This window comes from Canis aureus, chromosome 11 (assembly GCF_053574225.1).
Source record: "Canis aureus isolate CA01 chromosome 11, VMU_Caureus_v.1.0, whole genome shotgun sequence".
Taxonomy (NCBI): Eukaryota; Metazoa; Chordata; class Mammalia; order Carnivora; family Canidae; genus Canis; species Canis aureus.
In genome coordinates, this window is record NC_135621.1 from 63,768,169 (window position 1) to 63,840,257 (window position 72,089).

Sequence of the window (72,089 nt, forward strand, 5' to 3'; positions counted from 1 at the left end):
AGAGGATAAATCAACAAATTTGAAACAGAAAAAAAAATAGAGAAAATTAATGAGCCAAAAAGCTGGAACTTTGAAAAAAACAATAAAGGTGATCAATCTTTAGCAAGATTAACAAAGTAAAAAGGAAGAAAAAAATGAATTACCAAAATTAAGAATGGGAATATCACTACAGATTCTGCGGTTACTAAACAAGTGATAAAGCAATACCACAATTTTATTTTTATAAAATTGACAACTCAGGGCAGCCCGGGTGGCTCATCGGTTTAGCGCCACCTTCAGCCCAGGGCCTGATCCTGGAGACCTGGGATCGAGTCCCACGTCCCGCTCCTTGCATGAAACCTGCTTCTCCCTCTGCCACACTCTCTCTCAATCTCTCTCTCTCTCTGTCTGTCTCTCATTAATAAATAAATCTTTAAAAAAAAATTGACAACTCAGAAAAAGGGATAAATTGCTTAAGCATCACAAACTACCAAAACTCAATCAAGAAAAAATAGACAACTTGAGTAGTCCTGTAGCCATTAAAGAAATTCAATTTGTAATTTAAAAGCTTCCCTTGCCATACACACAAAAATCTTCAATTCCAGATGGTTCCATCAGGGAATTCAACAGAACATCCAAAGAATTAACACTAATTTGGGGCACCTGGGTGGCTCAGTTTGTTAAGTGTCTGCCTTCTGCTCAGGCCAAAATCTCAGGGTCCTGGGATCCAGCCCCACGTTGGGCTTCCCTCTCAGCAGAGAGTCTGCTTCTTCTCCCTGTGTGCCCCACCCCCGCCCCGCATGTTCTCTTTCTCTCTCAAGTAAATAAATAAAATATTCCCAAAAAGAACACCAATTTTACATAATCTCTTCCAGAAAATAGAAGAGAAGGGAACATATTCCAACTTATTTATGAGGCTAGTTTGCCCTGATACCAAAACCAAAGACAGCACAAAAACAGAAAACTACAAACCAATATCCTACAATATCTCATTTAGATACAAAAATCCCCCACAAAATATTAACAAACCTAATCCAGCAACATATTTAAAAAATTGTATACCATAGCCAAGTGGGATTTATTCCAAGTATAGAAGGCTGGTTCAACATGCTTAAAAATAATCAGTGCAGGGGTGCCTGGGTGGCTCAGTAAGTTGTGCAACCAGCTCTTCGTTTTGGCTTGGATCATGATCTCAGGTTCATGATGTTGAGCCCCACATTGGGCTCCATGCTCGGTGGAGAGTCCACTTGGGATTCTCTTCCCCCTCTGCCCCTCCCCTCATCTCTCTCTGAAATGAATAAATCTTAAAAAAAAAAATCAGGGTGTCTGGGTGGCTCAGTCTGTTAAGTGTCTGCCTTTGGCTCAGGTCATGATCGTTGGGTCCTGTGATCAAGCCCCACATCAGGCTCCCTGCTCAGTGGAGAGCCTGCTCCTCCCTCCCACTTGTGTTCTCTCTTGCTCTCTCTTGCTATCTCTCTCTCTCTCTCTCAAATAAATAAATAAAATATTTTTTAAAAAATCAACAATCTTGAAAAATAAGAATCAATTGAGAAGAATCATCTGAGAAGAATCACTCTGTTCAATATTAAGGTTTACTATTTAGCTAGTTATCTAGAGAGTGAGATACTGGTGGAATATTCTGTTCCATTAATCTATGGATCAATGGATACAATGGATCACAGATCAATTCTGTTCAATTCTGTGAGAACCCACACACTCGGTGGCTCCTATGAATCCCGGTGGACCTCTTCGCAGCTCCTGTCCACCCCCACTTTGCCATGGCTTCTGCTAGCCTGCAAATCCTGGGGATCATCCTGACACTGCTTGGCTGGATGAATGCCTTGGTGTCCTGTGCCCTGCCCCTGTGGTAGGTGACCACCAGCATCGTGGTGGCCCAGGTGGTTTGGGAGGGGCTGTGGATGTCCTGCGTGGTGCAGAACACAGGCCAGATGCAATGCAAGGTGTACAACTCCCTGCTGCGCTGCCCCAGGCCCTGCCCCAGGATGCCCCCCAACCCCCCATGTGGTTTCCCTCCTCTTTGCCCTGCTCGGGCTGCTAGTCTACCTCGCGGGAGCCAAGTGCACCACCTGCGTGGAAGACAAGGACTCCAAGTCCCCTCTGGTGCTAGTCTCTGGGATCATCTTTGTCATCTCAGGGGTCCTGACCCTGATCCCCGTCTGCTGGACGGCCCACACCATCATCCAGGATTTCTACAACCCCCTCGTATTGGATGCCCAAAACTGGGAGCTGAGAGCCTTCTTCTACTTGGGCTGGGCAGCCTCTGGCCTTTTATTGCTGGGGGGGGGGGGGTTCTGTGCTGCACCTGCCCCTCTGGGGGGTCCTCGAGCTCAAGCCCGACACTCAGCATCTGCTGCACATGCCACCTCTCAGGGTACCCCCGAGTACCCCACTAAGAATTATGTCTAATTCTTAGTCTAACCCCCTAAGCTGGAGAAATCATGATGGTGATTTAGACAGCTTTGGGCTTGTTTTTATCTTTTTTTTTGCTTTTGGGGAGAGGGTTTTTTTTTTTTATTCATTTGATAACCAAGAAACCCAAGTCTCTCATGAGCTCTGCTGTTGGTATTTCTGACCTTTGGATAAGGGAACCAAGGAGGTGATGCTTCAGAGTTTCTGGATATTTCTCCGCCCTGGACATCCCCATCGTGGAGACCAGCCTGGAGCTGTGGGCCAACATAAAGGCTGCCTGCTGTTCAGATGCTTTCAGCCTGTCCCTTACTGGTCAGGCCTCTGGAACCCCTGGGGGCTCGTGAGCATTTAGAAGAGCAGATGATAAGTCACCAGAGAACTGCCCATCTCCAAATCTTCTGACTTCTGACTCCACTATCTTGAACCCTGTCCCAGCTGTGCTGTAGACCCCTGGCCCTCTCATCTTCAGCCCCTGCACACTTCTGCCGTGCTTCCCCCACCACACACATGCACCAGTTTTTGCTAAATAAAGCTTGTCTTATTTTGTAAAAAAAAAAAAAAAAAGAGAGAGAGAGAACCCAAAAATAGACCCACACAAGAATGACCAACTGATTTTTGATGAAGTTATCAGAGCAATTCAATGGAGGAGGGATAGTCTTTTCAACAAATAATGCTGGAGAAATTGGACATCCATATGCAAAAAAAATCAATTAACCTACCAAAACTTCATAACTTCTACAAAATTTAAAACAAAATTGGACCCTGGACTTAAATGTAAAATATAAAAATATAAAACTTTTTTTAAAAAAGGTTTTATTTATTTATTTGACTGAGAAAGAGAGAAAAAGAGCACAAGCAGGGGGAATGGCAGGCAGATGGAGAGGGAGAAGCAGGCTCTGCATTGAGGCGGGAGCCCAATGTGGGGCTCAGTCCCAGGACCCTGGGATTGTGACCCTAGCCAAAGGCAGACACTTAACTAACTGAGCCATCCAGATGCCCCTAAAAATGTAAAACATTTAGAAAAAAAATAAAAGTTTTGGGGATCTCAGGCTAGAAAAACAGTTCTTAGACTTGACACCAAAATATGATCTATGAAAGGAAAAATTGATAAGTTGGTCGTCATCAAAATAAAAAAAATTTGCTCTATAAAAGACTCTAGGAGAAAAAATAAATTAAAAAATTTTTAAAAGACTCTAGGGGGATGAAGAAATGAGCTATAGACTGGAGGAAAATGATTCCAAACCTTTAATCTAAGAAAGGACCAGTATCTGGAATATGTAAAGAATACTCAAGACTCAATAGTAAAAATATAAATAATACAATCAGAACACAAGACAGGTGGTGCCTGTGTGGCTCAGTCAGTTAAGCATCTGCCTTTGACTCAGGTCGAGATCCCAGGGTCCTGGGATCGAGTCCTGCGTCAGTCCTCCTCCCTCCCTTAGTGAGGAGTTTGCTTCTCCTTTTTCCTCTGCACCTCCTCCAACTTGTGCATGCTTGCTCTCTTGCTCTCTCTCTCTCAAATAAATACATAAAATCTTTAAAAGAAAATAAAAAGAGGGCAGCCCCTGTGGCCCAGTGGTTTAGCGCCACCTTCAGCCCGGGGTGTGATCCTGGAGTCCCAGGATTGAGTCCCATGTCAGGCTCCCAGCATGGAGCCTGCTTCTCCCTCTGCCTATGTCTCTGTCTCTGTCTCTCTGTCTCTGTCTCTCTCTCTCTCTCTCTCTCTGTGTCTCATGAATAAATAAATCTTTAAAAAAAAAAAAGAAAATAAAATAAAAAGAATGTGAGACAGGAGTGACACATGAGAGAAGCAGGAGTCAAGAATGGCTCCCAAATTTTTAGCTTAGGTGAACAGGGGCTATCAGATAAGACTGAGAATCTGTTTTCGTATCTTAAAGTATATGCTAAATGTGATATCATACATTTAATGTGAAAGAGGATTGCATAGATCAGAACGTGGGCACAGGACATGAACAGACATTTCATCAAAGAAAATATTCAGAAGGCAAATAACTACATGAATAGATGTTCAACATCATTGACCATTAAAGAAACGCAAACTGAAACCACAATGACATGTCACTACACACCTATTAGAATAACCAAAATAAAATACAGTGACAGCACTAAATGCTGGTGAGTATGTGGAAAAGATGGATCGCTCACACATTGCTGATGGGAATATAATGTGATAACAGTCACTCTAGAAAACATTTGGGAGTTTCTTATAAAATTAAACGTGCAACGACCATTCAACCCAGCAGCTGCCCTCCTGGAGAAATAAAGACTAATGTCCATACAAAAACCTGCACACAAATGTTATATAACACCTTTATTTATAATAGCCAAAACCTAGAAACAACCTAGATGTCTTTCAACAGGTAAACAAACTATGGCACCCTGGAAATCTACTAAGGAATAAGAAGGCATCAACTACAGGCACACACAACAACTTGAATGAATCTCCAGGGGTGTTGTGGGTTGTTAGAGCACCATGTCAGCAATTCATGCTGAAATGGTTTAAGAAAAAACTATATTTGCCCTATTCTTACAAGCCTGAAATTATTTTAAAAGAAAAAAAGAATAACTGACAGAATTTAAAATTTAAATGGACATGAGAAAGGCCAGAGTCAAGAAAGACTACGAGGTTTCTAGCTCAGGTGACGGGGGTTACCAGCTGAGACTGAAATGTAAGGCTTCATATCTTAGTTATAATATATGTTAAATAGCACTTCTTAAACGGAATGTAAAAGAGGATTGCACAGATTAAAGATTCTCTTTTACTATTGCATATTCATTTATTAAGGTTATCCTGACAAATTCCTGTATCCACAGCTAACTTCTAGGAATTGCCTGTGGTCAGATGGTTTGGTGCAAGAATAAGAACCTGAAATCCTAAGCCTCATTCCTGGCTCTAGTTTTACACAGTGCACTAAATTTCTTCAGTGCTCACCTTTTCACTTATGAAGTGGGACTAATAACTCTAGTCTGCAAAGTACTTTCCTCAGGGGAGAGTCATAATTTGAGCACAATTAACTGCTTCTAATTTTTCAAAGAGTAAAATTCTACCTAAATGGTGGAAACACAATATCCCAAACTAATTGTTTCTACACGTGATTTTTTTTTAAAAGCCACCAATTCATTTTGTGGTAATATTATGAAATGGAGATTAAATTGGAACTAACTCATGTAAAAATAATATCCTTTAATATTAGCCATAATAGCAGCTTGGTATTATCTTAACAGGAGAGTGTGCAACATGAGGAGGGAGGGGGAAGAGGTAAAAAGCAACAAAAAGTCTATTCCTACATAAGCCTCCAAAATTAATAATCATTGGTATCCACTCCTTCTGTAGGTTTTCTCAGAAAGCAGCAGAATTACAGGTAGTCCCAGCATGAAACTAATGAACTCAACACAAACAATATCATTAGACATGAGAAGAGATTCTGCTTTGGGGTATTAGTGTCAGACTCTCATACTGAAGACCAAATTTGGGACCATACCTTAATCTAAAGGGATTGGGTCTTACTAAGATGCTTTCATTTGCTCATTGTTAAGTCCCTCCCCCCAGCTCTTCAGGGTGTTTTCAGGTTGTTCTTTAGAAGACCAGGAAAGCTGAGAGAGAAAAAACAGCTCATGCATCCATCATCTCTCCTCTCAGAGAAGCAGTGATTTTTATAGGACTGTAAACAGTAGTTTTTAAGTGGTCTCACCTCCGATTTTAATGTGAGTCTTTAGTTTAAACAGAGTCATAAAATCATGAAATATGCCTACAGTAGCAGAAATAAAAGAAACCAGGTCTTAAAGCATGTCTGAATAAAATTCTAGTCACTATGCAGGCTTTGAGGGGCCGTAGGTCATAGAGTCATTTAGTTTCTTAAAATTGTTATTTGGGCACCTGAGTGGCTCAGTGGTTGAGCATCTGCCTTTGGCTCAGATCATGATCCCAGGGTTCTGGGATGGAGTCCTGCATCGGGCTCTGCAGGGAGCCTGCTTTTCCCTCTGCCTATGTCTCTGCCTGTCTCTGTGTCTCATGAATGAATAAATAAAATCTTTAAAAATAATAAATAAAAATTCTTATTTAAGTATACATACAGAGAAGTGTATAAATCCTAAGTGTACAGATTGATGAATAATAAAAAGTGACCATATCTATGTAATCAACAATCAGGTCAAGAAATAGTAATATATGAAAAACTAGTTCTCGGTACAAATAGGTCAGAACGGTGGTTAATGGTGGAAGTTGTCATCTGGGTGAAGGATATGCCTACTGAGGCATCTATATCTTGATCTGGGTGATAATTATCACAAGTATTTACTTATGTAAAAATTACCCTGTACATTTAAGATTTGTGCATTTTCTCTACTTAAGTTATAATTGAATAAAAAGTAAAGAAAAGTTGAAGGATTAGTTTTGCCTGTTCTTGAGCCATATGTAAACAGAATCCTACCGCATGAGTTTTTTTTATCTTGCTCAATGTTATGTTTGGGAAATCCACCCATGTGGTTGAATATAGTTGCAGTTCATCCCTTTTTGTCAATAGTGTTTAATTATATGAATATGCCACAGTTTATTTATCCATTCTACTTTTGGGTTGTATCCAGTTTGAGGCTAATATGAATACTATTTCTGTACATGTCTTCTGGTATGGTTTTGGACACATTGCTGCAGTCATATATTTAGGAGTAACATTTCTGGATCTTAGGGTGTGTGTATACTCAATTAGATATATTGCCAAAGAGTTTTCCAACCTGGTCATCCAATTTACATCCCCACCATTAATGTCTGAGAGTTCCCAGTAGCCCCACTTGTCAGTAGTTGATATTGTCAAGTTTTGTGATCTTAGTCATTCTTAGTCATTTCGTTGACTGCTTAGTGAGTTTGAGTACTTTTTCATGTATTAGTAGTCATTTTGTGAAATCCCTTCAAACACCCATTTTTAAAGTAGTCTGTATTTTGTCTCACTGATCTGAAAGGTTTTGTTGTTGTTGTTGTTGTTGTTGTTTTAACGTTTTAAAGTAAACTCTACCCTCAACTTGGAGCTCAAACTCATGACCCTGAGATCAAGAGTCACATGCTCTACTGACTGAGCCAGTCAGGTACCCCTGCAAGAGTTCTTTATATATTCTGGATATAAATACCCTGGCTTGCCTTTTTACCTTCTTAATGGTGTCTTTAGTGAACAGTTGTTATTAATATCAGTTTGGTCCAACTTATTGATCTTTTCTTTCATGGTAAGTGCACTTTTTGTGTCCTATTTAAGAAATCTTTTTCAGGAGAGAGTCTGAGATGGTGGAGGAGTAGGAGATCTTAGTTTTGTCTGCTCCCAGGAACTCAGCTAGATAGCTATCAAATCATTCTGAACACCTGTGAACTCAACCAGAGATCTAGGAAAAGAATTGCTGGAATTCTACAAATAGAAAAGCAATCACTTTCTGCAAGGTAGGAGGTGTAGAGAAGCAAATCCGAGGAGATATATGGGAAGATAAACCATGGGGGGAGGGAGCCGCTACTGAAAAGTAATAGAGCAGCAGAGCACAAAATCGGAACTTTTAGAAATCTACTCAGGTGAGGGACATCCCTGCCCGAGAGACGCTCAGGGGTCCAAGTGAGGTGGAATCCTAAGTGGGACAGTGTGGTCTCAGGATCCCCAGGTTCACAGAAAGAACAGAGGTGCCTGAGAGCGGCAGAGTTCCCAGGCATTGGAGCAGGAAAGTTATCTGCAATCAGTGAGCCCAAGAGGAGCAGCGTGGGTGTGAGCTGCAGGAGAGCACAGGGTTTATAGACTGAAAATGAGGTCCCGTGCCTGAGATAGAAATGCTTGGTCACAGGCTAGGTGAGCTCAGAGTGCAAACAGAGACAAGGGAGACAGGAGTGATTGACTGCTTTGCCCTGAGGGTGCACTGAGGACTTGGGGGTGCAAAATTTTGGCTCCAGGGCTGGAGATTGGAAGGCCACCATTTTCACTCTCATTCTCTAAAGTGTCTCAGAAAGCCTTCAGGGAACAAAAGCCACATAGGGCAATTCAAGGCAGATTACTTAGTTTGGTCCCCTGGCAAGGGTGGTGCAATTCTGCAGGGAGGGGGAAGTCACCTGAGAATCAGTGCAATGGTCCCCTCCCCCAGGAACACTGGCTAAGACCAAGTCTCCTGATCACAGAACTGTAAAATTCCAGCACTGGGGAAAATAGTATATAGAATTCATGAGGGTTTTTTTTTTCTCATGATTCTTTAGTCTTTCCATTTTAATGTTTTTCTCTTTCCATTTCAATCAATTTCTTATCAACTCTTTTTTAAAGTCTTTTCAAAATTTTCATCTTTACAGTTACATTCTATCCTTTCATTGTATTTAAATTTATTTTTGTATATATATAAAGTTTTCCTTTCTTTATGATTTTGGGATGCAGTTTCTTCTAGTAAACAGACCAAAATACACAGACTCTAGTGTATTGCTCTGTTCTGTTCACTTGTATGATTATATTATTTTTTTTCCAATTTTGGGTCTCTTCTGATTTGTTTAGTGTATATTTCTCTGGGGTCATTGTTGCCATTTTCACATTTTGTTCTCTCATTCATCTATTCTTCTCTGGAGACAATGACTAGATGGAAAAACTGACCTCAAAAGAAGGATCTAGAGGCAGTACTGACTGCCAGGGTCATAACCAGTATGGATATAAGTAAGATGTTGGAACTAGAAGTCAGAATAACAATCCCAAAGATATTAGCTGGCCTTGAAAAAAAGCATAGAAGACACTAGAGAATCCCTTTCTGGAGAATTAAAGAACTAAAATCTAATCAAGTTGAAATCAAAAAGCTATTAATGAGATGCAATGAAAAATGGAGGCTCTAACTGCTAGGATAAATGAGGCAGAAGAGAAAATCAGTGATACAAAAGACCAAACAATGGAAAGAAAAAAGCTGAAAAAAAGAAAGATAAACAGCTACTGGATCATGAGGGGAGAATTTAAGAGAGAAGTGATACCATAAAGTGAAACAATATTACAATAATTAGAATCTCAGAAGATGAGAAAAGGGGGGCAGAAGGTATATTGGAGCAAATTATAGCTGAAAACTTCCCTAATCTTGGGAAGGAAATAGGCATTCAAGTCCAGGAGCAATAGAGAACCCCCCTCCCCAAGATCAATAAAAATAGGTCAACACCTTCACACATAATAGTGAAACTTGAAAATCTCAGAGACAAAAATAAAATCCTAAAACCCACTCAGGACAAGAGGTCCATAACCTACAAGGGTATAAACATTAGACTGGCAGCAGATCTATCCACAGAGAACCAGCACGCCAGAAAAGACTGGTATGATATATTCAGTATACTAGATGAGAAAACACACAGCCAATGATATTTTATCCAGCAAGGCTGTCATTCAAAATAGGAGAGATAAAAAGCTAAAAAAATAGGAGAGATAAAAAGACAAAGAGAACTAAAAGAATCTTGATCACTAAAACCAGCCCTGAAAGAAATATTAAAGGGGATCCTTTAAGCAAAGAAAGAGACCAAAAGTAACATAGACCAGAAAGGAATAGAGACAATATACAGAAACAGTGACTTTACAAGTAATACAATGACACTGAATTCATATCTTTCAATAGTTACTCTGAATGTAAAAGGGCTAAATGCCCCAATCAAAATACAAAGGATATAAGATTGGATAAAAAAAAGCAAGACCCATTGATATGCTGTCTGCAAGAGACTCATTTTAGACCCAAAGACACCTCCAGATTGAAAGTGAAGGAGTGGAGAACCATTTATCATGATAACGGACTCCAAAAAGAAAGCTGAGGTAGCAATTCTTATATCAGACAAAATTGATTTCGAAGCAAAGACTGTAATAAGAGGTGAAGATAACCACTATATCACAATTAAAGAGTCTATCCAACAAGAAGATCTAACAATTGTAAATATTTATGCCCCTAACACAGAAGCAGCTGATTATATAAACACATTAATACCAAAATTAAAGAAACACATTGATAATAATAAGTAATAGTAGGGGACTTTAACACCCCAGTCACAGCACTGGACAGATGATCTAAGCAGAAGATCAACAAGGAAATAAGGGCTTTGAATGAAACACTGTACAAATGGACTTCACAAATATACTCAGAGCATTCCACTCTAAAGCAACAGAACACACATTCTTCTCAAGTGCACATGGAACATTCTCCAGAATAGATCACATACTGGGTCACAAGTTAGGTCTCAACTAGTACCAAGAGATTGGGATCATTCCCTACATATTTTCAGACCACAGTGCTTTGAAACTGGAACTCAATCACACGAGGAAATTTGGAAGAAACTCAAATACTTGCAGGCTAAAGAGCATCCTACTAAAGAATGAAAGAGTCAAGCAGGAAATTAAAGAAAATTTTTAAAAATTCATGGAAACAGGACCGGGAGGGGCAAGATGGCAGAAGAGTAGGGTCTCCAAATCACCTGTCCCCACCAAATTACCTAGATAACCTTCAAATTATCCTGAAGATCTACGAATTCGGCCTGAGATTTAAAGAGAGAATAGGGATCCCTGGGTGGCGCAGCGGTTTGGCGCCTGCCTTTGGCCCAGGGCGCGATCCTGGAGACCCGGAATCGAATCCCACGTCGGGCTCCCGGTGCATGGAGCCTGCTTCTCCCTCTGCCTCTCTCTCTCTCTCTCTCTCTCTCTGTGACTATAATAAATAAATAAAAAATATATAAAAAAATAAAAAAATAAAAAAAATAAAGAGAGAACAGTTGGAATGCTACAGTGAGAAGAGTTCTGGCTTCTATCAAGGTAGGAAGATGGGGAAAAAAGAAAAAAACAAAAGGCATCCAAGGGGGGAGGGGCCCCGCGAGGAGCCGGGCTGAGGCCGGGGCGAGTGTCCCCAGGACAGGAGAGCCCTGCCCGGAGAAGCAGGAGCTGCACCAATCTTCCCGGGCGGGAAGGCGCTCGCAGGGAGTTGGAGCAGGACCCTAGGAGGGCGGGGATGCCCTCAGGCTCCCTGGGACAGTAACAGAGGAACTGCGCCCCGGGGAGAGTGCACTGAGCTCCCTGAAGGGCTGCAGCGCATACGGCGGGACCCGGGAGCAGCTCGGAGAGGCTTGGGCGGGGGCTCCGTGGAGAGGGGGCTGCACCACCGGGAGCACGAATCCAACAGCGCAGGCCCAGGAGCACTGGGAGCCGGGACACAGGGAGCCGGGACACAGCCCAGGATCCGGCCTTCCCCAGGGACAGGCAGAGGCCGGGAGGGCCCAAGACCGCAAGGACGCTCCTGCCCCGAGCTGAGCAATCAGCGGCCCCGCCCTGGAGCCTCCAGGCCCTGCAGGACGGAGAGCTCTGTAGTCACTGCGGGAGCTGACTCCAGGGCTCCAGGGCTGGCCGCCGCCACTGGGGTTGTTCCTCCTGGGGCCTCACGGGGTAAACAACCCCCACTGAGCCCTGCACCAGGCAGGGGGCAGAGCAGCTCCCCCAAGTGCTAACACCTGAAAATCAGCACAACAGGCCCCTCCCCCAGAAGATCAGTAGACGGACAAGTTCCAGGGGAAGTCAAGGGACTTAAAGTATACAGAATCAGAAGATACTCCCCCGTGTTTTTGTTTTGTTTTGTTTTGTTTTTTGCTTTTTGATTTGTTTGCTTCCCCCACCCCCTTTTTCCCCCTTTCTTTTTCTTTCTCTTTTTCTTCTCTTTTTTCTTCCTTTTCTCTTTTTTCTTTTTCTCTTTTCTTTCCTTCTTTCTCTCCTCTCTTTTTCTCCTTTTCCCAATACAACTGGTTTTTGGCCACTCTGCACTGAGCAAAATGACTAGAAGGAAAACGTCACCTCAAAATAAAAAATCAGAAACAGTCCTCTCTCCCACAGAGTTACAAAATCTGGATTACAATTCAATGTCAGAAAGCCAATTCAGAAGCACTATTATACAGCTACTGGTGGCTCTAGAAAAAAGCATAAAGGACTCAAGAGACTTCATGACTGCAGAATTTAGATCCAATCAGGCAGAAATTAAAAATCAATTGAATGAGATGCAATCCAAACTAGAAGTCCTAACAACAAGGGTTAACGAGGTGGAAGAACGAGTGAGTGACATAGAAGACAAGTTGATGGCAAAGAGGGAAACTGAGGAAAAAAGAGACAAACAATTAAAAGACCATGAAGATAGATTAAGGGAAATAAACGACAGCCTGAGGAAGAAAAACCTACATTTAATTGGGGTTCCCGAGGGCGCCGAAAGGGCCAGAGGGCCAGAATATGTATTTGAACAAATCATAGCTGAAAACTTTCCTAATCTGGGAATGGAAACAGGCATTCAGATCCAGGAAATAGAGAGATCCCCCCCTAAAATCTATAAAAACCGTTCAACACCTCGACATTTAATAGTTAAGCTTGCAAATTCCAAAGATAAAGAGAAGATCCTTAAAGCAGCAAGAGACAAGAAATCCCTGACTTTTAGGGGGAGGAGTATTAGGGTAACAGCAGACCTCTCCACAGAGACCTGGCAGGCCAGAAAGGGCTGGCAGGATATATTCAGGGTCCTAAATGAGAAGAACATGCAACCAAGAATACTTTATCCAGCAAGGCTCTCATTCAAAATGGAAGGAGAGATAAAGAGCTTCCAAGACAGGCAGGAACTGAAAGAATATGTGACCTCAAACCAGCTCTGCAAGAAATTTTAAGGGGGACTCTTAAAATTCCCCTTTAAGAAGAAGTTCAGTGGAACAATCCACAAAAACAAGGATTGAATAGATATCATGGTGACACTAAACTCATATCTCTCAATAGCAACTCTGAACGTGAACGGGCTTAATGACCCCATCAAAAGGCACAGGGTTTCAGACTGGATAAAAAAGCAGGACCCATCTATTTGCTGTCTACAAGAGACTCATTTTAGACAGAAGGATGCCTACAGCCTGAAAATAAAAGGTTGGAGAACCATTTACCATTCGAATGGTCCTCAAAAGAAAGCAGGGGTAGCCATCCTTATATCAGATAAACCAAAATTTACCCCGAAGACTGTAGTGAGAGATGAAGAGGGACACTATATCATACTTAAAGGATCTATCCAACAAGAGGACTTAACAATCCTCAATATATATGCCCCGAATGTGGGAGCTGCCAAATATATCAGTCAATTAATAACCAAAGTGAAGAAATACTTAGATAATAATACACTTATACTCGGTGACTTCAATCTAGCTCTTTATATACTCGATAGGTCTTCTAAGCACAACATCTCCAAAGAAACGAGAGCTTTAAATGATACAATGGACCAGATGGATTTCACAGATATCTACAGAACTTTACATCCAAACTCAACTGAATACACATTTTTCTCAAGTGCACATGGAACTTTCTCCAGAATAGACCACATACTGAGTCACAAATCGGGTCTGAACCGATACCAAAAGATTGGGATCATCCCCTGCATATTCTCAGGCCATAATGCCTTGAAATTAGAACTAAATCACAACAAGAAGTTTGGAAGGACCTCAAACACGTGGAGGTTAAGGACCATCCTGCTAAAAGATGAAAGGGTCAACCAGGAAATTAAGGAAGAATTAAAAAGATTCATGGAAACTAATGAGAATGAAGATACAACCATTCAAAATCTTTGGGATGCAGCAAAAGCAGTCCTAAGGGGGAAATACATCGCAATACAAGCATCCATTCAAAAACTGGAAAGAACTCAAATACAAAAGCTAACCTTACACATAAAGGAGCTAGAGAAAAAACAGAAAATAGATCCTACACCCAGCAGAAGAAGAGAGTTAATAAAGATTCGAGCAGAACTCAACGAAATCGAGACCAGAAGAACTGTGGAACAGATCAACAGAACCAGGAGTTGGTTCTTTGAAAGAATTAATAAGATAGATAAACCATTAGCCAGCTTTATTAAAAAGAAGAGAGAGAAGACTCAAATTAATAAAATCATGAATGAGAAAGGAGAGATCACTACCAACACCAAGGAAATACAAACGATTTTAAAAACATATTATGAACAGCTATACGCCAATAAATTAGGCAATCTAGAAGAAATGGGCGCATTCCTGGAAAGCCACAAACTACCAAACCTGGAACAGGAAGAAATAGAAAACCTGAACAGGCCAATAACCAGGGAGGAAATTGAAGCAGTCATCAAAAACCTCCCAAGACACAAAAGTCCAGGGCCAGATGGCTTCCCAGGGGAATTCTATCAAACGTTTAAAGAAGAAACCATACCTATTCCACTAAAGCTGTTTCGAAAGATAGAAAGAGATGGAGTACTTCCCAATTCGTTCTATGAGGCCAGCATCACCTTAATTCCAAAACCAGACAAAGACCCCATCAAAAAGGAGAATTACAGACCAATATCCCTGATGAACATGGATGCAAAAATTCTCAACAGGATACTAGCCAATAGGATCCAACAATATATTAAGAAAATTATTCACCATGACCAAGTAGGATTTATCCCCAGGACACAAGGCTGGTTCAACACTCATAAAACAATCAATGTGATTCATCATATCAGCAAGAGAAAAATCAAGAACCATATGATCCTCTCATTAGATGCAGAGAAAGCATTTGACAAAATACAGCATCCATTCCTGATCAAAACTCTTCAGAGTGTAGGGATAGAGGGAACATTCCTCAACATCTTAAAAGCCATCTACAAAAAGCCCACAGCAAATATCATTCTCAATGGGGAAGCACTGGGAGCCTTTCCCCTAAGATCAGGAACAAGACAGGGATGTCCACTCTCACCACTGCTGTTCAACATAGTACTGGAAGTCCTAGCCTCAGCAATCAGACAACAGAAAGACATTAAAGGCATTCAAATTGGCAAAGAAGAAGTCAAACTCTCCCTCTTCGCCGATGACATGATACTTTACATAGGAAACCCAAAAGCTCCACCCCAAGATTGCTAGAACTCATACAGCAATTCGGTAGCGTGGCAGGATACAAAATCAATGCCCAGAAATCAGTGGCATTTCTATACACTAACAATGAGACTGAAGAAAGAGAAATTAAGGAGTCAATCCCATTTACAATTGCACCCAAAAGCATAAGGTACCTAGGAATAAACTGAACCAAAGAGGTAAAGGATCTATACCCTAAAAACTATAGAACACTTCTGAAAGAAATTGAGGAAGACACAAGAGATGGAAAAATATTCCATGTTCATGGATTGGCAGAATTAATATTGTGAAAATGTCAATGTTACCCAGGGCAATTTACACGTTTAATGCAATCCCTACCTACCTAATCCCAATCCCATGCAATACCATGGACTTTCTTCAGAGAGTTAAAACAAATTACTTTAAGATTTGTGTGGAATCAGAAAAGACCCCGAATAGCCAGGGGAATTTTAAAAAAGAAAACCATATCTGGGGGCATCACAATGCCAGATTTCAGGTTGTACTACAAAGCTGTGGTCATCAAGACAGTGTGGTACTGGCACAAAAACAGACACATAGATCAATGGAACAGAAGAGAGAATTCAGAAGTGGACCTTGAACTTTATGGTCAACTAATATTTGTTAAAGGAGGAAAGACTATCCATTGGAAGAAAGTCTCTTCAATAAATGGTGCTGGGAAAATTGGACATCCACATGCAGAAGAATGAAACTAGACCACTCTCTTTCACCATACACAAAGATAAACTCAAAATGGATGAAAGATCTCAATGTGAGACAAGATTCCATCAAAATCCTAGAGGAGAACACAGGCAACACCCTTTTTGAACTCAGCCACAGTAACTTCTTGTAAGATACATCCACGAAGGCAAAAGAAACAAAAGCAAAAATGAACTCTTGGGACTTCATCAAGATAAGAAGCTTTTGCACAGCAAAGGATACAGTCAACAAAACTCAAAGACAACCTACAGAATGGGAGAAGATATTTGCAAATGACCTATCAGATAAAGGGCTAGTTTCCAAGATCTATAAAGAACTTCTTAAACTCAACACCAAATAAACAAACAATCCAATCATGAAATGGGCAAAAGACATGAAGAGGAATCTCACAGAGGAAGACATAGACATGGCCAACACGCACATGAGAAAATGCTCTGCATCACTTGCCATCAGGGAAATACAAATCAAAACCACAATGAGATACCACCTCACACCAGTGAGAATGGGGAAAATTAACAAGGCAGGAAACCACAAATGTTGGAGAGGATGCGGAGAAAAGGGAACCCTCATACACTGTTGGTGGGAATGTGAACTGGTGCAGCCACTCTGGAAAACTGTGTGGAGGTTCCTCAAAGAGTTAAAAATAGACCTGCCCTACGACCCAGCAATTGCACTGTTGGGGATTTACCCCAAAGATACAGATGCAATGAAATGCCGGGACACCTGCACCCCGATGTTTATAGCAGCAATGTCCGCAATAGCCAAACTGTGGAAGGATCCTCGGTGTCCATCGAAAGATGAATGGATAAAGATGTGGTCTAGTATACAATGGAATATTACTCAGCCATTAGAAACGACAAATACCCACCATTTGCTTCAACGTGGATGGAACTGGAGGGTATTATGCTGAGTGAAGTAAGTCAATCAGAGAAGGACAAACATTATATGTTCTCATTCATTTGGGGAATATAAATAATAGTGAAAGGGAATATAAGGAAAGGAAGAAGAAATGTGTGGGAAATATCAGAAAGGGAGACAGAACATAAAGACTCCTAACTTTGGGAAACGAACTAGGGGTGGTGGAAGGGGAGGAGTGTGGGGGGGTGGGGGTGAATGCGTGACGGGCACTGAGGGGGACACTTGATGGGATGAGCACTGGGTGTTATTCTGTATGTTGGTAAATTGAACACCAATAAAAAAATTTATTAAATAAATAAATAAATAAATAAATAGAAAGAAACAATTAAATTGAGCAGAAATTGTAATTTCAATGTAAAAATTAAAATATAATTGGGCAGCTTTCTATAGGAATATTAATCTCTAAATTTAGAATAAAAACCATCCTTGAAATAAAACTCAGACATCACTTAGGATCTTCCCATAGGAGTAGCTTATTGTACCAATTAGTTCATTGGATTAGGGAACAACTCAAATGTCAATAAATGCCTTGAGCACCATTACAAATAAAAGAAATTAAAATCTGCAAAAAAAAATTCATGGAAACAAATGAAAATGAAAACACAACTGTTCAAAACCTTTGGGATGCAGCAAAGGCAGTCCTAAGAGGGAAGTATATAGCAATACAAGCCTTTCTCAAGAAAAAAGAAAGGTCTCACAACGTAACATTACACCTAAAGGAGCTTGAGGAAGAACAGCAAATAAAGACTAAACCCAGCAGGAGAAGAGAATTAATAAAGATTAGAGCAGAAATCAATTATATAGAAACCAAAAGAACAGTAGAACAGATCAACAAAACTAGGAGCTGGTTCTTTGAAAGAATTAATAAGATTGATAAACTCCTGGCGAAACCTATCAAAAAAGAAAAGGGAAAGGACACAAATAAATAAAATCATGAATGAAAGAGGAGAGATCACAACCAACACCAAAGAAATACAAGTAATTATAAGAACATATTATGAGCAACTATATACCAACAAATTAGGCAATCTGGAAGAAATGGATGCATTCCTAGAAACATATAAACTACCAAAACCGAAACAGGAAGAAATAGAAAACCTGAACAGACTCATAACCAGCAAGGAAATAGAAGCAATAATCAAAAATCTCTCAACAAACAAGAGTCCAGGGCCAAATGACTTCCCAGGAGAATTCTACCAAACGTTTAAAGAAGAATTAATACCTACTTGTCTGAAACTGTTTCAAAAAATAGAAATGGAAGGAAAACTTCTAAACTCTTTCTATAAGGCCAGCATTACCTTGATCCCAAGACCAGACAAAGACTCCACCAAAAAGGAGAAGTATCCCTGATAAACATGGATGCAAAAATTCACACTAAGATATTAGCCAATAGGATCTAGCTGTACATTAAAAAGATTACTCACCACAACCAAGTAGGATTTATTCCTGGGCTTTAAGGGTGGTTCAACATCCACAAATCAATCAACATGATATACTACATTAATAAAAGAAAGGACAAGAACCATATGATCCTCTCAATAGATGTAAAAAAAGCATATGACAAAGTATACTATCCTTTCTTAAATCTCTTCACAGTGTAGGGATAGAGGGAACATATTGCAAATCCATATACAAAAAGCCTACAGCAAATATCATTCTTAATGGAGAAAACTGAGAGCTTTTCCCCTAATGTCAGGAACATGACAGGATGTCCACTATCACCACTGCTGTTCAACATAGTTCCAGAAGTTCTAGTTCCAGCAATAAGACAACAACAAGAAATAAAAGACATCTGAATGAGCACAGATGAAGTCAAACTCTCACTCTTGGCAGATGACATGATACTCTATGTGGAAAATCCAAAAGACTCCACTCCAAAATTGTTAGAGCTCCTACAGGAACTCAGCAAAGTGACAGGATATAAAATCAGTGCACAGAAATCAGTTGCATTTCTGTACACTAACAATGAGACAGAAGAAAGAGAAATTAAGGAGTCAATCCCATTTACAATTGCACCCAAAACCATAAGATACCTAGGAATAAACCTAACCAAAGAGGTAAAGCATCTGTACTCTGAAAACTTTAGAACTCATGAAAGAAATTGAGGGAGACACAAACTGAAAAATGTTTCATGCTCATGGATCAGAGGAACAAATACTGTTAAAATGTCTATGCTGCCTAGAGCAATCTATACACTCAATGCAATCGCTATCAAAATACCATCAACTTTTTTCACAAAGCTGGAATAAATAATCCTAAAATTTGTATGGAACCAGAAAAGACCCCCAAATAGCCAAAGGAATCTTGGAAAAGAAAACCAAAGCTGGCAGTATCACAATTTCAGACTTCTGTTATATTACAAAGCTGTAGTGATCAACACAGTATGGTACTGGCACAAAAACAGACACGAAGCTCAATGGAACAGAATAGAGAACCCAGAAATGGACCCTCAACATTATGATCAACTAATCTTCAACAAAGCAGGAAAGAATATCTAATGGAAAAAAGACATTCTCTTCAACAAATGATGTTGGGAAAATTGGACAGCCACATGCAGAAGAATGAAACTGGACCATTTTCTTACACCGTATACAAAAATAGACCCAAAATGGATAAAAGATCTAAATCGGAGACAGAAATCCATCAAAATCCTAGAGGAGAACACAGGGAGCAACCTCTGCGACCTCAGCTGCAGCAACTTCTTACTAGACATGTCTCCAAAGGCAAAGGAAACAAAGACAAAAACCAAACTATTGGGACCTCATCAATATAAAACTTTTGCACGACAAAGGAAACAGTTGACTTGACCAAAAGATAACCTACAGAATGGGAGAAGATATTTGCAAGTGTCTTATCAGATAACAGGCTAGTATCCAAAATCTAAAAAGAACTTATCAAACTTAATACCCAAAGAATAAACAAACCAATCAAGAAATGGGCAGAAGTCATGAATAGGCCTCCAAAGAAGACATATAAATGGCCAACAGACACATGAGAAAATGCTCAACATCACTCAGCATCAGGGAAATACAAATCAAAACCACAATGAAAACCACAATGAGAGACTATCTCACACTTGTCAAAAAATCTAAAATTAACAAGTCAGGAAACGACAGATGTTGGCAAGGATGCAGAGAAAGGGGAACCCTCTTACATTGTTGCTGGGTGTGCAAGTTGGTGCAGACACTCTGGAAAACAGTAATGGATGTTCCTCAAAAAGTTGAAAATAGAACTACCCTACACCCCAGCAATTGCACTACTAAATATTTACCCCAAAGATGCAAATGTAGTGATCTGAAGGGGCACCCGCACTCCAATGTTTATAGTGGCAGTGTCCACAATAGCCGAACCATGGAAAGAGCCCAGATGTCCATCAACAGATGAATGAATAAAGAAGATGTAGTACATATATATAATATATATACATATATATACAATGAAATGCTACCCAGCCATAAAAATTATGAAATCTTGCCATTTGCAGCAATGTAGATAGAACTAGAGGGTAGTATGCTAAACAAAATAAGTCCATCAGAGAAAGACAATTATATGACCTCATGCTTATGTGGAATTAAGAAACAAAACAGAGGATCATAGGGGAAGTGAGGGAAAAAATAAAATGATGAAATCAGAGAGGGAGACAAACTAAGAGACTCTTAATTTGGAGGTTGCTGGAGGGGAGGAGTGGGGCAAGGGAGTAACTGGGTGATGGACATTAAGGGGACATTGGATGTAATATGCGTTGGGTGTTACACGACTGATGAATTACTGACCTCTACCTCTGAAACTAATGATACTCTATACATTAATTAATTGAATTTAAATTAAAAAATAATTTAAAAATAAAATCTTTTTAAAAGGAAACCAAAGAAGAATGATCACCACTATGCTAAAGCAAAGCTATCCTTGTCCCTTACTGCCAGGATTGACATATACTCCGTGGCACTGTGTATACAAATCTGCCTTACACTGTATTGGACCTGAGGGGCACTTCTTTGATATGAAGCCTCTTTGAGAGAGAATCATCAGGGCCTAGCTTGTTTGTGTACATGCCAGAAGCACACATTGAAGAAAACTTGCAGTGGAATGGAGTCTGCTGTCCTCAGTTCAGAAGACAAAATTAGGAGTTGGGAGCAGCAAGTACCGCAGCTAAAGAATTTGCTCCAAGATCTGAATTAATTTTCACCTTCCCAACAGATAAAGGCTACTTTGATTCTGTAGCTATGAAAAATGAGCATGGAAGCATCCTTTGTAAAATACTTTGGAAATGTCCCTGATTTATTTAAAATGCCAGACACGCGTGCAGCAACAAAATGCTATGACAAATCGTGACATAGACCCTAAAGAATTTTCACTGTCGCCTTTTCTGGAATCCAGAGCAGCAGCAGCAGCAGCAATTCCTGGTAGGACTGTCTTTTCCTGCACTGTAACCGACACTGGACAAGGAAACTATCTACCTGATGGATTCAGGAAATCAAAGTAATAAAACTGCCAGCAACAATGCAGCTAAGTGATTAAACGATGGCTGGTTGAAAATTTAAACACCCTTTTTACTCATTAATCTCCAACTGCTAAAGACAAACAAAAAGCAAAATTAACATGATTGTAAACTAAGCACTAGCGTCCTGCGGCTACCGTGTTAGCCTGCTGAGAAGGAATGGGCTGATCAAAGCTGGGGAGTCCGCAGAGAACCGTGGATAAGGGCTGCTTCGGGGGGCGCACAGCCAGATCCATTACCGCGCCCGGTTCAGGAACAGGTGAGTACCGTAATTGATCTTGCCTTCAATTTGGAGAGAAGCGGGAAACCTACCCTCTCTGTCCACCGAGCTTATATGTTAATCCCCTGAGCTCTGGGAAGAAGTTTTTAAATTGGCATAAAGACTTTTTCTGTGCCCTTCGGAACGTGTAGAGGAGAAAGAGTTGGGAGGGGCTGCTGAGGTCCCTAACTTCAGGCAGTTAAGCCGCCTCTCCGGAAAGCTGTTGATTGCCACCTTGCTTGGCATGACGCATCTAAGCTCACAGAGCAAAGGCTCCTCCAATGAAGCTAGAAGGGTTTTTGTTTTGTTTTGTTTTGTTGTTGTTGTTTGTTTTTATTTTATTTTTTGTTGCTGTTGTTTGTTTTTAACACAAGAAAATACTTGGAGACACAGGGGTCCTCACCCGGCAAACATAAACCATGAAAATCCAGATACTTGGAATTGGAGTTGCTTTCTGGAGCAAACTCATCTAATTAATGGACTCATGAATTGCTTAAAGCATATCCAGAACTTCACATATTATTCTAGATACAGAAACATGAATAGGCACCCGCCTGGTCCTTTCTTTGCACCAAATTCATATTTTAAAAAAAAACTGATAAATTGTACAAACAAAATATCTGCATTGGCAATAGAAATTTCACATCAGAAACATTGAGGACTGACACTAAAACTCAGTGCTGAATGAATGGGGTAGCAAAACAAAGTCGAACCACAGAAAGCAATCTTTTCTTCTACAAGGAGGCAACAAATTGTGTGTGGAAGCAGAAGATGCTAGAAGGTGTCCTCTGACACCTCTAAGATGGTGCCTCTGTGATAGAAGGCTGAAAGCAAAGCAGTTTGAGAGGCCTGTTAGAAAGGGTAATGATTGGATTTCCCTCCCTCTGAGACACCTCAGTGATGGGCCGAGGCCCCAAGAGGGCACCAATTGGCCACTCAAGCATAAGACCTTTTTTTTTTTTTTGTAAGATTTTATTTATTTATTCATGGGAGACACAGAGAAAGGCAGAGACAGAGGGGGAGGCAGACTCCTCACAGGGAGCCCAATGTGGGACTCGATCCCAGGACCGGGATCACACCCTGGGCCAAAGACAGATGCTCAACCACTGAGCCACCCAGGCGTCCCTCAAGCATAAGACCTTAAAGAATAAGGTCCTTTTTCTGGGAAACCTGCACACAGTGGTAGAGATGTGACTTCACTTGGACTACCTCCCCCATTCCACTCTTTTTCCCCCCACCCCATGCACAATTCTATAACAAAATATTACTACATTTCTGAAATGTCATTACTGCCAGCTTCTTTCCCTCTTTAATTTATCAGGATCTGGTGCCCTACTATTAAAAAAGTTGATTGGGACGTGTCTTAATGTGGTCTGCTATAACAAGACTATACACTGGGTGGCTTAAAATACAGAAATTTATTTCTCACAATTCTGGAAGCTGGAAAGTCCAAGGTCAAGGTGCTGGAAGATTTGGTATCTGTTCAAAACCAAATCCTGGTTTAGAGATGGATGTCTTCTCATTACATCATCATATGGCAGGGACCAAAGACAGAAGCAAGTACTCTTCTGCATCTTCTTATAAGGGCACTAATCTAATCATGAAGACTCTGCTCTCATGATCTAATTACCTCCTGAAGGCTCCATCTCCAGATACCATCACATTGGGAATTAGAGTGTCAATTTATGAACTGGGAGGGCAGGATGGGAGTGGAATCAAACATGCAGTCTGTAACAGGACCCGTATCAATTTCTGACACCTGCCAACTCCTATTTGTTTCAAATCAACTGAACAGAACTGGATATGAATTCATTGAGAGCATATTCAACCACATACTTTATTTTATTATTGTGTTGTTGTTGTTCAAAGTGGATAGGGAGTCCCTGCATGGTCACTGCCTATCAAGCAACAAAACTTAGGGTGAATTCCATATGGTCATTAAGCTTCAGTTATGGAACAGGCCTTAATGGGGGAGATTGCAAGCCAAGAGTCAGAAAAAGAAGATGGCAGAGTCTAAGATCTTCCAAACATCCCAGAAAGAGGGATGCTATGACTAGGTGCTGTGTGTGTTCCAGTGGAGGAACATGTACACCGAGATGATATCTTCTCAGAGTAAACTCATGAGAAAGCAGCCTTATCAGAATGTGGACAAAGAAATTATTTAGAGCCAGGGTGACTGAGGTTAGGTGACAGCTGCCCAACACCTGGGATCTCAGGGGCCCTTAAAAAGTTTCATCCCCTTTTGCAAGGGGTAGAAAGCCCTCCTTGGAAGCTAGGTGTGGACCAGCTGCTCCTGCTGGTAGAAGGACAGACCCTGGTCCCTTCTTGCACATTACGTGGGCAACCTCAGCATCAGCCTCCAAGGTCATTTTGGGATGATTCTGCCTGCTAATGACCCATATGAACAATACTCTGCTATAACAATCTGCCAGATAAAGGCAATTCTTTTGAGTGGGACCCCTCGGTGGCTCAGCAGTTGACCTTCTGCCTTTGGCTCAGGGCATGATTCCAGTCCGGAGATTGAGTCCCACATCGGGCTTCCTGCAAGGAGCCTACTTCTCCCTCTGCCTATGTCTCTGCCTCTCTCTCTCTTTCATGAATAAATAAATAAAATCCTTTTAAAAAAGGAAATTCTTTTGAGTTAATAAAGTTGTTCAGAGATGAAAAGTTTCCAACGGAATAGTTACATAACATTCAGACACATCAGAATTTTAAGTTAGAGGGAGAAGGCAAAGTGGAGATTGTCTACCAATTGGGACAAAAAGATGAAGAGATGATGAGATGAAAAAAGACAAAGGAGAATAATATTAGAAATCAATTTCTTCAAAAAATATTAAATACCCAAAAAAAAAAAAAATATTAAATACTTATGTTAAGTTCCGAAGATGAGCTGGTGAGCAAGACAGATATGCCCTACTTGTTCTATATATGTTTAAAATGATAACTTTTAAAGATGGGTTTTTTGGGGGGCATCTGGGTAGCTCAGTCGGTTAAGCTGATCAGCTCAGGTTCCCAGGGTTCTTGGATTGATCCCAGGGTCCTTGGATTGAGCCCTACATCCAGCTCACTGCTCCGAGGGAAGCTGCTTCTTCCTCTGGCCCTCCCCCTGCTCATGCTCTGGAGACAGCATGCCCATATGATACTCTCTCAAATAAATAAAATCTTTAAAAATAAAATAAAGATTCCCCCCCCGAATTACTTGCATGGACATTTTAACATTCTCCCAAGTTGCAATTCTGTTTACCTGAACAAACAAACAAAAAAAGAGCTGATTGATGGATGGAACAGAAGCAGTTTTTAAAGAAAAAAAAAGGACTTAATCTAATCTTTTATAAAGTACTCAGAAATTTTTTTTAATGTTTATTATGTTCTAGACACATTCTAGGGAAAAGACTGTCATACAAAGGCCTATTTGGACAGAATTTTTAAACTTCAAAAATAAGAATTTTACAAGTGTTTAAGACTCATCAGGTAACAATGAAGCACCATCTACCAAACTTTGAAGGACATGTTTTCAAATATGCCAGAACAAGGAAAATGTACCTCCTTTCTGAATAAGCTATTTCAAGACTCATTCTAGACCAAGAGACAATCAGGAGGAAAAACTCAAACAGAGGGAGGTTGCAGCTGAAAAAGACAGGCAGTAAGCCCTGAGAACATTTCATCTGTAGGGGTGAGTCTTGATCATTGGTGTAAATACCGTTATACCCCAAGGAAAATGGACAAAACATATGAATCCATTGAGTGAGAAATATAAAGGGCTGGTGAAATACCACTTATCAAGGATATGTCAGTTAAAACTGCAAAGAAACAAAGAAACAACACTTTCCAACTTATCATATTGATTTAAAAAAATTTTAGGGGATCCCTGAGTGGCTCAGTGGTTTGGCGCCTGCCTTCGGCCTGGGGTGTGATCCTGGAGTCCTGGGATGGAGTCCCAGGATCAAGTCTCACATCTGGCTTCCTGAATGGAGCCTGCTTTTCCCTCTGCCTGTGTCTCTGCCTCTCTCTCTCTCTCTCTCTCCCATGTCTCTTATGAATAAATAAATGAAATCTTCAAAAAAAATTTAATACTAGCAGAGGAACCAGCTTGACAGAGAAACCCACTGGCCAAAGTTGGAACAATTTTAGCATTAAAAGAACCATGATTGTAATTGAAGCATGCTAACTATATTAGAAAAATGAGTCCATATGATACTCAAAAAAATAAGAGGAATGAAATAAGTGAGCAAATAAATGAGAACTTCTTTTAAAGTGGTCATTATATCAAGTTCTTAACTCTGAAAGGGAAAGGAATATTTTTCCTTTGCAGTAAGAATCGTATTGCAGAATAATCTAATAGTCTCAATGAAGAAAAGCTTTTCTTTCCAGAAAAATGCCAGCTATAAATGTAGACAGAATTGGAAAAAAATCACAATTTGCAACGCCTAAGGAAATAATTGAACCAAGAATATCAACAGATGCTGAAACCATTAAGTGAAAGGTTGATAGACAGCTAGATATCCACCTAGTGCCAAAGTTATCACCCCACAGATTACTAATTAGTTCCAAGATGACTGCCAATATATAAACCCAGTGATCAATCTTAATAGCACCAGTGATGGGATAACCAGAGCTTCATAATGTGATTTACAGCCTAATGCCATTTTACCTAAATCTAATCAAACCTTTAGATCCATCTTCCAAGAGGTAGCTCTCGTTAATCCTCCCTGAATCCCCTGGCCCCACCTATATTTCAGTGATCTCTGTACCTGTTTGTCCTCCTCCACTAGACTGTGAACTCCGAAGGGGAGGAATTAAGCATCTCTAGTGCCTGACACACAGTAGGTGCTTTTAGTTCTACCACAGAAAAATATCACTTATATTTGACTGTTTCCTCACTAAACTCTAAACTTCATCAAGGTTAAAGAATACATCTGGTTTTATGCACCATTAAGCCACTGATGCCTAACAGTGCTTGGTTTCCAACAAATATTTTTGAATGAATGAATAATTTTATAAGTAATCGCCTCTATTTCCTATGACTCTGAGTCACATTCCGAGGAAAAGTAGCTTCTCCTTTTCCTCGGAATGATTTAGCGTATTAAGCTATTTCTTGGATTTTTCCTCCTATTGCAAACTGCTAAGCGATTCTCCTTTCAACCCCCTACCCCAACTGCCCGAATGTCATAAACCAGGGGGAGGTAGAGATGCAGTGAACAGATTAGCCTCCACTTTGCAAGCCTGCTTTTCCCTGAGATAATTGTAAAGTCACACGTTCCTCGGTGTGACCCTCTGACGACCAAACCTCCTCCACGAGCGGATTGATTACGTATGATGATGACTAATTAAAAGATGTAGGATAACGGCAGAGTTCAACTAGTATTTGCAAGGCAAGGCAGCGATCTTTTTAAAAATACAGCCTTTCATCAGCGAAACTAGGAAAATATGTTCCAAATTATCTTCCAAGTGGTTTGCCCGCATCGACAGTCCCACGGACAAAGAAGGGGACAGAACTCTCCTTCCGAGCGGCTTTTGCAGCCAGGGGCCTGCGCCCCGCCCCCCTGTGGGCGGGGCCACCGAAGCCTCCCGGGACCCCACGGAGGAGGGGCGGGGCCGGGGGCGGGGCCAGGCCTCCGGGGGGCGGGGCCACGGCGGGCGAGGGGCAGGCTGGGAAGCGGCGCCATATTGGCGTCGGCCGCGCTGTATTGTCATAAATAGAGCCGGTTTTGTGGTGTTTTCACTACTCGGTTGGATGCCTCGGCCGTAGTAAGTGAGAAAGTGAGCGAGCAGCGAGCTACAAGCGACCCGGAGGGAAGTCGGCAGGAGGAGAAGGGAAGAGCAAGAACTTGACTCCAGAGGGAAAGATACTGGCCGGTGAGGGGGAGACGCAGGAAGCGATGAAAGAGATGTCTGCGTAAGTGGTGGTGGGGGGCGGCGGTTGGGGGAGAGGCGGAGAGGGGTGGGCTGGGGTGGTGGGCCCGGGACCCGGTGTCCGTTCCCTGCCCCTGGCGCCCTGGTCCGCAAGGGCACCTCCCCTGCACCCGGCGGCTCACCTGGACACCCCTGCACCCGGGCTCGGGGACTCCCGAGCCCCCCTCTCCCCCCGGCCTGTCCCGCCTCCGAGGGCTCCCCGCCCCCCCACACACCCCCAGACAAGGGAGCGGCGGCAGAGGCGCGAGTGTCCGTGGGGAGAAATTGTCGGTCACTCCTCTGCCCCCAGCACTGTCTGAGCCCGTCTCCTCTCCTGTCTGCATTGGCGCAAATACCATCCCCCTGCCTCCCTCCCCCTCCTCCCTCCCGACCGGCTGTCTCCTGGTCTTCAGGAGTGAATGACCTATCCCAACCCATGCTTTTTTTTTTTTTTTTCTTTTTCTTTCTTTCTTTCTTTCTTCTTCTTCTTTTTTTTTTTTTTTTTAAATAAAGGCAATGATGTTTCCGCCCTCCCCCACCTACCCCACCGTATACATCCACCGTTCCGCATGTACCTCCTGCTCACACTTTGATAAGTCAGGAAGGGTGTCGGTGCTTGGCAAGATGTTGTTGTAGCTCCTAACGTTTTGGAAATAATTTTAAACAGGAAAACGCAGAGAATAAGCCAAAGCATCATGTGTGTACTCTCCATCCATCTCTCCCAAAGCATAGAAGAATTTCGTGTTTTTGTTTTTGTTTTGTTTTGTTTTGTTTTGGTGGAGGGGGGCGCTCGCGTGTGTGCGTGTGTGTGTACACACATACATATCTTTATTTAAAAGAAATCATGCATTACAGATAATGTCTGAAGGATTCTCCTACCTCCTTGTTCTGTTCGCCCCCCTCCCCCAGACTTCCTCACAATCCTGAATTTGATGTTTAAGGCTGCGTGGTTTGTTTTTTTTTTTAAATGCTATTACAACATCTGTAAGTGTCCATACATAATAACTGGCATTGTTTTACCTGTTTTTAAGCTTTGTGTGACTAGTGTCCTACTTGTCATTTTGCAACTTCTTTAGTGCAACATAGTATCTTTGAACTTTGTCCATATTAATATTTTCAAGTCCCATTAATTCATATTAACTCCTGTATTCCAGCGTAGGGAATACACCCTAGTTTAGTCCTTTTCCAGTCAGTGACTCTTTGAGGTTATTTCCTGAGTGTCTAATGTGACCCTGTGGTAGTGAACAGTCTTGTACATGTTTCCTTGTAGGGTGTTTAGTTATAAGTGAAATTGATGAGTTGAAGGGAATGTGGAATTCTTTTGCGTACTTTTTTTTTCCCCCCTCCTCCCTCTCCAGATGAGGGAGATTCAGAACCGTAGATTGGAATTTTAGTGCTAGTAGGGACCTTAATAGCCAATTTTTCAGCATATAGATAAGAAATGAGGACCCAAGATGACAGTGTCAGAACAGAGGTATTTGTTGAAGGGAGAATGGAGTGGTGGAAAGATCTTGGGTATTGGAGTTCAGATTCTGGCTCTTCCTATCTCTTGGATCTCGGGTCTTACCTGTAAAATGGCACTTACTCAGTATCTACCTCTTAGGATTATTGTTGAAATTAATTGAATGATCATGTATGTTCAGCCTGTCCCATCCGTTTACCATATACATTTAAACACACTTAGACAATACCAAAATACCTCTCTAGCTCTCTTAGAGGTAAAAAGCTAAATCTTTAAAAAGAAGTTATTTGAAATAACTAATTGAAATTATGTTTGTTCCACAGAAAAATTAATACCAGAAAGAAATTAAAGTCACTGGTATTGGTGTTTCTCTTTTGTTTCTTTGAATTATTTCAGATGATATATAGGCTATTTTATCTTTCATTTGATGCTCCCTATCTACCTAATGAAATCTTTAGCTAAAGAGCATGCCTTCCTATAAGAACTTAGTAGTGATAAATCAGTGTTTTGACCAATTAAAATTCAAAAACAATCACTACTGTATTTTTGTGTTATTGTTTACAAGGCTAATTTATTCATTTAAAAAACTGTTCTTTTATATTTTGAGATTACATTCTTACTGTTAATGGGCCTTAGAATCGAATGATGAAGATAGATGGGAGGGTTAGTTGGTTATTGTATATATTTATTTTTACTTTACTTTGTTAGCAGAATAAAGTTTTACCCACCCATATTGGTCCCAAAATTTCTTTTGAAATTATTGAAATCCAAACTGAGGAATTCAGTTGTACTTTATTCAAGACTATAATTTCCTGATAGCTAGGATAGCTTTTGGAGGTTGGGTTGTATTCTGTCTATAAAAGTGTAAAGAATTCGATAATTATTTAGTGTAAAAATGGTCTGATTACTAATCTAAATGAAGAGAACAATTAACTAGAGTCACAAAATTTAGGACCGTAAAATTCACATTTTTAACAAAGGATGTTACTGTTGGTTCCTCAAGGGCAAATCTAGTTGTGATTTCTTTTTAAAAGCCAGGATATCTCACAAGGACCTTTTAATGGGATGTTTTTGTTTCTTTCCTGAGGGGGGAAGAAACATTGTTCTTAGAGATTTCTTTCAAGTGGCTGACTGCTTTTCAAAGAATGAATATAGATGGTACTTGACTTAAGTTCACAGGGTGTAGTGGAGGTGGCCCTGGCCCAGCTCCCATTCAGGGTTTTTGCATTTGAGCTAAGTGGTGCTGGCACAGTTGTCCTGGTGCCAACACATGCTGCTTTTGGCTTGAAAAGACATCCTAACCAAGAAAGCTGGAGGCAGTATGAATAGCCGTTCATCAAAATAAACACAAAATACCCCCTTTCCCCCTTAAAAATAAAGTGCCTGTCCAAACTGTTAGTACTAAGTAAACTTTTAAGGTAGTTAATAATAGTGAGTGGATTGAGAGATTCAGTGTATCACTATGATATTATACTTTAATTTTTTTCTTTTTCATTTTTCTTGAACAGAAACACCATGCTGGACAGCCAGCGTCAACAAAAGCATTATGGAATCACTTCTCCAATTAGTTTGGCATGTCCTAAAGAAATTGATCATATTTATACACAGAAATTAATTGATGCCATGAAACCATTTGGAGTGTTTGAAGATGAGGAAGAATTGAACCACAGGTATGCCATTTAAAATTGCAATATATTTTGCAGTATATTATTTAATCATTAATTCTGCAAATATATATCAAGTACCTATCATGACCCTGCGTAGGGATACAAAAATTACAAAATGAAGAGAAATTTTGGCCCTGCTAGAACTTACATTTTAGGTGGAACTTCGGGAAAGAGACTAACAATTAGCCAAATAAGTGAAATAAAGACAATGTTACAGATGAGAGATGCTGCTGAAAAAAATGAAGCTAGAAGTGGAGGTTGTCAGGAAGGCCTTATTGACATTTGAGGGAAAATTTGAAAGTGAGAGAGGGAACTATGTAGATATTTGAGGGAAGAACATTCTAGGCAGAAGGTTTGAGGTGGGAATGTATATTTAATAAGGAATACATAGTAAGGTAACCTGGTGTCCAAAGCAGAGTGAGTAGTAAGCAGGTGAATATAGGCTTATAGAATGTGAGGTGGGAAATTGCTTGGAGAGCTAGGTCACTTAGGACCTTCTAAGTCAATATAAGTTTTGGCCTTCCAAGTGAAATTGGAAGCCATAAGGTTTTCGAGCAGAAGATTGAGCTGGTTTACTGATGTTTTAACACAGTCACTTTGGTTGCTATATTGAGAATAGTCTAAAGAGGGATCTAGGGCACAAGTTAGGAAACTGGTTAAGAGGCTGTTCTGTAAGAACCCAGGGAGGAAAGGATGGTGGGTTAAACTAAGGGGGGTGATAGTGGAGGTGATAAGAAGTAGTAGAATTCTTGATACATTTTAAAAGGTAGGGTTGTTTAATGGCTGGAATGTGTATGAGAGAGAGAGGTTAAGGATGATGCCAAGGTTTTGGATCTTAGCACCTCAAAACCCAGAAAAGGCTGAGGGAGAATCAAGTTTGGACATCTCAGGAATTCCATTTTTCACATGTTATTTTTGAGATGTCTAAACTCTACTTCTCTCTTTTGTTTTTTCCCCTTCAATGTGGATTTGGATATGCTATTGGTCGAAAGTTTGGTTTAATATCAAATTGCTGTTATTAAGTAATGTTTCATATAAATTAACCAATATTTAATTTACCCATTTTAATTATCCAACGATCTATGACTGTCAATGAGAGAATGCTAACCTCTATCACCATGTTGAATTGATTTTTATTCCATAGTAAGGCAAAGAAAGTTGACAGTTCATTTAGGCTCCATAGACTTATTGAAGGTAATTTTGATTTTTTATTAGGTTTTTTAAATTTTGAGAATAGCTCAAAGACCAAAATACTATCATCACATTTATCATTTCTTTGGAAGTCTTAGGGACTTAAGAGTGCCAAAGACACGTGCCATGTATCAACAGATGTGACAGCATTAGCTCAGGTATAAATTTGCTTTTACTCTGGCATCAACTTAAAGGTTCTGCTTATATGGGTTTTTTTTTGTTGTTGTTTTTGGTTTAAAAGATTTTATTTATTTATTCATGAGAGACACACAGAAGCAGAGACATCGGCAGAGGGAGAAGCAGGCTCCCTGCAGGGAGCCGGATGTGGGACTCGCTCCCGGGACTCCAGATCACACCCCGAACTGAATGAAGGCAGACACACTCAACCACTGAGCCACCCAGGCGTCCCTGCCTATATGTTTAACTACTTTTTTTAATACTGTTTTGAGGTTTTCTCGGTTTTAATCTAAAGCATGTTATTTTTTATTATAGGCTTGTTGTTCTTGGCAAATTGAACAATTTAGTAAAAGAATGGATTTCTGATGTCAGTGAGAGTAAGGTAAGACTCTACATTGAATTCAGTTTCATTGTGTCCTGATCATTAGTCCTGGTAATAACTTGGAGGAATTGAGAATAATCTGAAATAAGCTTTTTGATATATTGGTGATGAATTGATCTAGACAGTTGAGTCCCTAAATAATGATAATGAAATAAATGAGAATTTACAGCAGCGTCTAGCTACAATTCTACATAGATTTCCTGTTTGAATTACACATAGTGGACCAAAATTTAAATATCAAGGGATTTTACTTTAAAAGCCAGATTTCAGACATCTTGTGAAATATCAGATCAGGCAACGTTGGGCCTGCTTTCTTATTTTGAATGTAATTGAATTTTCTTTCATTTGAGAATCATCACTGAATATTATCTTATTGGCTGTACTAAACTGAAGTGGGGTATGTGTATCTGGATGATACTATTGGCCCCTTCACTGAGTGGCCCAGAGTATTGTATTTTAAGTTTTTGTTTGGTTTTTATAATTTTTATAGTTTTCCCATCTTTTCCTTAACAACGGTCAGTTGAAAGTTACTATCTCACAGCAGTCAGTGTGTCTCTTTGTAAACTCTTTCTGCTCCTTAATCTGCCTGGATTTAGAAATTAGATAAACACCTGTTAGAATTCTTTCTTTTGCAAGTTTTAGTATTTTTTTCTGTACCTAAGGTACATGTTTAATATTGGGTCTTTTAAACAATGGACTCAGAATAAAGTCATGAGGGACTCTGCTAAATCTGCAGTCATCGAGTTTAAATAAGTGGTTTTTATGTTGTTTACTTTTGCTGCCAAACAGCTATGTGACTCATTTCTGAGCTCTCAGTAGGGTTATCTGTAGTTGAGATTTTCAGATAAGTTGAATTCTGAGCTTAGTCATGCGTAACAAAAAAAAAAAAAAATCATGTTTGTTTTTCTGCTACTTAGTGATCAGCTCTGTGAGAAAAAGACCTGTCTTGGTCACCTGCATAATCTCAGGACAGAGCTCAGGCATTAAATAAATATTAAAAGAATCTGTTGTCCCTCTCTAATCAACCCATAATTGTTACAGGTGTGCAAACCAAATACTCAATTTGCTAGAATTATTTTAAAATCTTAGTAACAAGCTTTATGACTTAGTATATATGGTCTTTATGTCAACTATCTTGGTTGTGCCAGGGTCTTTGTTTCCATCTCTATTCTAGAATGCATTTGAGATAAATTGAATGTTGTTATTCATGAAAGAGGCTATATTAATTTGTTGAGAGATGTACTAATTTTCTTCACGGTTTCTTTGCATTTATTCTGTTTGAAGGACAAAAGGTGGTTTGTTTGGTTTGTTTTTATTAAATTGCTTTTTCTGCCATTTTACTCACGTCAGTACTTTAATCTGTGAAAAGCAATCACTGGCTTACATTTAATTTCTAGACATAAAAATTAAGGATTTGCCATAATTTGGCTTTATTTTTTTAAACAAAATGAATAAAATATCTAATTATAAAAAATTTTTTAATTGGCTTTGACATCTTCTGTGTGGATAAAGTGTCTTTTTTTTTCATTTTCTTCAATTATCCCTTTTATTTATCCATATTTTAGTTTGGAAAATATCAGAAGGATTTGAGTTAGATCAAAGATCATGTGATTGGGATCCCTGGGTGGCGCAGCAGTTTAGCGCCTGCCTTTGGCCCAGGACGCGATCCTGGAGACCCGGGATCGAATCCCATGTCGGGCTCCCCGTGCATGGAGCCTGCTTCTCCCTCTGCCTGTGTCTCTGCCTCTCTCTCTCTCTCTCTCTCTATCATAAATAAATAAGAAATTTTAAAAAAAGATCATGTGATTATTCCACACAATTGGGATATTTAAGCTATAAACCATCTAGAACCCAAACATCATTTTAGTTAAATACTGTGATTTGTGATGAAAATACTTTACTTTGATTCATTGTATCACTTTCTCATAATCATTTAAGAATCTTGCTTTTCAAAGTAGGAAAGTAAACTCATAAAGTAGGAAGGTAAGCTAAAAGGTCCTATCTTTCATTTGGATTCATATTAATCAGTGTATTTACTGACTTGTTTGTAGCTCTAAAATTATGTATGGTGGTCTTAAACATTAACACCCATTAAATAGAAGAAGTAATATAATATGCTGTTACACAGATAATTTCCAGTTGATCAAAGGATATTATTCTTTGAAACTTGCACTGGCCATTATAAAAAAAAATAAGAGAAATAGTGGACAAAGCTCTCATTTTCAAGGAATTTAAATATAGTTAAAGAGACGGGACATATATTCAGGGAAAAAAGATAAATAAATGTAGTATAAAAGAGGTTAAAGATAATAGCAGTGGAATACAGAGGGAAAAGACCTTGTTATGGAAGGGGGGATCATCGGAGAAGGCTTAATAAAAAAGGTGGAACTTGAACTTTGAAAAAATAGGTGATACCCAGAGAGCCATACTTATGGACAGGCATATGAGGTACCCAGAGAGCCATACTTATGGACAGGCATATGAGGCAGGGAGAATGGCAAGTGCAGTGGAAAGGAGATTGGATTATGTAATGTGTTGGCAGTTGGAGCTTCAAAAGGGAAAATCAGGAGACAAGGCAAAAAAGATCCATAAGAGCATATTGTGGAGATTCCCAGGATCCAAGAATCCTTACCTCAGTAGTCAGAAAAGAATGCATTAGCAAGTTTTGAGTAAAAGAGTTATATAATAGAGTAAGAATATCAAGTGAATTTTGTACAACAAGAACTAGAAAAAAAAAATAGACTAAGGTCAAGAAGGTAGCTTAAGATTCTATTAAAGCCTAGAATTAAAGGGTATAGTAGTTGAATAGAAAGGAGGTGACATATGAAGGATATAAACTAAGAATTAGTAAGCCAAGAAGAATAATAACTGTAGGTATAGGCATTAAGGAAAATGAGGAACAGAAAGAGAGAAATCAGAAGGGATACCTGGTTTATCATAGGAAGAATATTTTGTTTCAGGCATGGGTAATGAAGTGGATCAGAATGTCTGAATGAAAATACCTGATGGGAAGTTAGAACTGGCTCCAGAGAAAGGCGGAGGAGTAGCCTTATACTTCTGGTACAGTCTAAAAAAAATCATTAAAGATGTTAGATTACCTCTTATAAAAAGGTCATATCAAGAATGAACACTTTCTTGCAGAATGGATACAGTGCTAGAATCAAGAAATTAAGCATATTTGTTACAAAAACTAAAGGGAAAATGCAATGAGTTAAGTATATGATACTATAAAGAACTGAAAGTGCATTAGTTTGGTAGTTAAGAGTTCCTTAGTGACTTCAGAATGATGGAGCCAAAGATAGGCATTTGAAAGGGGACAAGCAGGATCAAGTGATAAAAAATGTTTCTCTTAAGAGAGAGATGTGTCCTTGTATAGTAGGCATGAATTTGTTTTGTCTTCCTCCTGAATACTTTTCAATACTTCAAACTGCAGCCCAAAGAGCTCTGAAGTACTTTCAGAAATCTCAATTTCCCAAAGTTGACAAAAATGGTATAAATCAGTAGTATTTGGGCAATTTTTATGCTGAATAATTTGAACAAATGAATGCCATTTGTTTAATTTGATTTAATTTAATTTAATTTAATTTTAGAATCTCCCACCTTCTGTTGTGGCTACTGTTGGTGGTAAAATTTTCACATTTGGCTCCTATCGGCTTGGAGTACACACCAAAGGTAACTGCTTTTCTGTGTTGTACAAGCTCTTATTTGTTAATTATAATTAGTAGAAGTACAGGAGAAAAAATACCCATATTATTATATCACTATTCAGAGCTAATCATTGTTAACATTTACCTACATGTTTGTATATACTTTAAGAAAAATATAATACATACTTAATGTACTCTTCTTAATTAGAAGTAATTTGATTTGCAGGAGCTGACATTGATGCACTTTGTGTAGCTCCAAGACATGTGGAGAGAGCTGATTTTTTTCAGTCTTTTTTTGAAAAATTGAAACATCAAGATGGCATTAGAAACTTAAGAGTAAGTATCCTCTGGTATTTAATATTTTTAAATCATTAACAAAAGCTAGGGCTTATGATTATTGAAATATTTAAGAACTTGCTATATCTTATTAAAATAACAGATGGTTAAGAACATGGGCTTTATACAGACCTGAGTTTGAATCTAGAATCTACCACATATTAACTCTTAGATTTTTAGTTATCTATTATTGTCTTTGAGCCTGGTTTCCTCAAAGCCGTAAGGTGGAGATATAGTGATAATTTTTTATAAGGTTTTTCTGAGGATCAGTGAGATAATTGACTATATTATCTGATAAGTGGTTGATGCATATCAAATGATGGCTGTTATTATACTGTCCTTAGTCCCAGAAATAGGATAGTGAACAAGACATAGTTTATGGGAGGGAGGGATTAGGGGAACTAAACAGACAGATAGCTTTAATACCGTCTGAAGTGCAAGGATAGGCTGAAGTTGAAAGTATCTGCATTATTTGGGTATCTGGGAATGGAGAAAGAGATTCAGAATTTGTTAGGTTGGAGGATTAAGGAAAGCTCAGAAATACATCCTTTCTACTAAATCCAAATTATATTTATTGTATATTTTAGATTAATCATGAGCTCTGATTATATTTTAATTTGCAATACTAGTGCTCTTTATAATCAGTTTTCAATTTAATCTCAACAAATAGTAGGTACCCAGATGGTAGTAGTTCTGCCTGTCAGTTTCTGATGAATATAAGTACTATCATGACATTTTCTGTATCTTAAATAACACAATCACAGAGTAGAAGTACTTACTTGGAATGTGAGACCAACAATATTTTCACCTTTTAGCAAAAGTATTCACATTATTGGCAGAAGGGCTAGAGAAAAGGATTATACCGTTAAAGGATTACTTTTGTGTCCTAATTATTGTCTTCTTTTGTAGGCTGTAGAAGATGCCTTTGTACCTGTTATAAAATTTGAATTTGATGGAATTGAAGTAAGTGTTAAATATTTTTCTGACTTTGCAACTGATATTTAATACATAAGGCTTTTTTCAGTTTTGTTTTGTTTTTTTTAATCAGACGGACAAAGACATATTTTAAAGAACCAAATATTTTTTTTTTAATTCCTCACCTTTCTCCTATATCTATTGACTTCTTATTGTGGAAAATGGACCAGCTTCCATCCCTACCCCCATGATTTTTATATACACTTTCATTCCTATAATCTAAAATAATTGTGTTATTATTATGTTGATTGGAGCAATATTCAGTGTTTATTTTATAAGTGATGTTCAAAACTGAGCACAAAGTGTACTAGATTATCGTTCTTTGTGGCATTTGGTTTCTTGGGAGTTGTTTTGCATTTGTCTGCTTGGTTTTTAAATTTAACACTAATTCAAAGTCAGTCTCTGTAGATTCAGCTGTCTGAATCTTCTCTAAATAGATTTAGATTTCTCAGGTGTTCTGTCATTATCATCTTAAAAAAACATCTGAGTCTTCTCACCTGTTCAATTCCATACTGCCGTACCGGTTGTTCTCCATGAATGATATACAGCTGGCATCCTGGCATCTTTCTTTATCATCCTGGGATTTCCTTTTGCTTCTCTCTAGAGTTCTCTTTTTTTATGACTTACTGTCATTTTAGTGGCCCTTATCCACTAGCTTCCTGAGAAAGAGAACATATTTTTGAGATCCTCCATGTTTAAAAATGTCTTTATTTTGTTCTCACACCAAACTACTAGTTTGGCTGAGTATAGAGTTCTAGGTAGGAAATAATAGATTTCAGAATTTTGAAGGCCTTACTTCATTGTCTTCTACTTTCCATGCTGTGTTGAAAAGTGTGTTGCCATTTTGATTGCTCATTCTTTGTGACCTGTTGTGTCTCTTTGGACAGTTAATATGATTTTTTTTTTCCTGGGCTTCATAGTTGTAAGATTCATGGTAATGTACGTTGGTATATATCTTTCAATCAAATATGCTAGGCAGTCAGTAAGTAGTCCTCCTCTACTTTGGAAGTTCCTGTCCTTCCGTTCTTGGAAATTGTATTGAATTCTACTGGATTTCCTGCCTTGATTTTTTTTTTTCCTCCTGTATATTGGACTGCCACATCTTTATGTTCTGCTTTTTGAGGTTTTCTCATCTTCCAAGCTTCCTATTGTTTTCCATTTCTGCTGTCATATTTTTAATTTGTAAGAATAACTTTTTTATTTTCTAAGTGTTCCTTTCTATTTACATATGTATTTATTTATAGCCTCCTATCCTTTCCTGGATACAATATTTTTTATCTCCATTTTCTTAAATCGGCTGAGTCTGTTACCACTTATCCATCTGCTTCCATAGCTTTTGCTGTTGTCTCCTTTTATTCCCTTTGTCCTCATGGGTTATGCCTTTAAAAACAAAATTAAATAAAAAACAAAATAAAATTTTGCTGGTATCTTATTGGGGTTTCAAGAGGGAGTGAATGTAAATGTGTGTTGGATCTGCCATCATTATCTAGAAATTCTTTCATAAGAGTTTGATTTTTTTTTTTTTAATGCTTGGCATATATGCTAAAATTAAAATGCTTTCCCTTGATTTGCAAATTTAATTACCCTCACAAAACTTTGTGGTGATTTTCCAATGTGAAATTGCCTACATAGGCTTTTTGAAGTTTTGGTAGAACTTCCCAAACTAATAATTAGAACTTTGTACTTTTGAGGTTGGGGGAGTGGGGAGGGGGAGAATGGACCAGAAGGAGAAAAAGTAATATTTTTCTCTTTTTTTGCATCTTTCCAAAGATTGATCTAGTCTTTGCAAGATTGGCAATACAAACCATATCAGATAATTTAGATCTAAGAGACGACTCTCGACTGAGAAGCCTTGATATAAGGTGTATTCGCAGCCTAAATGGTAAGCTTCTAAAAAGAAATCTCAGATATCTGCTTGAAAACCATTAGACAAAGAGATCTTTTTTTGCAGAACTATTAATGGCCTTTTTAAGAGATTGAATTAACTCAGTTAAAAATGATGTAATTTTCTATATATAGGTAATCTAACCATATTTAGGCATTTTAAAAGATACATTTATTTGAAACGGTGTTTGTAGTAATGCGCAGACTTAATGGTCTCAGGACCCCTTTGCACTCTAAAAATTTACTGAGGACCCCAAAGATCTTCCATTTATGTGGGTTATATCTGTCAATATTTACTATATTAGAAGTAAAACCAGAAAATTTTAAGATACTCATTTCAAAATAATAAACCCATTCTGAGTGAATATAAATACTTTTTTGTGTGAGACTGGCTTTTTTTTTCATTTTTGCAAATCTCATTAATATTTGACTTAATAGAAGACAGCTAGATTCTCCTATCTGCTTTTTTAATGAATTTCTTAAAATGTTTTGATTGAAGCATAGGAAGAATCTGGCCTCTTAAAGATATGTAATTGGAAAAAGGTGGAGAATTTTAACCACCTTTTCAGAAAATTGTAGATCTTCTTTGATATGACACCAAAACTTGACCAGTGACAGTATCTGTTTTCTTTTCAAAAACTTTATTGAGGTATAATTACATGTCATAAAATTCTTCCTTTTTAGGTATACAATTCTGTAGTCTTTACTATATTCAGAGTTGTATGCCAGAATCCAAGTTTTAGAACATTTTCATCATCTTCAAAAGATCCCTCTTGCACATTTACAGTCATTCTCCTTTCCAACCCCCAGTCCTGAGCAACCACTATTCTACTTTCTGTCTATAAATTTGCCTTTTCTGGACATTTTATACAAATGGGATCATATAGTATATGGTATTTTGTGTCTGGCTTCTTTGACTTAGCATAGTGTTTGTGAGGTTCATCCATGTTTGTAGCATATATCCGTAGTTTGTTCCTTTTTATTGGTGAGTAAAATTGATTTTTTAAATATTAATTTGAATATTGAATCTAAAACCATATTAGTTAACTTTTTACATTATAATCTATTAGTCTGTCTTATTCTTTGAATGGATGTCTTACCCATACATGATTTTATACTATCATGCCTTGGTTATTTGAAAATTACTGGTTCGCAAAGTTATTTGGATCTTCAAAATATTAACATACATTTCATTATAAAATATCCAAAAAAATCACGTTCATTGAGATCACCACCAGTCTCATCAGAAAAGTCTTTAAATATTGAAAGGCTGTCAGGCTCACAGTAGCAGATATTAGTTGTCCAAAATGCTAATTTTTACTTGATCGCTCAAATTTTATTATTGGTAACAAGTTTTGTCATTTGTTTTCCCTGAAGTGTGGGACTCACTTTGTTCGTTTTTTAGGATTCTTCTAAGTAAAACTGGTGTTCCTTAAAAAGCAGGTAGTTCCGCTTTCCTTAAACTTGTTTAGACATTGCACAGGTTTCTTGGGTTTCTTCTCTGTTTTCTAACTGCATATGTATGGTGGTGAAGGTAATTGTTTACTAGTTTTGTTGCTACAGCTTTGGTACAAGCAGTTGTACCCACCACTGCTTTTGCACCAGTAGTGCAGATGTCAACACAGTAAAGAGGCAAAGCCTATTGTTGTAAAAATAGGTTTGATAAACTTTAGAAAGAAAAATAAGTTAATCTAATAATTCCTAATGGCCCACAGACTGCACTTTGAGAACCACTGGCTTATACATCTTTTGTTTAATCACTGCATTTTTGTTGTACTTTCCGAGTGCAATAGTAAATTACAGTATTTGTGAAATAAGGTTTATGTTAGAACAATAACAGTTTTATAAGTTTGGATATTTGATTCACAGTAAAGACAAATGGTGAAGACAGCTAAAGATACTCAGATCCATCTCTTATTTTAATATTGAATTACATTACCCATGACCTTTTTGAATCTTTAAAAGTGAAGCGATTTCTTCTGTATGTGCTAAATTTCAAATACATAGAGAAAATAAACTCCCTCATTTTATTATCTTTGATAATTTTAGCATTTGAAATTAGAAGGGTGTCTCAATTAACTGGATTTTTTTGCATAATGAAAAAAATGAATGTTTTTATCTTTTTCAGGATGTAGAGTTACTGATGAAATTTTGCATTTAGTGCCAAATAAAGAAACTTTTAGACTCACTCTAAGAGCAGTCAAATTATGGGCAAAACGTAAGTATCCCACATCTTTTATGCTTGCGTTATAAAATTACAATTTTCAGTTGCTAATGATAGAAACACATAGGGAAACTCCTGAGCCTGTTGATACTGTTGGGGATTGAAGTCTAGTAGATTTTGGAGAATCCTGTTTCTTTTTCAGGTACAGTGGTTATGGTGCTCTGATGTGTGACTACCTCCTCCTTCCTTGATTGAAACTTTTAAAACTCCTGACTTCCTATCTTTGGTTTTAGGCAGGCGGTCAGAATTTCTGAGTTAGAACTGGAAGAATAAAACCCTCATTGTTGTTCTTATTCTCTGTGGGCAGGACCATCTTTTTCATCTTTGTCTCCCCATTACCAGCAGTGTGTAGTTTATAGTAGATATTTGGAAATTTATTAAATGAAGAGCCTACAGTGATAGTTTCAACTTAATGCTTTTTTTTTTTTTTTTAAGATTTTATTTATTTGAGAGAGAGTGTGCAGTGAGCAAACTGCCCACTGAACAGAGCTTGATGCAGGGCTTGATCCTAGGATCCTGAGATCATGACCTGAGCCGAAGGCAGATGCTTAACTAACTGAGCCACACAGGCACCCCTCAAGTTTTTTTTATTTTTAACCTAATAACACTTTTCTAATAAAGTCTGGAACTGATTTACATATATACATAGGATATGGTTCATAAAAGGCCCAATCCTAAGCTGACATAGTACATTTTCTATTATTTGTAGCTACAGTTAAGTAGTGCTGTACTTTTGGCACCAGGTTTTACATACTCTAAATTTGCACTCTCCAATAAAATTTTTGTGATGATGGAAATATCTCATATCTGTGCTATCCAAAAGTAACCATGTGGCCATTGAGCACTTGAAATGTACACCCGAGGAACTGAATTTTAAAATTAAATTGCAGTTTAAAGAGTATCTCAGAGAAGTAAGCATAGGTCCACACAAAAATCTGTACACAGATGGGGCACCTGGGTGGCTCAGTTAAGTATCTGACTCTTGGTTTTAGCATAGGTCATGATCTCTTGGTCATGGGATCAAGCCCTGCTTTGGGCTCCATGCTTAATGGGAGTCTGCTTCTCTCCCTTTCCCTGTGCTCTGTTCCCACACATTGTTTCTCTCTCTCTTAAGTAAATAAATCTTTTCTAAAAAAATTGTACAAACATATTCATAGCATTCTCCTAATAGTCAAGGAGACAACCACGTGTTTATAAACCGAAGAATGGATAAACAAAAGATAGTATATCCATTTACTTGGCAATAAAAAGGACTGAGGTAAATTCCATTTATATGAAATAGCCAGAATAGGCAAATCTATAAAGATAGAAGAATAGGTCTAGGAGGATTGGGAACAAACAGGAGGGAGAGTGACTTTTAAAGGTTTCTCTTTGGGGTGATCAAAGTGTTCCAGAATCGATTATGGTAATGGTTACAACTGTGAATATACTAAAAGCCATTAATTTTTAACATTTTACATGGATGAATCTCATGCTATATGAATGATATCTCCATAAAGCAAACTGTTACCACAAAAAAAAAAAAAAAAAAAAAAAAAAGAAATGCTACATGTGATTTGTGGCTACCATATTGTAAGTACACATCTGAAAAGATCTTAAGCAAATAGGATTTGTCCTTGGGCTCAGTCATTTATCTTGTATAGTCAGGATATAGTAATTTGCAAGAAAGGATTATCACAATTTTTCTTTCCTTATAGATTAAGTTAAATTCAATGTCTTGTCAATTCTTAGATGTATATTTTACACATTTAACATATCTGAAATTGACATTTTGTATCTGTTTTGCTTGCTTGCTTAGTGGGACATAAAATAATGCTGCATTATGTAATTGAGGACATAATAGATTTGATGAAATACGGTAATGCTTTTTATAGATTGTTGTAAGAAACAATTGAAGAGAAATGAATAATATCAATGGTGTATTGTACTTTATGGAGAGGTATCCAAATTCTGCAAAATACTGAAGTTAGTCTAGCTTTACACTTGATTTTTAAAGTGCCCATAAATATGATTACTAATGAAATGTTTGCTCTTCCTACTTGGAGACCCTCCAGATCTCTTTCCTCCTTCCTTCCGTTTCTCAACCAAACTATTGAAAAAGGGGCAGTTCCAGTGTTATATCAGTAGAGTCCAGGTGGGCAGTCAGAACTGAGGCAGGGAACTGAGATGTCTGTCTGGGAGGGCAAAGTAGGGGAAGAAGATGCAGTTTATGGGTTACTAATAAAACTGTGGGCCTGGAAATAAGGTCTGCTTATTGATTGTATAATGTTATTTCCATAGGAGAAAGGATAACTAAGCAGTAATCTTAGGAACTAAGTTACCCTATTCCTTATAGTTGAATGTCATGGATAGTAGATCCTAACAATAATTAACAAATATGTTAATTTTCTAGGACGTGGAATTTATTCCAACATGCTAGGATTCCTTGGTGGTGTGTCCTGGGCAATGCTAGTTGCAAGAACTTGCCAATTATATCCAAATGCAGCAGCTTCTACTTTGGTTCATAAGTTCTTTTTAGTTTTTTCCAAGTGGTAAGTATTCAAATGCATACTTTCACTATTTACTGACTTCTGCCTATATGTAAATTTGTTTGGCAGTTTAAGAGATATGGATAGACTTTTTCTGTTGTCTTACATTTTTAAGTTAGAAGTTCAAAGACCTCAAATTTGAGACAATAAGACACCAGATGGTGCTTTCTTCTGTGGTTCGGGAGTTCTGTGAATGTTGCCTTTTGGTTTGAGAATGGTCACAATAGATTTGGCTCTGATTACTAGCTGTGTATAGGTTAATGTCTCATGTAAAATGGAGGTGATAATCATAGCTACTACATGGATTTATTAGGAGTATTTTCAGTAAACTTATCTCTTTGTTATTAAATTATCCATTAAACCCATGAAAATGGAAGGGAAAAGCTCAGATGGCTTTTTTTGTTTTTAAAAGATTTATCTATTTATTTTAGAGGGGCAGAGGGAGAGAGAATCTTAAGCAAGCTCCCTGCCCAGCACGGACCATGACATGGGGCTCGATCTTAGAACCCTGAGATCATGACCTGAGCCAAAATCAAAAGTCAGACACTTAACCAAGGCACCCAGGTGCCCCTAGAAAATTCAGAATTTAATTAGCTACAGTTTAATGGGCAAAACAGTTATTTGCCTTTCAGAAAACACATTTAAAATAAGCAACTTTTTCCTTTGTATACTTCCTTTCCTTGCCCTTTTGTTTTTTTCAATACCAAGTATCGATCTACCATGTTTGCCATATGAAAATTGAAACAGAGTCTGATGATATTAATATTTCATATGAAGTGAGGTCCTATGTGAGTTAATTTGCCTTACTCATGTTAGGGAATGGCCAAATCCTGTGCTCCTGAAGCAACCAGAAGAAAGCAATTTGAATTTGCCTGTTTGGGATCCTCGGGTATGTGACTTATTATTTAAATTAAACCTTTTAGGAAAAGGATGAGTCTATATTGCAACCTATTCTAATCTTATTCCTGCTCATCTTCCTTTTGTATAGCTATAGTTCTTTCTTTCTGTCTGCTGTATTTTTTGGTGCAGATGATTTGTATCTCAAATTCTGATCCAAATATTATGTCATTAAAAATCACCCATATAAAGTAGATGAGTGGGTGTATCAACCAAAATGTCATAATCCATTGTTTAAAACTTACAAGTAATTAGTTACTACTAATAAAGTGAAGTATATAAAAGATTTACCTTGCAGTGGTTTAAAGCAGACACATGGTTCTAAGATAGCATAATTCTTACCTTACATTTTAATCAGTTTGTAGAGTAAGTGCTCATTCCTCTGAGTTACCCTAGGGGAACTTACCCCTCGATGAGTAAGTGCAGAAAGACCATTGAGAACCATTTGATTAATAATGCTTTTTGCAGCTATGATAACTGTATTTATTGGTTCTAAAAGACCATTTATGAGATACACCATCAGTTTAACAGCTTTTCAGAGGAAAAATAAACTTTTAGAGAGTTGCCTTTGAATATCAGACATACCTGACTTCAGAAATAAATGTAGTAGGGGAGGAAAATTGTACTTCTTAGAATTGAAGAAATGTAGTATTAAATTTATATTTCATTTCTTCAGACTTTTGGGGAAATGAAGTGAGGACAACTGAAATAGGAGAATAGATCAATTATTCTGCTTCTAATTTCACAGGTAAATCCATCAGATAGGTATCATCTCATGCCCATAATCACCCCTGCCTATCCACAGCAGAATTCTACGTATAATGTGTCCACCTCAACTCGAACAGTAATGGTAGAAGAATTCAAACAAGGTAAACCTGTTGGCCCTTTCCCTTCTCTATAATTCCCACAAGTTTTTGGTTTACAACAGTTTTATTCCAGTGCAGTTATGCCTGTTATTTCTGTTTGAAATTGATTTTTGTGTTCTGAGAAACAAATTTACCTTTTTTTAACTCAGGAGTTTGATAGGGTTAGAAGTTTTTGGGGTAGGGTGATATAAGAGCTGATAACAAAATAGCCAATTTTCAACATCAGTCTCTCTTGTTTTTAATTTAGGTCTCGCAGTCACAGATGAAATCCTTCAAGGAAAATCAGACTGGTCCAAACTACTTGAGCCACCAAATTTTTTTCAAAAGTATAGGTATTTGAAATTTTGCATTTGTGTGTGTGTGTGTGTGTGTGTAAAGAAGAATGTTAAGTTAATATACGATGGGTGACTGTTATCACTTAAATCTCAAGTGAGGTAGAGAATAGGTTAGCAGAAATCCTAAATGAAAGAATTTGTATATTCTAGTAGTATCTAACCCAATATTAGTGGTTTTTGTTTTTTAATGATTTTTAATTGTAGGGTCTAGAATTAATTTTGTGAAAATCAGAGCGTGTTCTAATTTTCATAAGCTGTGTGCCTACATTAGTTCTTTTGTTCACTGGTAGGAAGAAAGAAAAAGTAATGATGGAAAAGTAGAACCTAACAATGTTTCTGGCTTTTCTTTTTTCCCCTGATTGTTGCTAAAAATTCTTCATAGACATTATATTGTATTGACAGCCAGCGCATCAACAGAAGAAAATCATCTGGAGTGGTAAGACTGATATTCAAGTTCTGTACTTACTTTGAGGTGATAACATTTTTATGATGCTTTACTATTTACAAAACACTTTATCCTCAAAATTGTTAAATTGTTTTGGTGACTGTTGTACATGACCAGTGTTAAGAACTGCTGTCAAAATAATGTTTCAGATTTAGAAGTAACATAAAATAAGGATATATGTATATTCTTTGCCTTTTGCCGCTTCTTGGTCAGATTTAAGCAAAATTGTGAGGCACTTCAAATGATTCTGATAACTGGCCTCTTACTGAGTTTTCCATCCTTGCCATCATGTTTCCCCATCAAAACTAGAATGAAAAGACTTTTTTTTATATTTTAATTTAGGGGATTAGTGGCACGAAAGCTTCTGTCAGCAGTTAAGAGAGAGGCATTTTTGGCCAAGGAGCAGTGCATTCTTTGAGTAAATCTAAATGTATTCCCTTTGCCTGTAGTATGTTGACGTCCCTAACTCTTATTAGGTAGAAACAATTAGGCACCAGACATGGTTATGCTTTTCTCAGATCTGACCTCTGGGAAAGAGAAACGCAATACCGTCTTATTTTTGCTTCAAAAGTTTAATGCTTATTTTATTGGTAAAGAGACACTGAAAAGAATCCTGCCACTAAAACAGAATATTTCATTTGTCAGGGCGCTTGGATGGCTTTGTCAGTTAAGCATCTAACTCTTGGTTTTGGCTTAGGTCATGATCTCAGAGTCCTGGGATCAAGCCCCTCGTTGGGCTCCACACTCAGCTGAGAGTCTGCTTATCCCTCTCCCTCTGCTCCTCCCCTATTCACACACATGTGTTCTCGCTCTCAATAAATAAAATCTTTGTAGAAAAAAAAGAATATTTCATTTCTCTAGATTGGGAATCAGAAAACCATGGTCTGGACAATATACAGTTTGCCACATGTTTTTATAAAGATTTATTGAGGGGGGCACCTGGCTGGCTCACTCCAGTGAGCATGCAGCTTTTGGTCTTTTCTTGGGGTTGTGAGTTCAAGCCCCACATTAGGTGTAGAGATTACTAACATAAATAAACTAAAAAAAATGAATTTTTTCTCAATTTCTTGAAATACAGCTATGCTCACTCATTTGTATATTGTCTAGCCTCTTTCCTTCTACATGGCAGAGTTGAATAGTTGCAACAGAAACTGGCCTACAAAGCATAAAATACCGTCTGGCCCTTGATAAGGAAAAGTTTGCCAACCTCTCATTTAGATAACACTGAGCAGTAATGTGGTGTTCTGTATATGTGCTGTTGAAGCACACACAACTATAATGTGTATGTTTTTTCAAGTGTTTGAGTAATGTAAAAGTATTCTTGTAGTTATTCTAATTAATGAAATCACTTTAAGTTAACATAGCTGACAGCTGTCACATTTCTTAGGTAGAAAACAAAGTTGTAGAAACCTCATGAAACTTTGTTTTAGTAGTATCTGATTTTACTGAATTTTTTTAAAATGCAGTATCTAGTAATCAGACCATGATTATTTCATGAATTAGGTGCTAGTTATTAGTGTTTTTTTTCCCCACATTATTTTAACATATCTTAGCCTTAGGGTATAGACATAAGATTTGAAAGTGAAAAAACACTTAGAACCAAATTAACCAGTTTTTGTTCATGCTCAAATCATGACTTTTATGGTCTTAACAGGCAGGGTAGGTAAGATTGAGAATTCACTAAATATAGAGCAGTTCTTTTAAAAGAGTGGAGGGGGAAAACACGGAAATTGACAAAGTAACTTGTCATTTACTTAAATGGTCTTTTAAAAAGTCCTAATATATTGGACTAAATTTTTTATTTTTTGTTTTTTTAAAATATTTTATTTATTCATGAGAGACACAGAGACATAGGGAGAGGGAGAAGCAGGCTCCCTGAGGGGAGCCTGATGTGGGACTCGATCTCTCGATCCCAGGATGCTGGGATCACAACCAGAGCCAAAGGCAGATGTTCAACCACTGAGCCACCCAGGTGCCCCTGGACTAATTTTTTAAAGGAACAGGTAAAGCATCATAGCTAAAACGCTTTTTGGGTTACCTAGATGTAGTTTCCAAATTTAATATGGAAAAATTGTGTTCGCTGCTCTATTTTCAGGGTTGGATTAGTAGAATCTAAAATCCGTGTACTTGTTGGGAACTTGGAACGAAATGAATTTATTACTCTTGCCCATGTAAATCCCCAATCGTTCCCAGGAAATAAGGAACATCATAAAGAGTAAGTTAATTATTGTTTAATACTGTATTTCTTAAATAATGTTATTTGACAATATGCATTGTTTAAGATCAGTTATGAGATTGTCATTTAACAAGCATTGATGGGGGAGGATGATACACTATTTGAGCATAGTGTTCATGCATTAAAACTAGTACATGCTATGTTGGTAGCCCACAGGTCGCAGCAGAAACTCTTTCTCAAGATTTGGAGCATCTTTATATATTTAGTACATCGTTTTCAAAGCCATTTAATCCTTTATAACAACACAGGGATAGCTGATCAGTTCTCTTGTCAGTTTTAAGAATTTAGCCAAACCACTGCAATTTGTATTTATACTTCGATAGAGACCAAGTTTGAATTATCAAAGAACATCTGTAAACTTAAAAAAAAAAATTAATGGAAATTTAAAATTTTTATTTTATAGCAACAATTACGTATCAATGTGGTTCCTTGGAATAATTTTTCGGAGAGTAGAAAATGCAGAAAGTGTTAACATAGACTTGACCTATGATATACAATCATTTACTGATACAGGTAAGACTGTCATCATGGAGCTGTGGTTCCCAACCTTGGCTCTAACGTGGTATTATTTGCCATGGATCTGGCTGGCTGGCTGGCTGGCTATATTTTTCAGTTGCTTAAATGAATATATTACATCCATATTATGAAAACCTATCCTATTATTTAAAAAAATTAAAGGCGTGGTGAAACCATCTCTAAGACATTAAGTGGGGGAGAAATAGCAGTACAGTATGTATAGTGTGCCACCATTTCTGAAAAGAAGTAAAAAATATATATGCATGTTTGCTTATGAATACATAGAGTATCTCTGGAAGGATATATAGTCTTAAGAAGGTGGCAGGACTGGTTGCTTTTTAGGTCAAGGAGCAGGTGTGTCTAGGGGATGGGGCAAGGAGACTTCACTCAGTGCCCTTGAACTGTTTGAGTTTTGTACCAAGTGATGGTATCATCTATTTTAAAACAAAAAGGAGACTAAAACCATACAGGTGATTTTTATTTTCATTGTGCACAAAAAGGAGCACAATCATAAAGATGACTTTTACTTTTTTTCATGTACTAACAGTACAGCTTGCAGATTATATTTCTGAATCAGCAAAAGAATGTCTTTCACATCTAGCTCCTTAATGACACCTCTCTAGAATATCTTAATGTATCTGTTATAAGTTTGGAGTTATCTTAATCTGGAATGGTGTACATTCATACTATTAATATTTTTGGCTGGGCTTATCTGAGTTTTCTAAATTCTTCTAAACTAGTTTTCACATTTATGAAAATGCAGATTCCGGGATCCTGGGGTGGCTCAGCGGTTGGGTGCCTGCCTTCAGCCCAGGGCATGATCCTGGAGTGCTGGGATCGAGTCCCACATCGGGCTCGCTGCATGGAGCCTGTTTCTCCCTCTGCCTGTGTCTCTGCCTCTCTTTCTCTCTGTGTCTCTCATGAATAAATAAATAAAATATTTAAAAAAAAAAAAAAAAAAAGAAAATGCAGATTCCTGTACATCACGTCAGCACTACTGAATCCCACACTCTGGGAGTAGAGCCAGAGAATCTGCAAGTTGAACAAGCACTCCTGGTGATGCTTTTATAAGCAATCTGGAATGAAAACATAAATTTTTCCATTCTAATTTGGGCTCATTTTTCCAAAATCAGGAGGATGGAAAGCTCTTTATTACAGATTTGTAGAATCTTCTTCTTCAGATAGAGATACTGAGACCCCAGGAGAATAGATAATTTATCACATTTCACAGTAGTTACCGTGCAAGTCTTCAGTAAGCTTACAGTCTAATTTGGTATTCACAGTTGAACCATTAATAATGGTTATTTAAATAAATAATGTAAATTATTTACATAAAATAATGTGTGTGTTAATAAGACTTTCTTACAAGGTGTGAATAGGACTCTAGGGCTGTATGTATTTTAATCTCAGCATGTCATTTGGGGCTGTTGAGCCTTATTTAACCACCTGTATAATAAGGATGTACTTCTGGATAGATAGTTCCTGACAGTCTGACATTCTAGGATTAGTGTAGTAAAAGAAGCTTCATGGAGGAGAAGAGCTCGAATGCATCTTGGATATTTAGTATAAGGATTAGTTTAGACTTGGGCAAGTAATTATGAGAAGAGATTACCTTTTGGGAAAATAACAGAAAACAGGATTTGGAAAAAACTTTTTTCATGCATTTATTTTGTTAATGAGATTTAAGTATTGGAAAAATCTTAGAAGTTGGACATAAGAAAAACTAGTTGGTACTTTTTCTTTTTAAGATTTTAGTAGAGAGAGTATGCACACAGGGGTGGGGGGGTGGGGGGTGCTGAGCTTCCATGAGCAAGCACTGTAGCAGCAGGAAGGGCAGAGAAGAGAGAGAATATAAAAGCAGACTCCCAAGCCTGACAGGGGCTGGATTTCATTACTCTGAGATCATGACCTGAGCCAAAACCGAGAGTTGGACACTTAACTGACTGAGCCACCCAAGTACCCCTAATTGAAACTTAAATAAGATTATGACAAGATGAAAATGTTTGAGAAATAGTTGTTCAGTAAGCAGGATGGGTATGTGTGTTTGTGAGATTATGGGGAGATAGCAAATGTATGCATTTTAGAGAAAACAGACCTCTCTGTTCAGGAAGAAATTGACCATTTAACATATTAACATTGTTACAGTGTACAGACAGGCAAATAATATAAACATGCTAAAGGAAGGAATGAAAATTGAAGCAACTCATGTTAAAAAAAAACAGCTTCATCACTACCTTCCAGCAGAGATTCTTCAAAAGAAGAAAAAGGTAAGTTCCTCTCAGACACATGATCCTGGGACCGGATTTGCATTCTTAATAGCTCCCAAACCTATTGAGCAAAAAGGAAAGAAAGGTACAATTCAGTCTAGAACTAAAATCTCCCTTTCATTAATCACAAAAGATACTTCATTTTATGTACTTCAGAATTGAAATCAGTAATTATTTTCATTTGCCTTTTGAAATCCTAACTGCTTTCCCCTCTTTCAGCAAAGTCTTTCTGATGTTAGTCGAAGTTCAAGTGGACCTCAATCCAAAAGATCATCTCTAGATAGCAATTGTTTGGATAGCTCCAGGGACACTGATAACGGAACACCTTTTAATTCCCCAGTGTCGATAAACAAACCTTCCAAGCCTGATCTTCCTCCTTCAGGAGAAACAGAAAGGTCTGTATTTCAGAATTTTCCTTTCAGTCTTCAGTTTGGGGATGATGTAAACTTTTCTATGCCTCAGCTAAATATCTTAATTGTTACGATATCTTATTTTACCAGTAGCTAGTCATTTTCTGGCTAGAAATACTTGACAGGGATCCCTGGGTGGCGCAGCGGTTTGGCGCCTGCCTTTGGCCCAGGGCGCGATCCTGGAGATCCAGGATCGAATCCCACGTCGGGCTCCCGGTGCATGGAGCCTGCTTCTCCCTCTGCCTGTGTCTCTGCCTCTCTCTCTCTCTCTCTGTGTGACTATCATAAATAAATAAATAAAAATTAAAAAAAAAAAAAAAGAAATACTTGACAATTTGTTGTGATCCTGTGGGATGTGGGATGGGGTTATGAAGATGTAGGCCTGAATCAGTACACAGAAGTGCACAGGTTTTCTCTTTTCTCACTTTTTACTCAGTCACCTGCCTTTCTTCCCATTTTCTCTTCCTCCAAAATGTTAAAGTAGGAGTGCTTGAAAGAAATAATCCTGAATGTTAAGACTGTTTTAAATAAGTAACACAAATTACTCAATGATAACTCAATACTTTCAATAGGAATAATGCTGAGCCTGCTGCTGTCGTTGTGGAAAAGCCACTGAGTGTCCCACCAGCACAAGGACTATCTATCCCAGTCATCGGTGCAAGTAGGTATCTGTACTTTTGTTAAGAATGATTTTACTGTGTCTACATTCAATTACTAGAATTTTCCTTTCTTTTTCAGAAGTTGATTCTGCAGTAAAAGCTGTATCACCCCCAGCAGTGTGCACTATTCCTACTGTAGTAGGACGAAATGTCATTCCAAGAATTCCAACACCCCACAACCCTACCCAGGGACAACCACATCTTAATGGAATGGCAACTAAGAATGTTACACACAAGAGATCCCATTCCCCATCCATAGATGGGTCTTCTAAGAGGTTGAAAGACATAGAAAAGGTAAAGGTACAACCTTAGTGGTAATTCAGTAGTTTTTTGTTTTTTGTTTTAAGTTAAACTAGCACTAAAATTCAGAAGTCTCCATAGCTTAGTGCTCCCTTTAGGATTTGACTGTTTAAAAAGAATGTTTGCCCAAACTGTGAAGACATACTGGTTGCTCATCCTAAATTCAAATTTGTAATAGATCTGAAAACCTGAATGATTGGTCGAAGTTTCTCCTTGACTTTACATAGAAGTCATTATTAGTAACTAATCCCATTTATTGTGTTATAGTGTTGTTGTCCTCTGCCTCCAGTAGGTGGTGGTAAAACTACTGTTACCATCTGAATTGATTTAACCAAAAAGATCACTCCAATTGTAGAAGTTAAGGGTGTTAGCTGAATTTAGTCTACTTTAAATTCTTTTCCCTCACCAACATGTTTGCAGTAGTTTTGATGATAGCCTTATCACTAGTTTCTCAGTTTATATAAATTGTATGGTTTTTGTAATCACAGCAGTTCATCTTAATGTTTATGTTCTAGTTTATTCGACTTGAATCAACATTTAAGGACTCACGTGCTCCTGAAGACAGGAAAAGAAAAGCAGTGGTAAATATATTAATGGTGTGCCTCAACATATTTCTCTCAAAGAGCCATGTATCAGGAAAAGTACTGTATTCAAAAGTGGACCAGACTAGATAGGTCTGGGAAGTTTGGGTTGTATTTTATTTTGTGTAGAAATAAGCATATATAGGAAAGAAAGTTTTCATTTGTATACAATTCTGTTTTTAGGATGCCATTGGAGAATGTATGCCTATTCCAACTATTGATACATCACGCAAAAAGGTAACAAAGTCTTAATTCATAGGTAATCTACAGGTACAGAAAGCTTAAGAGTCTTGCATTGGGTGAAACAAAAGGATAATGAGATTTTGTTCCTGTCCTCAAAGACCAACAGTGTTTATTTGGGGATTGGGGTAGAAATAGCAAACAGTGTCTGGTCACAGATGTATGTACCTCAGAAGGGAGGAAAAGAGGAAATAATTTAAGACTTCACTGTTTATCCAGTTTAGGTTCAACCTTTGTTTATTTTTAAAGAAGTTTAGTGCTCATACTATAATTTCTTAGCAAGACTCATTAGTATATTTTTGTTGTACACCACTGCTGTTAAGCTCAGTATGTATTAATATTTTGGAAGAATCAAATGTATCAATATACATAGTATAAGTACCTTTAAAACATGAGCTAAAGATCCCCCTAAATCTCAATTTAAGAATTTATTTTTCAAAGAATTACTGCTAAACTAATAATATGATATTAAGCATGGTAAGTTAATAAACAGGTGCTCAAAAATCAGCCTGTGTGTACCAGAGACAGCCCTTCTCTGAGAGTTTACAGTTTAGTTTAAGCTAAATACAGCTTATTTTTAAAAATAAGCAAAATGGCTTATTTTCACCCCGTTACCCTGCCAAATTCCTCACAATGTATTGGCCATTTTTCTAGTAGTTGTAGAATTCGTAAAATGTCTTTTAACATAAAGAATGTGTTACAAAAAATACGGGTGTATAATTATATTTGATAATGGAAGAAAAAGTTTGATATGGATATTAAGTATGAAAGTGTGAAATGACATGCCTGAGTGTGGCTCTAAAATATTTCAAGTATAAAGGGCAAGGATGTAAACCAAACAGATGTGGCAAAATTTTATTAATGTCCGAATCTTGGTTGTGGCATTGAAGCCTTCGTTGTTCTTTTATGTATGTCTGAAATCTTTCATGTTTTTTGAATGGCTGTGGGTAGGATATAGATTTAGCTAAGGTAACAAGGGAGGGGAATTAACTCTTGCATACTGTTGCCATCACACCGTTATCTATTTCAGAGGTGTCTTTCTCAATTTTGCCTCTCAAAATTGCCTTCATTATGTAATTCCTTTAGTATCCTCAGAAACCCTCATCTAGATGCCCCTGAATTTCACCATCACTAACTAGATAACCGGTCTTCCTCTATAACACACTCATTTTTCACCTAGCACCCCAAGAGTTTTCCTGCTTAGTGACTCCGCTCTTCCTACTTCTCTTTATCATTGACTTTCTGCGTTTCTCAATCTAGAAGTGGCGAGTAATTTAGCAGTCCTTTTTCTTATACATACTCCTCCCACTTGCACCCCTTCCTGTACCTCTGCCTTTCACCTCCGACTGAATAAAAAAATTCCCCAAAACAAAGAACTGACAGTGAACATTGGAAGAAAATATCCAACATATATGTGAGTGTTTAAGAACTTAAGGGACTTGGAGGAAAAAGTTTTGTGATTTACTAGTTGGGACTTGATAATATATATTTGCTTTTCCTTGTTTCTCTTCCTTTCTAATAGAGACTACCCAGTAAAGAGCTACCAGATTCATCATCTCCGGTTCCAGCAAATAACATCCGAGTCATCAAAAATTCCATTCGACTGACCCTTAATCGGTAAAAGCAGTGCCTCCTTACTTAAGTGAATATGCAATCATTTAGTGGCATAGATGCAGCCACTCTTTTTATAATAGAAGTGGCTGTCATACATAAAATAAGGTGAAAGTTTCAGTCATCGGACTAACGACCTTGAAGTGGTTTTTGAACTCTCACACTTTGACCTGCAGATGCCGTAGCATTCTCTCATTGATTGCTACATACACTTCTGTGAGGATCACCTGCTATCAAATTGTCATCTACAATATTATGGCTTTGCGTTGGAGGTTTTACTGCCTTAACTTTCGATGCTTGTTTCTCTGTTGTGGGAACCAGTTCTTGGCTCTTTGGACACGGATAAAACAAGTCCTGAACTTTTTTTTTTTTTTTTTTTTTTAAGTCTTATGTTATAATCATTGTATAGAACTGAAAAAGTTGAAAAAACAAAAAAAAATTGTCTTGTAATTTTCCAAACGTTAACACATTTACTTTAGCATTGAAGCCACTTTGTGAAACCTGAGAAAAATGAATGTGAGGTATCTTTTCTGCTTTCCTCATTTGTGTAGATGTACTTATTGTCTATTCTGTTGATTTAAATTATTTTTTTCCCAGAATGGCACATGGAATATTTAAATTTTTATTTTTTTGTGCCTTTCTGTCCAAATGTTGCATAGTTACCAGGGAGGATTAGTCCAGTGATTACATAAGAGTTGGGCACCATTAATTCTCTATATTTTGCCTCCCATGGAGGCCTTCGAAATGCATCTTTATTAAGAATCAAAATATAACCAAAATACTGAAAGTCAGTATATGAATGGTGAAATTGTTACATATCCTAGCTCATGCCATTCTTGTTAGTTGACTGGTATTTTTTACTAAGGAGCAACTCATTCCAGCACCAACAGTAAGATACCTTGAAGTATGGCAAACTTGTATTTTTGAGGTATAAAATTAACTTGGCATGGTAATTCTTGACCATTACTTACCCCACAACTTCAAACCGCTTCTTCATGGACTAGGCATGCAGAAATAAGCAGTGGATTTTACCGAAATCTAAAGGCATTTTGAATGATCTTGTTACCAACCATTAATTGGCTCAGGACCTTTGTAATTTTTATTTATCTATATGAGTTGTCTTTTTTTACACTGCTTTTTTCAATGCATTTCTTAATATTTTTTAAGTTTCATGAACGCATGCTCAGTTTATTAAAATCCATAACCATGTAATTCTTCTTGTAATATGTTGATTCAGTGTTTTGTAAATGAAGTCGTATGTATTTTCAGAGTATTTTTGTATGTACTGTAAGATACCATCTTTTCAAAGAGAAAACTTTAAAACCTTTACTGTCTCTCTTTAGTCTAATTTTTTAAATATGGATTATGCTTGAATTATTCTTAAAATGAAAATGTATAGATTGCACAACCAGGAATGCTAGTATTTATTACCTTGTTCAGCTTTCACTTGGCAATTTAGTAGGTTCTGGTAGGAAAAACACATACATTTGAATAATGCAGGGAAAATACTTGGTTGTATATTTTATAGGACTTGTGGGACCCATTTAACCCATGGAGTAATAATAGTCCGTATTCTCTCTTGCAAGCCCCTTACCACTGAGTTGAAATGCTTGGAATTCTGATTGTCAGCGCTATCCTTTGCCCACACCTGTTCCTTGATCTCTAGGTTGCTGAAATGGAAATGCTAGCATTTAACTCTTACGAAGGAAAACTGAGAAGTAGAGCAAGGAAAAAAGTAATGGTTTTTTCCATTATTCACTTTTTACATAGCAAAAAAGATAATGAAATCCTATAAATCCAAGTTGTAGCTCATGTGGAAAGCTCTCCTTTTAGCTGACCCTTTCCTTTATCCAAGGATTCTAAGATTTGTTCTATAAATACTCTTTGAGCAAAAGTAGATGATTATGAAAGAACTAATTGTCACCTGACTTCAGACTTTGAAAAATTAAGATTTGAGTAAATTACATATGTTTGCATTTCTGTGTTTAATATCTACCTATGTTCCCCTTCTGTTATCAGTCTTCACGATCTCTTTAAGAATTTTCATGTTTACCCACCTATTTAACAGATTCTTGGAGTGACTAGTGGAGTTTTTAATAAGAAAGCCACAGGCCTAACCCCATACACCAGGATAGTCATTTCTCTTCTTTTAAAGATTCATTCAGCATGGGGCTGAGACATAGCCAAATGGTTCAATGTTAGACACCCCAAGGATGGCATTCTTTAACCTGTTTGGTAGCTGGGGAGTTGATGAGATGCTTTTGAGATGATGGGTTTGATCAGAAGTGAAGTGTTTTGTATCCTAAACGGTAGGTAAAACATTCAGAACGTTTTGTGACCACAGTAGGAGAGCTCCATTGTACTAATGCGAAGTAAGTAAAAGGGGAAAGTATGGCCTTATATGTCATGTTCAGAGGCACTAGGTAAACGTGACTTTGAGTTTGAAACTATACCTAGAAATGTATTTTATAAAGTCAAATAATCTCCATTATGTAGACAGATGTTTATTTTCACAAGGGTATTAGATTGTAATCTCAGTGTTCAGGACTGGCTCTGAAGAATAGTATATATCAAAGGAAAATACTTGTCAGCTGGCTTAAATCTTAGGGACTTAACTCATTTGAGAGGGTACATGGCTTAGACTTGTAAAATTGGGGCAGCAGAATAAATTTTACAAGACTATTACTGGTGCTTACAATGACTATCTTAAGACCATAACCTAGTAACATTTTTAAAATGCTTACTTGACTACAGTAGCAATAAAGTAAAGATGGACAGTGTCCACATGGGCTAACCTTATTCTCCGTTCCTCAGTTTTGAGGTAGGAATTCCTAAATTGGGGATCATGGGCCTTTGGGAATCCTTTGCAAATATATATATAAGAAATTTTTGTTTATATGCATTTTTCGGGGGGTGGGGAATTCATAAATTTCGTCAGCTTTTCAAAGTGGTTCATGACCCTTTGAAAGAAAAGGGTGATGGGGCATTGTTAGGAACCACACAGCTTTGCAAGATTAAATAATCCCAGACTCTCCAGAGGTTTTTCTGTGGTATATTTCTGAAAACATATTATGGCTCTTAACTAGTATAGTGGGCTTCGGGAACACCAAATTTCTCTGAGTTTCTTTATATATTGCAGATGAACCTTAATCAGTATTTTAAAAAATAATTACTATTGAATTTATAAACGTCTAAGTAAACGTCCGTTTACTTAGATTCATTAACAGGGTCAAACTTTTAACAAATTTCGACCTAAGATTGATCAGAGTAGAATAGCTTAGAATGAGAATTAGAAATGGAAAAAAAAAAAAATTAGAATCATTAAGGATCCTAATCCTTTGATTTCAGTAGCATTATTCTCTCTCGTTCCTTTCATGTTTGTGGTTTAGAGCAGAACAGACTGAACAGACCAATAAATAGAACTTTAGTTTTAAAAAACAATGTATGTGTGTTCAAAATAACTACCTAATAAATCTCCCAAAGCTTAGAATTTAGGTTATGATAATAGTGGTAAGTAGTGCAGGTGATGGAAGAAAACAGGTCTCAATAATGGTAACTATTTCCTTTGGATTTTTTAAAAGAATTGTACAAGATCAGATTCTTACCAAATTCTTTTTTTTTTTTCTGGATTTTTCTGATAAACTTTTATATTTGAAGTTAGTTGAACAGACGTTTATCATCAGACTTGCTACAAATTTTAAGCTACTGCTGCATTTTAGCGAGGACTCCCATAATTCCCTTATAAAGTACTTAGGTCTTTGAGGTACATGGTGCTACATCACTCCACAGTATTCTGTAAAACGAACGCTGCAGCTGCTGTTCCTTTCTAGAGAGCTGTTGGTGTAGTTCATATTAATATTTCCTGCCTTTTATTTGGATTGTCTTATTTCTTAGTTGTACACACAAGCCTCACTTGTCTGGAATAAGTAATCAAATAAACTTGCTTTGCTAAATAGGTGTGGATGATTGACATTATTTGGGAGTAACTCAAGACATGTTAGTTTTCTCAAAGTGGCCGTTTGGTCACTTACCACCCAGACTCTAGCAGATAGTGGTATTCAGCATCTGCTTAATATGAAAGCAAGCCTCATACTCCATTTGTCTCACAAACATTAAACGTTAGCAAGCAGTAGCACATAGTAGCATCTATCTCAAGTACTAGGGGCAAAATCTTTCACTCTGGTCAACAAAATGCAACCAGAATTCTCTAATGGCTGGACAGAGGTGCATTTAGCAGTCAGGCCTTGGGAACTGTCTACAGAAGTACAAGCTACATAGTATTTCGTTCTTGTTAATTTAACAGAGACTTGTTTTTAGCCAATCCACATATCTTGAATACTAGTACTGAGTAAGATTATTAGCTAGCCATCCGTGGCACCAATGGAAACACATTTGGCATGAAGCTAATTAGCAAAGCCTCCTGGATTTATCGAGCTATGGATAACAGAAGAGCTTCTAGTAGTCACTCGAGACTAATACTGTCTTCTTGCTTGGACTGCTAGCCGACCATCCCTGGAGTGAATTTATAGAGCCTTTACACAGTTACCACTCTATGCTGAAATGTTTTTGTTTTATGGTGAAATGTTTTAAATTAACAGGTGCTTTACGGATCCCAATGCATTAAGGTATTGTGGCAAAATGGAAGTTACTGCTTTTAAAGCACATGTTCTAAAAACTATCAAAGTATATGATCCAGCCAAACTTTTACTTACTAGTCCTCAAAATGGCATACTTCCAAAACCTTGCTTGCCAGTCTGATTGCTGACCTTTGGGGCCCAATGGCTGTATAAAGCCTGATAACCTGGCCAAAGTAAATCACTCTACCTTCCGAACATGTTACTTCTACCTTTTAATGTTTCAATTATTCTAACTCATATAATGTTCAGTTGTTTCCCTTGAAGAGGCTGTAGGCTCTTTACCTAAGAATCTTGATGTAGTGGGTGCCCAGAAGATTCTCAAGAAAACACAAGCCCTGGTTGGTTGGTTGGTTTTTTAATTTGATTAAGAATATTTAGAAGAGAGACCTGATGAAGGATTTAAATCAGAGAGGCAAACAAAACTGAAAATCATTAAGACACATTTTACAAACCTTTGTAACTGTCATGCTTAGTAAGAAACACATTTTACATTGCAAATCAGCACCTGGATACATACATACCTGAATGTGTGTGTGTATATATAATTTATATATGTATGTACTCACATATATAATTAAATTTCACACACACAAAATGCTTTCCTTATTAAGTGTGATACAGGTTATTTTTAAGTGCTAGTGGTGTTTTCGCTAAGGATTCATAACCTCTCCTGAGTCAACACCTACAGTTTGAAATACACTGCACTAGAAGTTCTCTCTCCAAAAGTTCATTTCAAACTTTATCGTCTTTCTTGATTCAGTCTATCTGTACTGGGTGCAAGCTGTTCTGGTAAAATAGTACTGAAAGAACAGCATAAAGCATATGGGAGAAGTAGATGAAGTACAGATACTCATTTCTCCCAAGGAAAAATCTTGCCAACAACAACTTTGTATCAATTGATAATAAAGAAAAAAATGAGAAGCCAAAAATCAGAGCAAGAGTTGGGCCATCTGGCTGGTATTTATTTTAGTATTGGTCAGTTGACCTCACCTGGCCTAGGAATGCCCTCAGTCCCTGGAGGGTGGCCTGGGATGAACTGAAGAAGGACAAACATACCTCACTTACCAAATGTCACTCAAGTAAGGTGCATAAGTTACTCGTTTAGAAACTTCTATGTTATGGTGCTGGGAGAGCTGGACAGCTATATGCAAAAAAATGAAACTGAACCACTTTCTCAAACCATACCCAAAAATAAAATGAATTAAATAAGGCCTAAATGTGAGACCTGAAACCATAAATCTAGAAGAAAACATAGGCAGTAATCTCTTGGGCATCGGCCTTAGCAACTTGTTTCAGATAGGTCTCCCAGCAAGAGAAACAAAAAGCAAAAGTAAACTAATGGGACTACACCAAACTAAAAAGTTTTGACACAGCAAAGGAAACCATCAAAAAAAAAAAAAAAAAAAAAAAACACAAAAAGGCAACTTACGAAATGGGAGGAGGTATTTGCAAATGACATATCCGATAAGATGTTAATATCCGAAATATATAAAGAACTTGCACAACACCAAAAATAATAATTCAATTTAAAAAATGGGCAGAAGACCCAAATCAACATTTTTCCAAAGACATAGCCAACAGACACGTGGAAAGCTGCTCCACATCAGCAATCCACAGGGAAGTGCACATTGAAACTTTACCATGAGATACCATCTCACGCCTGTCACACGGCTGAACTAAACAGACACAAGAAATAAGTGTTGACAAGGACATGGAGGGAAAGGAACCCTTGTGCGTGGAACTGTTCGTGGGAACGCAAACTGGTGCCGTCTCTGAAGAAAGAATGATTTGTTTGGAGATTCCTCAAACAATTAAAATACAACCACCATATGGTCCAGGAATTCGGCTCCTGGATATTCACCCCAAGAAAATGAAAACACTAGTTCAAAACAACATATGTGCCCCAATGTTCATTACAGCATTATTTACACTAAGCAACTCTGGAAGCGACCAAAGTATCCATTGACAGATGGATAAAGAAGATGTGGTCCATGTACACACACACACACGCACTGAAATATTACTGAGCCAGAAAAAAAAAATGAAATCTTGCCATTCATGACAACACGGATGGAATCTAGAGAGTGTTAGGTTAAACGAAATAAGGCAGAGAGACAAATAATGATTTCACTTATATGTGGAATCTACCCCCCCCCCAAAAAAAGGGGCAGAAACAGGCTCATAAATACAGAGAACTGGTACTTGCCAGAGGGGAAGGGGTGGGAGTGGGCAAAAGTGGGTGATGGGGAGTGGGAGGTCCAGGCTTCCAGTTATGAAGTGAGTCACAGAGATCAAAAGTATAACATAAGGAATATGGTTAATGGTGTGGTTGTGACGTGTGGTGACAGACGGTAGCTCCACGTGCCACGCAGGGGACCTCACAGACTTGTCGGATGACTATGTTGTATACCTGAAACCAGTGTAACCTTCTGTGTCAAACTATACTTCAGCAAAAATAAATGAATACGGGGCGCCTATGGCTCAGCGGTTGAGTGTCTGCCTTGGGCTCAGGGGGTGACCCCCGGGTCCCAGGATGGAGGCCCACATTGGGCTCCCTGCGTGGAACCTGCTTCTCCCTCTGCCTGTCTGTCTGTCTCTCTCTCTCTCTGTGTCTCATGAATAAATAAATAAAATATTTAAAGAAAAAGAAAAAGAAATACATACTTCTTTGACAGAAAAAAAAAAATTCTATTTACACAGCTGTCACATAATATCCGAACATGGACCAGGAACTTGAGACTGCAAGAGAATTGGGGTAAAATAGTAAAAGTATTGCTATCTCCTGAGAAATTTTAGACCTTCATTATGAAAACGTTTACCATTTACTAAGCATTCAGGATATGCCTTTTAAAATATCGGGGCACTTAATCTTTGCAGTGATCCTATGAAATAGCACTCTTCATTATTTTACAAACGAGGAAATTGAGGCTTAGAGAGATTATGCGATCAGCTCCGAATTGCATAACTATTAATTGGCAGACTCAGGAAATATGACTCAAAGCCTAGTGTTCAACTGTGTCTCCCACTTATGAAAGAAGTTGGAGGTGTAAATCCAATCTCTGCCTCCTAGCACTCTTCCATGGAGTCTGGAACACTCATTCATTCATTCTTGATTTATTGGAGAGCGAGCGAGCCAGCACGGGGAGGGGCAGAGGGAGAGGGAGAGAAGTAGGCTCCCTGCTGAGCTCGGAGCCTGAGCTGGGGCTCGATCCTCCGACCTGAGATCCTGAGCTGAGCCGAAACAAAGAGTCAGATGCTCGCCTTATGGAGCCACCCAGGAGCCCCAAGTCTGGAACTCGGGATGTTTGCCTGGCCAGCAGCAACCCGGCCACCTGTGCCAACCTGCAGGGACACTGGCCTCCCGGCGACAGCCCTTGGCTAAGGTGAAGAAGCCCAGTTCTGGGCCCACTGGCCGCTTGCTTCTGGGTGGGGGACACCCAACCCCTCTCTCCCCTCTCTGCTCTCACCCGTCGGAGACACTTGCCCTTCAAACCTCACAGGGAAGCTGCAAACATCAAAGTATTCAGAGACCAGCAAGGTTCTACCAATGGGATGGACAGACAGACAGGTTGTCCCAGAATAACCTCTGTGCAGCATTCCTTAGGTTGGAGCAGGAGGAAAATGGAATCGGTAGAGCCCAGCGGGGGGGGGTGGGGGGTGGGGGGGGGAGGGCTCAATCCTGGGACCCCAGGATCATGACCTGGGCTGAAGGCAGACGCTTAACTGACTGAGCCACCCAGGCATCCCTCAAGTAAACTTTTCTAAATGACACGTTAATTTCAGGGAATTGAAAAAAAAGCTAAATGAAAATGAAATATTCTAGAGTATATCACATGGCTTGGTTGCGACCCTTCACGTAGTCATGATGATGTAAGTAGAGAATATTGAACTCGCCCCAAACTGCATCTACAGTGGGTGGAGAGTGAAATCCTCATCTTCGGAGGCGGTAAGCAGAAAATATCTAAAACTGAAGTCTAGAATCGTGTAGGCACCTGATTTAGAAATAACAGGAGAAAAGTCTTAAGAATTTGAAATTTTTGAATTTTCTGCTCTGGGGAGCAGAAATCAGGAATGGGAGGAGGAGGAGGAGGAAGAGGAGGCTTTTTCTTTTGTGAAAGGAAGACTTAGGAGAACTTTTGGACTCTCCCTCCGGGATGCAGTAAGAGGACATCGTAGGCCTCGGAACAGACGGGACCTCAGCTGGGTCCCTCCTGCTTGGGGGACCTAAGACTTAAGTTCTGGGGAGTGACTTAAGTTCTTTGGGTTCCAGGTTGCTAACCTGTCAAGGGGGAGCATGAGCCCCTGGTTCATAGGCAAGGAGGGGTGGAGGCTGAGGGGCTCTGCGGTCAGGCTGCCTCGGCCCTGAGTGAGGGGAGAGAGAGCTCGTGAAAATTACTTGGTTTCTCTGCACCCGTCCTCTCTTCTGGAAAGTGGGGATCACGATAGAACCCGCCTCCCAGCGCCGCTAAATGGACTGGGAGATGCAGTGCAGAAGCCCCGGCTGTACCCAGCCCGGTGGGTGCGGCCCAGGCACTGGGTCTGCACCACAACCCATCCGGCCCCCACCTCCCAGGATGGGGTCCCGGGCACCTGGGCGGCCCAGGGCGTGACCCCGGGTCAGGGATCCAGGCCCCATCAGGGGCCTCGCCCTCTGCCTGTGTCTGCCTCTCTCTGTGTCTCTCAGGAATAAATAAAATCTTTTTTTAAAAGAAAGAAAAAGAAAAAAGAACGGGTGTTCTACTTGGAGAGCGCGTGTAGGACTCCTTCAACTCTCCAAGCTTTCCCGCTTTCCCCGATCCACTTACAGATGAGCACAGGCCAGGCTGAAAGGAGGCCCCATCAGGGCCCCCCTGTCTGCGGGGCGCCCCCCCCCAGGCCCCACCGGCCTGCCTCTGATGTCACATCAGACTGGATCCGTCAGACCGGCCACAGGGGGCCCGGAAGCCACCCCATCCCAGATGCCCCGGCCCCTCAGGACCCCCACCTCCCTGGGAGCCGGACAGGCCGGGCCAACCCAGATCCCAAGTCACTTCCTGCCAGGGCTTCTCAGCAATTCAAAGAACTTCGAAGTGCCGGTTCTTTCCAAACAGATTGGTTTCTTGAAACTCACGAGAAGTCAGAGACCAGAGAAGAGGGGATTTCTGAGAGCCACCCACTAGGATGGCAACTGGTACTCGGTAGTTTCAAATATTAAGCAAAGAAGAAACAATCGGCGTTGATGAGGCCGTATCTAATCTCCCTGAGCACAGGAAGTGCAGGCGAGCCAGCCCGATTTGTAGGAGGCCTTGAGGTTGCACAAAGCAGCCCTCCTCCGGCAGGGCCCACTCACTGCCTGCAGAGACAGGACGCTCTGCCTGCCTCCAGCTGAGCACACCAGAGGGAAAGCACCAGCAAATTCCCTGTGAGCTCTGAGCCAATCGGCTGCAACAGGGTCACCAGGTGAAGGGGATGGGGAAGCGGGACGGAGGGGAGAGGCGCTGACATGGGTCTGACCAGGCTAATCTGATGGGCCCAGCGGGAGACAGCAGCCAGGAGGCCCTTGGTGCCTCAGTGTTCACAGAGCCCCTACTAGTCCCTAGACATCGAACTAGGCATCCGGGCCGCGGACAAGGATTTTAAGCTGGTTCCCCCCACGGCCGGACCCTGCAGACCAGCAGGGTAGCTGGCCGCCCCCGGGAGCACAGGTGGTGTCAGGGAAGGATAACCTCCTGTTGTAGGACACCTGGGGCTTGGGCGGGCAGGCGGCCAGCTGGGGGAGGGGTGAGGGCGGAAAGAGATAAACCTCCCGTGCAAAGAAGAGGGTTCTGGATAGTAGGTGTTGCTGGAGGGGGGTGTGAAAGGCGCAGTAGGTGCATCTTCAGGAAAAGGTGTAAGCAGCTGGAAATGTAGGCAGGCTCCTCCTGGGGAGGGAGAGGGCGAGGCCGGGGGCTGGGGCCTGGTGGCTACCGTGGGCCAGGGGGGTAAGACGGGGAGGGATACGGGCCCGGAGCCCAGGAGGGAGGCCTTGTCTGGATGTCCAGATCTCACAGTGGGGCGGGGGCTGTCTTTAGAAATAGTTGTTAGGGGGCCGTGGGCCTCACCAGAGGGGTTCTCCTACTACAGAGGCAGGGAGGGGGCGGCTTATCTGATGGGTCAGCAGGGGAAGATACCAAGCTGGCCTGGCCCCTGGGGGTTCAAGCCCTGGATCTGCTTGGCCCCACGCTGAGAGGCTCCCCTGGGGCTGCAGCAGGTTGGTCTTTAGACTGAACCACTTGGAGCAAACCTAAACCCACAGCCTCCAATCAGCTTTATCCATAACAGGTAACAGTGAATGTCTTGATCTCCATCTCGTCTCCTACAGACTCACTCGGCTGGGAGAAAGTGTTATTTGCGGAAATCACTGCCAGACGCTCAAACCAATATTTTTAAAAATATTTTATTTGAGAGACAGAGAAAGAGAATGAGCAGGAGGGGGAAGCTGACTCCCCACCGAGCAGGCTCCCCGATGCAGGCCTCCAACCCAAGATGCTGGGATCATGACCTGAGCTAGAGGCAGACACTGAGCTGACTGGGCCCCCCAGGTGCCCCCCAAACAATATTAATGTATGTTTTGTTTGCTGCACTTTCCCATGGCCTGTGTTCCAAGCAGGTGGTCAGGCCTGTAGGACTCCCTTTCCTGACATGTTTTTGCAGGGTGGAGAAGCCATCGCTGGTTGTCTGTGCTTGGTGTCCTGGGGAGGGCGCTGAGAGAGAGAAGAGAGAGAGAGGAGAGAGAAGACAGAGAGAGAGAGAGAGAGAGATTGAGAGAGAGAGAGAGAGAGAAAGAGGAGAGAGAGAGAAGACATTGGACCCTGGGGCTGAGAGGAGAGGAAATGTCAGGTCCCTGAGGGCTGGGGTCTGGATGCTGCTGTGTCTCAAGCCTCCAGAGAGGGCGTCTGACCAGTGTCACTAGGAAGGCTGGACCCTGGGCCCAGGGGCACTCACTTTGCCAAAGATCCGTCTGTCCCAAGCAGCGAGGGTGCTGGACCTGGAGGGACCATGTGGCTGGACCAGGGAATATCTCAGCCACCATCAGCCCCAGCCAAAGAGCAGTGGCTTCGCCTAGAAGGGCCTCACAGGAGGAGCGAGCCCGGTGACCCACCCCCTGCGAGGAAGGGTGGACCTAACAGTTCTGAGACTCATTCCCTGCCAGCTCAGGAGGATGGGGCTCTGTGCAGATGGACGCGGAGTGAGACAGCCACGAAGGGGGCCTCCTTCACCTGGCAGGTGGGCCACTAAGATCCACCACCCAGCCAGTTGTCGTGGGGCCACGGCGGTGCTGGGAGCACTCAGGGTAGGGCTCCAGGAGCCAAGCCCGGACCACCTCAGACTCGGGGGTAAGTGAGGAAAGAGGGGCTGACGAGGTGCTGCTGGCAGGGGCCCAGCCGCCCGCAAGGAGGGCGACCAGCAGGAAGTATGCAGGTGTGGGCCAAGAAGGGGCTGGAAGGTGGCCCCGCCAGCTGGCCTTAGGGGGACCTCAGCAGAGAGAGCCACGGAGGCGGAAGCAAATGCAGGGGAGAAAGGTCATGTTCTCAAGAGTGGGGAGGATCAGGGGTCTAGGTCACGGGGACGAAGGAGATTCCTGAACCTGCCCTCTGGTGGAGGGGGAAGAAGCCAACGGAGCAACGGGAGAGACTCCAGAGCCGGATGGAGCAGACGGGGCGCTTGCCCAGGTTGGGAAGTAGCCCAGGCCACACGTAGGACGGTGGAAAGGAGGGGGCAGGTGGCCGTCGGCAGCTTCTGAGACAGTTGCCCAGTGACTGCTTGTGTCACCCCCTCCCCTCCCACGGGGGCTGGACTCGTTGACTCACTCCCAACAAACGGAAGCTGTGCAAGCGACGGCTGCCACTTGTGATGTCAGGTTATAAAAAGACTGCGGCCTCTGTCCTGGGCCCTCTAGTCTTGCTCTGCCCCAGATTGCTTCTCCCCGGGGGGGGGAGCAGCTGCAGCCCTCTGTAGGGGCCCCGGGCGGGAGACCTCAGAGAGAGCATCCTCCCTCCGGGCAAGCGCTGAGGGGACTGCAGCTCCAGCCACCTGATTGCAATTTTACGAGAAGGCCTGAAGGAAAGGCGCCAACTAAACCACAGCCACAGCCGGTGTCCACAAACCAAAAGACAACAAATGTTGCCTCGAGCCACAGAGCCTGGAGTGTGGCAGTAGATAACTAACAAGAAGCAGAAGGTTGGTATTCGGGGAAGACAGACATCTGGGGGAGCGTGCACCCAAAAGCCTGTTTTCTGTGCTGAGAACAAGCAGACACGAGGAACAGAGGTTTGCCGTGGCCTCTGGAAGACAACTCAGCTGGCCAAGGATGCAAGGGGTGGACCACCGCCCTTAAAGACCCAACTGAGATGGGCAACAGCAGAGTTGACGCTGCTGCCACATGCAGTTAAGGAAATGTTGTCCAGCTACCTCCGCGCCCTGAAATAGGAGGGACAGAGGTGGTCGAAATGACCAGGCCTGGGAGTCGATAAGATCAAGGAGTAGAAAGCCAAAGAGGCGAATTGGTTGAAGATGCTAGCAAGAGATGGGCTGCAGGGGGAGGAATCACATGGAGGTGGGGAGCGGGGGGCAAGAGGTGCTTGGAAGGTCATGATTAGCCGGGCAGAAAATGGGGCGCTGGGTGGCTCAGGTCATGATCCTGGGGTCCTGGGATGGAGTCCCACATTGGGCTCCCTGCAGGAAGCCTGCTTCTCCCTCTGCCTGTGTCTCTGTCTCTCATGAATAAATAAATAAAATCCTTTTTAAAAAGTGGCAGTCTCCATGAAGCCGATGAGCTGATAGGGTAAAGAGTTAGAAAAGCAAAAGGCCCCAGGCCTGGGTTCAGAGGGGAGCGGTTCTAGGTGACCAGATGACTCGGGGTGCGCCCATGGGTGCAGGTCTGTATGATGGAGTGCCCTCTGCCAACTGCCCCTGTCTGACTCAAGCCAATCTGGGTGGCCCCTGAATGCCATGCTTTCCCCACAAAGGACTTCTGTGGCTCTGCTCTTGCCCTATCTGCCAGGATTACCCTCCATCCCACCCCCATTTGTCCACCTCCCAACATAGCCCATTTATTTTACCCCGGCATGTTCCTTTTCAACTCTCAAGCTCCAGCTCATGTTCTGCTCCCTCAGTGAGGGCCTCACAAATCTCTCCAGTCTGAGCCAACCTCTCCCTACCCCCAGGCCAGTGTTGCGCCTGTTACTGCCCTACGGGATTGACATAGGTTATCATTAGGTTGATGCGGTTTTCAGTTTTCTCCGCTGGAAGATACACCCTCGGAGGGCAGATAGTGCGAGCCAGGATCTTTAAGTAGCTGATGTTCCTAGCAGAGCTGCTGATTCACAGTCCACGCTCAGCTCCGAGCTGCATAAAGTAACTAAACGAAAAGGGCGAAGACACTGAGCAGACAGTAAGTCTGCCTGAGGAACTCCGAGATCAGAAAGGCAGTGGCGGGAGGGGAGCTGGTCTCCTGAGCACTTTATCTGCTGTGCATCTGCCAACACTCCCGACAACCGTGCAGGGCAGACCTTCCATGGTTTGGGAGACGGAGGCTCAAGGGTTCAGACCCTTGTCTGTGACTTAGGTCTTCACTCCTCCCTAGGTTCTCAACAAGTTTCAAGACCAAGTTCTGCAACCATGCTGACGACCCCCACATTTCATCTCCAGCCCCACTCCCAGCTGCCTGTGCAGCATCTCTACTGGACTTCTGAATCTTTACCATAGTCAAAACCAAACTGATTCCTCCCATAATATGTCGCCCCCTGGTTGTCCTCATCCTGGTAAGTGGTGACTTCCCTCTACCAGTTAAGACTAAAAAGCTGACTCCTCTCTCCACGGACCCATACGCAGCCATGCGCAGCCATCCTATGGCACCTGTCAGCTCCGCCGCCACCAAGGGGTGTCTAAGTTCCGCCACCCACTCTCGCTTCCAGGCCCTGCCCGCAGCCCCCAGCACCACCCACCTGGACCATTGCAAAGTTCCTTCCTCCCTACCTGCATCCACACCTGCACCCCTCAGCCCCTTCTCAACACAGCGCCAGGGAGGATGTTCCAAACGTAATTACAACTGCTTCGCTCTTCTGCTTAGAGCCTCCGAGTAGGGCTCCCATTGGAGTGAGGGCGCAGATGTGCACGAGGGCCAGCGGGTCGGCATGACCTGACCTCCTGGCAGCCCCTGCTCTGATTGTTACAGTAGCTTTTTCAGAATTTAATTCACATATATCTGGGTTACTTAATATGGACAATTGTATGGATCACAGCACATTCACAGAGTTGTGCAGCCATCCGCTCAGTGAATTTTGGAGCGCTTTCCTCCTTTCAAAGAGAGGTCCTGCTTCCTGCAGCCATACTCCTGTCTCCCCTCTCCCTGGGCCTCAGCACCCTTTCTGTCTCCCTGGATTGGCCTACTGTGATATTTCCTACAGATCTGTCTGGGTTTTCTCTCCTGCTCCTGCCCCCCTCCCCCCAGATACCTCCTCCCTTTTCCTCCCCCACCCCACCCCCACTTGAATACTCCCTGCTTGCTCCTTCCACAGGGCCTTTGCACGGCAGTTCCCCTCCCCCACCGCTGCACAGCCACACCTTCCCCTCTAAAGGTCTCTGCTCAAGTGCTACCTCCTCAGGGAGGTCTTCCATGGCCTCTACACAGAACAGCCCTTCCACCATTCCCAAACCCCCACACTCAGTTTTTTTCCACTTCACTCAACATTATAGATAATATATATCATAATCATATATATCATATACTTGAAATGTATACTTTTAAATTATGTCCCCCTGACACCCATGGAACAGAAATTCCAGAGGCAGGGATGTTAGCACTTCTGTATGCTCGGTGCCTTGAGCAGTATGGGAAGCGTACTTTATAAATATTGTCAAATGAACAGCAGATCTAGGGTTTGAACACGAGTCTCCCAGACTTCAAAATCTATATCCTTAGACATTATCCACTGCACATCTTAGAGAATGGGAAGGAACTGAACGGGTGGCACAAGGCAGAAAGGTCTACCGCCCACGTCAGTGTGGAGGATGCTGAGGTACATGGCCCAGCTCTCCCGTCAGGATGCGGCCTGCGTTACCCCTGCTGCGGGGAATGTTGGCAGCTGGCCGCCCACAGCTGCATCTTCAAGGTTTGCCCTGGCATAAAGAGGCCGCCTCACCCAGGGCCACTTCCCCTTTCCACCACAGCCTGTACCAAATGGTCAATGCAGGGGTTAGAGCCTTCCCTGAGCTCTGTTTTTAAAGGGCCATCCTATATGATCCTGTAATGCCACTCCTGGATATTTATCCAGAGCAAACTAAAACACTAATTTGAAACGATATATACACTCTTGTGTTTATTACCACATTATTTATAGTAGCCAAGATATGGGAATAACCCAAGTATCCACCGAGAGATGAGCAACAGATAAAGATGTGAGATATATATATATATATAATATAAATATAAATAAATAATATAAATATATAAATATAAATAAAATATTTATTTGTATTTATTTTATATATGTGTGTGTATATATATATATATGTATATATATATATATATATATATGGCAAAACAGAATATGACTCAGCCATAAAAAAGAATGAGATCTTGCCATTTGTGACAACAAACTTTGTGACAAATGGATGGACCTAGAGGGTATTATGCTAAGGGTAATAAGTCAAAGACGAATACCATATGATTTCACTCGTCTGTGAAATTTAAGAAGAGAAAAAAAGAGACAAAAACCAGATTCTTAAATACAGAGGACTGGTGGTTGCCAGGGTAGGTGGGTGGGCGGATGGGTGAAATAAGGGGATTAAATAGTACACTTACCAGGTACCCGGATGGCTCAGTGGGTTAAGCCTCTGACTTGATTTTGGCTCAGGTCATGATCTCAGGATTGTGAGACTGAGCCCCTCATGGAGCTCTGCACTGGGTGTGGAGCCCATCTAAGATTCTCTCTCTCCCCCTTCTCTGCCCTTACCCCCCACCCCTCAAAAAAGAGTACACTTATCATGATGAGCACTGAGCAATGTATAGAATTGT

At 40.0% G+C, this 72,089-nt stretch overlaps 1 protein-coding gene, 1 long non-coding RNA gene and 1 pseudogene across 2 annotated transcripts in view; all 3 read left to right on the forward strand.

Annotated features, from left to right (window-relative positions):
• Positions 1-1,757: 1,757 nt before the first annotated feature.
• LOC144323093 (claudin-6-like) lies at positions 1,758-2,406 on the forward strand (annotated as a pseudogene).
• A 24,918-nt stretch (positions 2,407-27,324) lies between these two features.
• PAPOLG (poly(A) polymerase gamma) lies at positions 27,325-59,368 on the forward strand. The gene is made up of 23 exons (XM_077915514.1): positions 27,325-27,583; positions 30,550-30,711; positions 32,392-32,458; positions 36,049-36,130; positions 36,332-36,441; positions 37,351-37,404; positions 39,187-39,298; positions 41,429-41,518; positions 43,917-44,055; positions 44,869-44,941; positions 45,698-45,818; positions 46,063-46,147; positions 46,533-46,586; positions 48,691-48,810; positions 49,235-49,344; positions 51,493-51,614; positions 51,834-52,009; positions 52,597-52,685; positions 52,763-52,977; positions 53,499-53,564; positions 53,748-53,801; positions 55,327-55,421; positions 55,592-59,368. Exons 1-23 carry the CDS (start codon positions 27,567-27,569, stop codon positions 55,797-55,799), a joined length of 2,421 nt encoding a protein of 806 aa, XP_077771640.1. The 5' UTR covers positions 27,325-27,566; the 3' UTR covers positions 55,800-59,368.
• A 5,941-nt stretch (positions 59,369-65,309) lies between these two features.
• Positions 65,310-72,089, forward strand: part of LOC144324216 (uncharacterized) — a 7,347-nt gene continuing 567 nt past the window's right edge. Inside the window, exons 1-2 of the long non-coding RNA XR_013389738.1 lie at positions 65,310-65,491; positions 69,657-69,834. This is a non-coding gene — a long non-coding RNA (uncharacterized LOC144324216). The remainder of the gene's footprint in view (positions 65,492-69,656; positions 69,835-72,089) is intronic.

Bases quoted from the DNA above. Each gene is read 5' to 3' on its own strand.
- PAPOLG (XM_077915514.1), top strand. The intron at 30,712-32,391 runs GTATGCCATTTA...TTTTTATTATAG, and splicing joins GAGGAAGAATTGAACCACAG to GCTTGTTGTTCTTGGCAAAT. The intron at 36,442-37,350 runs GTAAGTATCCTC...CTTCTTTTGTAG, and splicing joins ATGGCATTAGAAACTTAAGA to GCTGTAGAAGATGCCTTTGT.